Source organism: Corvus hawaiiensis, chromosome 27 (genome assembly GCF_020740725.1).
Source record: "Corvus hawaiiensis isolate bCorHaw1 chromosome 27, bCorHaw1.pri.cur, whole genome shotgun sequence".
Lineage (NCBI taxonomy): Eukaryota > Metazoa > Chordata > Aves > Passeriformes > Corvidae > Corvus > Corvus hawaiiensis.
In genome coordinates this window covers 3,943,068-4,013,126 of record NC_063239.1, presented here as the reverse complement: position 1 = coordinate 4,013,126, position 70,059 = coordinate 3,943,068, and the positions used below count along the sequence as shown (strand labels likewise).

General features: G+C 51.3%; 3 protein-coding genes across 3 annotated transcripts; 1 reads left to right on the top strand and 2 right to left on the bottom strand.

The window, feature by feature from the left end:
* Nucleotides 1-4,040: 4,040 nt before the first annotated feature.
* LOC125317565 (zinc finger protein 239-like) lies at nt 4,041-5,560 on the bottom strand. Its single transcript, XM_048287417.1, has 2 exons — nt 5,409-5,560; nt 4,041-5,222 (listed from the first exon to the last, which is right to left on the bottom strand). The coding sequence occupies exons 1-2, from the start codon at nt 5,548-5,550 to the stop codon at nt 4,384-4,386; spliced, it is 981 nt and encodes a 326-aa protein (XP_048143374.1). The 5' UTR covers nt 5,551-5,560; the 3' UTR covers nt 4,041-4,383.
* A 33,743-nt stretch (nt 5,561-39,303) lies between these two features.
* LOC125317570 (zinc finger protein 239-like) lies at nt 39,304-41,448 on the bottom strand (the record flags this gene model as incomplete). The annotated part of the gene is made up of 2 exons (XM_048287423.1): nt 39,304-41,225; nt 41,412-41,448. Coding segments are annotated over 2 exons (960 nt in total), but the record flags the coding sequence as incomplete, so codon positions are not given.
* An 8,560-nt stretch (nt 41,449-50,008) lies between these two features.
* On the top strand, nt 50,009-55,282 carry LOC125317567 (oocyte zinc finger protein XlCOF19-like). The gene is made up of 3 exons (XM_048287420.1): nt 50,009-50,118; nt 54,162-54,240; nt 54,426-55,282. The coding sequence occupies exons 2-3, from the start codon at nt 54,189-54,191 to the stop codon at nt 55,178-55,180; spliced, it is 807 nt and encodes a 268-aa protein (XP_048143377.1). The 5' UTR covers nt 50,009-50,118; nt 54,162-54,188; the 3' UTR covers nt 55,181-55,282.
* The last annotated feature ends 14,777 nt before the right edge of the window (nt 55,283-70,059 follow it).

The window sequence follows — 70,059 nt, the reverse complement described above, 5'->3', positions numbered from 1 at the left end:
CCTTCGGCTTCAGACGTTGTGCTGTGGATATGGGCGCTAAACTGTCCACAGCACAGAAGGGGGTATATATCCAAGTTGCGGGACTCCTAGAGGGTGGGGGGAAACGTTTTTCTAAGGGATGTTTAAAAAGGTTTGTTCGCTGGCTGTTCTTGCACTTCCCTCACTGCTCCCAAAATTCGGTTTTAAGCGTTCCCTTTTGGAACGCCGTGGGAGCAAAATTGGCAGAAAATTGGGAGGATACAAACTGGGTAGATACAAAGGTACAAAACTCGAGGGGAGACCCGGACTGAACCAAAGCAAAACACACTCCCACCGCTTTCTTTCTTTTTCTTTTCTTTCTTCACTTTCATCTTCCTTTTTTATATCTGTCTTTTGATTTTCTTCCTTTCTTCTTTTCTTTCTTTGATTTTTATTATATTTTTCTTGCTTTCTTTCATCATTTTTAATGTTTTTTCTTTCTTTTTTTTCTTTTTTATTATTTCTTGTTGCTTGCTTGCTTTCTTTTTTTCTTCCTTCCTTCCGGATTCCTTCCTTCCCTCCCTCCCTCCCTCATAAGCCGCTTCTCACCCCATTAAAGAGGTGCAAAGCAGAAGGATCCCCTCCTAATTGGGGTCCTCTCACCCTCCCAAAATGTGGGGACTTCACCTCAGGTGCCCAAATTGCAGGGGGTTTACGGCACCTTCCCCAAATTCACTGCAACCTCTCAGAAGCCACTTAGAGGCACCAAAACTGCGAAAAAGCAGCAGGAGCCTCCCCAAAAGCAGCTCCTGCTTTCCCCCCCTGAAATGCCCACTCCAAGTGCACAAACCACCCCATCCCTCCCAAACTTCATCCCACCCCCACAATGCAATCCCTATCCCCATCCCCCCCCCCCACCCCTCCTGGACACCAATTCCCCTTCTGTGCTTCCTGACTCCCCACAGCCGGGCCTTGGGGCTGACGGATCGAGCCATTTGGGGCTGCCATCGACACATTGGGGCTGGGATTGAGTTTAGTGGAGGCACCCGCTCAATCTCTCCATCCCAAATGGGAGCTTGGAACCTCTCCTCAGGCCTTGCTGTGCCCATGGGCTCACCTCAAGTCCCAAAATGAGAGCCAGGGCCCCACAGCCCATTCAGAACCTCTCAACATTGCCACAAACAGCAGCATCCTTCCCAAAATGGGCTCCCCGGCTCCCTGCCAATAGGTCCCCCTTCCAAGAACCAGAGCTCCCCTCTCAGAACCCCTCCCGAAGCATTGGGGGCACCCCAAAACTGCTTCAGGAACGGGACATACCCTGAAATCCCTTCAGGAATGTGGGATACCCCAGAACCCACTGAGGAACGGGGTCCCCCCGGCCTCATCATGCGCAGCCTTCAGCTGGCTCAGGCAGAGCCCATCCTGCCCTCAGCAGCCCCAGCCCAGCCCAGCCCTCGTGGGCAGGAAGCCCCAATGGCCGAGCCGGCCTGGGACACTTGCAGGGATGCGGGGGCAGCCGCAGCTTCTGGGGCCAGCCTGTGCCAGGCCCTGAGCGCCCTGCCAGGGAACCATTGCTGCCCCACATCCCATCTCAGCCTGCCCTCGGGCAGCGGGAAGCCATTCCCTGGGGCCCGGCCCTGCAGGCCCTTGGCAAGAGTCTCTCTCAGCCAGCAATTGCTGCTCCGCCCTGCTGCGGGGCCCAAGCTGCAAGTTGATTTTCTGCCGCTGGCCCCGGCCCAGCCCCGAGCCAGGGCCAGGACCTTGCCCTGGAGCTCTGCGGGCGCTGCGTTTGTGCGGCCGCAGCGCAGCGGCCGCAGCTCGGAGCTGCCCTTTGTGTCCCCGCTGGCAGAGCTGGCGGGGCCGGGCCAGCCCCGGCCTTCCCGGCTCTGGGACACAGCGGTGGCAGCCCCAGCCTTCCAGCCCTGCACACGCTCCCACACAAGCCTCCAGAGCCGTGGCCACGCAACGTAACTGACCGGCCGCTGACCCCCCAGCCTGGCCTGATGGCCATTCCTCTGCCCACACCTCGGCCAGGCTCCCCTTGGCCACCTCCTGAGCCACAATGCCACAGACAAGTGGCACATACAGGTACAGAGCTCTGCCCAGAGCTGACAGGGAACGTTCATTAAGCATAAAAACCACCAAGAAAAAGAGAACTGCCCCCAGCAGAGCTGTTCCCTCCTGCAGTAGTGACACCTGCACACCCACAGCACCTGAGACTGCAAGCAATGAGCATTCCCTGGGCACATGTGCAGCCCAAGCAGCTCGAGGACAGCCTTGCAGCAGGACTGCTCTCAGCTGAGCCAAAAAGGCCCCTCTGGCAGCTGCAGGGCCATTGCAAAGGGCAAGGGCCAGAGCCTGGGCCCACAGGGGAGGAAAGGGCTCTGAATTCCCCTGCCCTGGCACCTAAACCCTGTTCCCAGGGTGCTTCCCACACAGGATTCCTCTGGAGGACTGCGGAAAGCTGAGAGGCAGCTCTGGCTTCTCCACTTTTCATGTGCTAAAGCTGCCTGGCAGAAGAAATGGTGGGACAGCTCTGGTGGCACAATCCCTCCTGGCCCAGGGCACAGCCCTGGGAAGGTCTTGCCGTGCCGAGGCTTTGCTGCGGCCAAGGAAAGCTCCTGGCTCAGGGTCACCTTTCCTGCTGGGCCAGACCCCCCGAGTGGCCCAGCAGCAGCAGAGAATTCCAGCACAGCCCCGGCACGGGCAGGGCGGCCCTGGGCGGGCTGCGGGAGCCGGCAGCGCCTGAGCTCAGAGCAGCTGAGCCCGGGGGCTCTTGGCCGAGGCCCAGCGAGCATTTCTCAGGTCGCAGGGCGGCCTGGAAAGGTGCTGGGGGGGGATAATTCACCCCCCAGTGCGGTCCCAGTGGCTCCCAGTATTTCCATGCCCGTGGTCCCAGCGCTGCTCCCAGCCCTGATCTGTGGGGATGGGAATGTCCCGCTCCCTTCCCGGGGCAGGCTCACACCTGAGCCAGGTGTGCAGGGCAGGACCTTGCCCTGAGCCCAAGCCCTGTTCCCCCTGCAGGATCTGCTTCCCATCGGCCTCTTCCTCCTGCGGCCCCAAGCCCAGCTCGGTGCTGAACGAAGGGCGTTGGGCCGGGGTTATCCCCCGGCGGGGGCTGCGCACCCCCTCTGCCCCCTCCCCAAATTCCCTCCCGGGGCAGCAGGGGCTGGCTCAGGAGCACTGTGGGCAGGGACAAGGGAGTGACACCGGGATGGGGGGGTCACACAGGCTGTGGGGGGGACACACACAGCCCCTGGGGACCCCCCCTCACCTTCTCCCACAGATCCAGGAGGATGAACCCCAACATGGAGTCCCCGACCCACGGCAGGATTTTGGGAGTGGGGTCTGGTGGCAGCTTTGGGGTCTTGGGGAGAGGTCAAAACTGCCCTAAAACCGCCTCCCAGCCCCACAGCCACTCCCAGATCCCTCAAACCACCCCACAGCTCCCTGCCAGGACTCCCCCAACCACTCCCTGCAATAGAAATGGCCCCAAGAGCCACCAAATCCCCTCCCCATCTCCCCCAACACCCACCCAAATTCTCTCCAAGCCACACAGCCCTGCCAACACCCCAAAACTCCCTCACAGACTGCCCCAAAAGCCCCCCAAACCCTGTCCCAGCACCATAAGTGGCTCCAAGGTCCACAAAAGCCCCTCCCAGTCCCCCAAGGAGCTCCTAGACCCCCTCCCACTCCCCATGGCACCAACCAGGACAGGCTGGGGGACAGGAACAACCGCAGCCAGGAGCAGCTCGGGCACTTCAGCAGCGATTTGGGCACTTTGGGGGGGACACCCCCAAAGGGGGGGACCCAGGCCAGGGACTGGACAGGCAACCGGAATTCCTGGAGAACAGACAGGCTCAGGTGGACACGTTCTGCCAGCACAATTGTGAGATTGTGGCCCCAGTCTGCCTGGCTTCGTAGCTCCACAACACTCAGATCCTCCCGAATATTCCTCTGAACCCCAAATTCACCCCCGAATTCCGGTAAAATGGTGCAGTTTTAGATGCCTTTGTATAATTTCTTTATTTTGACTCCACTTTTGGTTGTTTCAGTGGGATGAACACAGAAATTACTTAGACCGCAGAAGATCTCCAAGATCATCCAGGGTTGCTTGATACCACCAGAAGAAACAATTGGACAGAGCAGATGAAAATTTTAGGGTGTGAAGTTAAAAAATCAGCTCTTCCCAATGAATTTCCAATGTTGATCTGAGTCCCGATGGATGTTCCTGCCCCCGCGTTCACCCAGGTGCCTACAGGGATCCAGGAGAACGTGGAGAGCACCAGCCTGGGGTCTTCCCAACACGGATCACAGGGAATGTGGGTCACCAGGGCTCTGCCAAACGTGGGTCCTCTGATGGGAGATGGAGTTGGAGCAGAGAACAAAGCTCTTGCCACAGTTGGGGCACTCGCAGGGCTTTCCTTAGCAGTGCCTCCGTTGGTGTCTGGTCAAGTTAGAGCTCTGTGAGAAGCTCTTCCCACACTCGGGACACTCGTAGGGCCTCTCCCCTGTGTGGATGCGCTGGTGGGTGACGAGGACAGAGTTGTACCTGAAGCCCTTCCTGCAGTCGGGGCAGCGGAAGGGCCTCTCCTCCGTGTGAATCCGCTGGTGCCGGAGGAGATGGGAGCTGGTCTGAAACCTCTTCCCACACTCAGGACAATCGTAGGGCCTCTCCCCGGTGTGGATGCGCCGGTGGGTGGTGAGGCTGGAGTTTTGCTTGAAGCCCTTCCCACAGTCGGGGCAGCGGAAGAGCCTCTCCTCTGAGTGAATCCGCTCGTGCCGGAGGAGATCTGAGCTGGTCTGAAACCTCTTCCCACACTCGGGACACTCGTAGGGCCTCTCTCCTGTGTGGATGCGCCGGTGGCGGATCAGGCTGGAGCGGTCTCCGAAGCTCTTCCCACATTCCCCACACTCGTAGGGCCTCTCCCCAGTGTGGATCCTCTGGTGGTCAATCAGGTGGGAGCTCCGTTTGAAGCTCTTCCCACATTCCCCACACTTGTGCAGCTTCTCCCCATTGTGAAGCTGCTCATGAACCACCGGCTCTGACCTCTGGCTGCATCTCCGGCCACCTTCCCAGCACAGGGTGGGTCTTTCCTCCTCAGAGCACCCTGAGCTGCGTTTGCAGCTCCTCCTCGTGCGGGATCTCCGGGGCTTTTCCTCCCCGTTGCATTCCTGCACCATGGAGCCGCTCAAAACGGCCTCTCCCACCAGGTTCTGCCGCGGGGATTTGTCCTCCCTGGGCTCCGTGCTCAGCTCCTTGTCTGGGGGAGGAAGGACAAGGAGAGGATGGGATTTGCCTCCGTGCCACAGGGAAGGGCAAGGAGATCCCCCCAGTCCGTCCCCGGCAGGACGGCGTCGGCAGCGGGGTTGTCCTGCAGCCGGGGGCGATGCTGGGCTGGGAGATGGAGCAGGAGAAAGGGGGAAAGGGCCACTGACTTCCTCCTCACCTGCCTGGGTGTCCTGGGGCATCTTCCTCTTCCTCACAGCCTCCTCCTCCATCTGGCCAAGGGTTGGGAATGGGAAATCCTGGTTTGGGGAGAAACAAGGGATGAGTGTGTTGGGTTGGGGCTTTCTCCTGCCCAAGTCCATCTCTAGAAGTCACCAGTGTCCATAAAAACCAACAAAAATTGACAGTGATTAAAAAAAAAGCCTCCAGGAGTTCCCCCTTTCCAGTCTCCTCACTTTGGGGTTCTGGGGGTCCCCTTTGTCAGGGCTGCTGGGAGTCCCGTGGGTCCTGGGGATCCCCCCTCTCTGGGGTCCTGCTTAGGGATGCTGGGGGGTTTTGGGGATCCCACAGGCCCCTTTTTTCCTGATTCTGCTTTGGCTCCCAGAGGTCCCAGGGTCCCCCTCTTCAGCCTCCCTCCACTCCAGGCACTTGGGGCTCCCCCCTCTCCTCACCCCCCCTTTCAGGGACAGGGGGTCCCAGCCCCACCTCGTCTCCAGGCTCCCCCACCCCTCCAGGCTGTTGGGGATCCCCCAGCTCTGGTATTGTCCCTCTCTGCTCTCCCCACTCCAGGGGTCCCGTGTTCCAGCCCCCAGCTCTCCTGGGGATCCCCAAAGCCAATGTCCAACCCCGCCAGGACCGGGCAATCCTCACATGGACCCCCAAGACACCCAAGGGGCAATTATGGCTCAGCTTTGGAGTCCTGTAAGATCCACATATCCCCTCTGGCCCAAAAAATCCCTCCCAGGGACATGCAAGGACATCTGGGGCCCGATTCCAGAATCTGCAAGCTCCAAACACCCCTCCAAAAAAACCCCTCCTGGTGACCCCCCGATAGATTTGGGGTGAGCTCCCCCTCCCTGCTCACCTGCAGGATGGGGGGGAAGATGCTACCGGGGCTGGGGGTGCTGCGGACACAGTGGGCGGGCGGTGGAACCTCGTGGTTCTCCAGCTCCTCCTCCTCCTCTCTCCCTCCTCTTCCTCCCGCTCCTCCTCCACTCCCACCCTGCCCCCCCTTTCCCACCCCCTCTGCCCCACGGCTGCTGCAGCACCGGCTGCTGTGTGGGGGGAGCCCCCGATCAGCCCCGGGATGGAGAGGGGGCTTGGGGACCTTCCCCCCTTCCCCAGGGCCCCAGGGAATCGCTCCAGGGCTCAGGTGCTGGGGGACAGGGCTGGACCCCCATGGAACCGCTCTTCTTCTGTCCCAGCCCCACCTTTCCCTTCTCTTTCTCAGCGTTCCCCCAATCCACAGCCCCATTCCAGCTCAATTTGGGTGTCCCATCCCGCTTTGTTTGGGGGTCCCAGCCCCCTCTTCTCCCCCCCTTCTGCACCTTCCCCGTCCCCAGTCCCCACCTCCCCTCCCCCGGCCTTGGTTTTGGGGGTTCCAGGCCCCTCCTGCTCACTTTGGGAGTTCCATTCCCCATTTCGCTCAATTTGGGGTCCCAGACCTGCCCCCTTCTCACCGCTCACCCCGCGGCCGGAGGGGCTCCCAGCACCACCAGTGCCACCAGTGCGGCCCCAGCTGCCCCCACACGCCCCATGCCCAGCGCCGGGCGGTGCCCACAGCCCCAAAGCAGCCGCGCTGTGCCCGGGGGGGTCCCCAGAGCGGCCCCGCCCCGCACGGCACTGGGAGCACCAGTCCGGAGCAGTGCGGAGCGCGGGCGGGCGGCATCAGCCGTGCCCGGGCAGGGCCGGGCCCCGCGGGGCTCCCGCCCGCACTCGGCCCCCGCCGGGACAGCGCGGGGGGCCCGGCCTGGCCGCCCCCACCTCCCCCTCCCCAAATTCCGCTCCGGGGGGCGCTGGGGGCGGGGGGGGCTCAGCTGGGGCCAGAGCTGCCGGAGCCACGTGTCCCCCGCTGCCAGCACCACCCCCTCAGGATTAGGGGTGCCCCAAAACTCCCTCAGAGCTGCCGGATACCCCGCACGCCCCTGAGGAGTGGGGTCCCCCCGGCCTCATCATCCCCAACCTTCGGCTGCCTCATCCCATCCCCCCATCCCCCCATCCCCCCATCCCATCCCGCCCATCCCCCTCCGCCACACTTCATCCCACACCCCAATCCACATCCCACCCTTCCCGGGCCCCATCCCGCCCCATCCCATTTCTCCCGGCAGCCGCCACCGGGACCCCCGAAACCCCGCGTGCCGGGGGCTCCCCAATATCCCCCAAGGGGCATTTGCGACTCACCTTTGGAGCCCTGCAAGATCCAAACATCCGCCTTCCCCCCCGCCCCACCAAACCCCCCTTCCCCAGGAACCAACAAAGATATTTGGGGCTCGGTGCTGGAGTCCTCCAAGCTCCAAAAATCCCCTCTCCCAAAACAACTCCAGGCACTGCCCAAGATATTTGGGGCGAGCTGCCCCTCCCTGGTCACCTGCGGGATGGGGGGAGCGCTGCTCCCAGAACCAAGAGCTGCGGGCACAGAGAGCGATGGATGCACGTGGAGGCTCCTCTTCCTTCCTCCTCTGTCCCGCCTCTTCCTCCCGCTCCTCCCCCTTTATCCCCTCCTCTTCCTCCCGCTCCTGCTCCTCCATCTGTCCTCCGTCCAGCAGCTCCGCTGCCGTCCCCAAACCTCGGGCTGGACCGTGGGGTCTGGGACACAGCCCCGTGCTAGGGGGCAGAGCCGCTGCTGGGGCCATCGCTGTGTCCAGGGTATCCTTTGTGCCCCTCGCGCAGCTCCAGGCTCCCGAGGGCTCCCCGAGGGTTTCTGTGGCTGTCCCTGCTCCCCAAATCGGTCGCGTTTAATGCCCAAGCGCGGCAGCCCCGTGCCCTGTGCAGCAGCCGGTGCCGGGACACAGCCCCGGGAGCTGCGCTAATGCCCGGCCGTGCCAGGAGGGACTGAGGGGAGGGGACTTCATAAGGATCCCCGCTCTGCGCCCCTGGCTGCACACGGAAAGGTTCTTCAGTGCATGGGAACGATTTTCCGGGATTTCTGGGCTCGGCGGGGCCGAGGCGGCGGCAGCGGGAGCCGCGGGGCCCGGCCCGTGGGGGCGGCCGGGCTGGAAAAGTGCGCGGGGTCCCAACGCGGTGCCCGAGGGCTGAGCGGAGCTGACGGGAACAAGCCCCGGAACCCCCCGGTGCCCGAGGGCTGAGCGGAGCTGACGGGAACACCCCGCTCGTCTCCGCCGCTCGAAGCCGCTTCCCCGGCTCCGGCTGCCGCCGCCGCCCGGCCCCGGCGCGGTCCCGCGGGGTCGCCGCTCTTCGCGCAGCTGGAGGGCTCGATCCGAGCCGCGCCCCGCCCGTCCCTCGCTGCGGCTCTTTCGGTGACACGGAGCGCCCGAGACCCCGCGCTGCTGCCCCGACGCTCCCTCGCTGCAGCTCTTTCGGTCGCTGCGCAGCCGCCACTCCCCGTGCAGTTCTTCTAGAATTTATTATTCTCTTCTCCTTCTTTTATTCCATTCGCACCTCCCGTCCCACGCCCTCCGCTGCGGCTCTTTCAGCGCCGGGCTCCTCGCCGGTCTCTCGGTGCAGCTCCTTCAGTGCCACGGGCCGGCGGAGACGCCCCTCGGTGCGGCTCTTTGATTGGATTTTCTTCTTTTCTCGGGGTTTTCTCTCGTTCCCAGCTCGCCCGTCCCGCGGAGCGGCTCCTTCAGGGGCCCGGGGCGGCACCGAGCCCTCGGGGCGGCTCCAAAGGGCCCCGCCCGCCGCCGCTGCCCGAGGCCTCCCCGCTGCTGCCGGGGATCGGACACCGCAGGCGGCCCCGGCCCCTTCCTCTTCTTCCTCTTCTTCCTCTTCTTCCTCTTCTTCCTCTTCTTCCTCCTCGCTGCTGCCGGGATTCAGCCCCCGCCGCCGCCCGGCTCCTTCTGCCGCTCCTGCCCGGCACGAAGCGGCGGTGCCGCTGACGGGGCGGGAGCGCGGCTGCCCCGCGACTGCCCCGCGCCTCAGGGCCGGGCCGGGGAGTGACCGCACGGGTGGGGAGGGACCCCCCGCTGTCCAGGGCAGGGACTGACCCCTTGGGAGGGACCCCCCGCTGGCCAGGGCAGGGACTGTGCCCATGGGAGGGACCCCCCGCTGTCCAGGGCAGGGACTGACCCCATGGGAGGGACCCCGCGCCGGAGCAGGGAAGGATTCCTGTCCCCGAGGGGGAAGCAGCGGCACGAACTGACCGCGACTCCCATCCCTTCTCCCTGCCCCGCTGGGCACAGCAGGGAGGAGCCAGGGATAAAGTGAACTCCGTGAAGGAGAAAGAGGTCGCGGGAAGGTTCTTTTCCAGGGTTTATTTTATTCCTCACTCTCCTGTTCTGATCCGCTCCGTCCCAAATCCAGTTCATCTCCCCGCGTCGGGGCTCTTGTGGCCGCGATGGCGATCCCTGAGTGACCTCTCCCTGCCCTTACCCCGAGCCACGAGGACTCGGATCTGTTCCAGTTCCGTGCAATTCACGGGCATTTGGGGCAGCTGGAGCGAAGCAGCTGGAAAGCACAGCGGGCTCGAGAGGGACTCAAGCAGGGCAGGAGCCGGGGCTGCCCCGAGGGAGCTCTCCCAGCACGAACCTTCCCGGGCTCGAACCTTCCCGGGCTCTTTCTACGGGAATTGCGGGGAATGTCTCCATTCATCGCTACAAAGCAGAGTCACAAGTGGAGCTGAGCTTTCAGCTTGAAAGGAGGGAATCGAACGTGTGCGCGGGGACTGCTGGAACCTCGAGGTGTCACTTGGTACTTTAGTTTCGGAAATATTCAGCCCCTCAGCAGCGATGTCTCTCCCAGCCCACCGGTTCCTGGCTCAGACCCAGCTCGGAGCTCGGAGAAGAGACCCAAAGTCGCCACAGAATCAGCTCTGCCGTTATTTTCTTCTTTCATAGTTATTTTATGCTATCTTATTGTATATTCTATTCTACTTTTATTTTTGCTTTTATTCTTTTTTGTTTTCAATTTTTTTCTTCTATTACATTTTTTTTTTCTCTATTCCACCCCCCCCCCCCCCCCCCTTTGTTCCATCTTCTTAACTTCAGATCCTAGCTTATGGTCTCCAGTGTGTTGTTTCTATTGCTTTTGTGGGTATCCTTCAGCAAATATCTTAATTCAGAAAGGAATCATGGTGAGGAGATTGTGACCTTTGAGGCACCTTGGTTTAGTACTTCAGCAGGAGCTGTATTTCTGAGACAGGGAACATTTCACAGGGCATGAGGAGTTGGATTAAAACGAAAACCAAAATCCATCTTCTCCTCCAGACAGACAAAAGGACAAATATTTCTCTTTTATCCTCCCCTTCTCCCCCTGCCCCACCCTAAGAATGTGCATAAATAGTATTAAAACTAAAACACCAAGGGGAATAAAAAAAAAAACAAAACCAGAAGAGTTTCAAGCTGGCCTGGCCTGAGGCAGAACTACTTGATATTCTTGCATACACATCCACTCAGTTTTACTGTGCCTGACAGCACGTAAAAGGCAGAGGCATTCAATGTAAACATCGATGTAAACATGAAATCTCTTTTATTTCACAAGGGATGACTCTTCTCTATTAATCTCTTTTCCTTATTGAAATATTTCCCCCATTGTTGGCTGGTGTCTTCTATTTTTATTTTGTTGCAGAGCTGAAATGGAGGAAGTCGGTGGAATATGGGTATGATCTCTAGGGGAAGTGTGAGTTCTGATTTAATGTTTTGGTCATCTTTAGCTAGAAGTAGTGATACTCTCCTGACGTGTATTACCAACAGCTAGATGTGGCCGTGAATTGCAAGCTAGCCAAGAAGTCAGTTCAAGTTTGCTTTACAAAACCTCTGACTGCAGTTTATTCTCCTCAAAGTGTGTGCAAGATCTGCCCACGTTTTTGGATACTGAATGTGTAGGTAGGTTTCAGTAACTTCCACAAGCAATTAACTCTTCATCTTTCTTGCAGAGAAAGTATGTCAAGTGTGTGGGGTAGATAGGCACTTTGCATATTCTGGTGCCCTTCTGGGAGCTGAAAACAATAAAGGTCGTTTGCTTGTTTTTTTTCTTTTTAATGTGGAGCAATTAGCACCGTGGAGAAGGAGACAGCTCTGCAGCATTTGTAACGCAGCAAGTCATTGGGAAGCTATTGCATGTTTATTTCAGCTTCTCCCTTTAGGAAGGAGGCTCCTACAGCACAAAGCACTTGACTGGTGTTGGTTCCTTGTAGCCTGTTGTAACTTGGACTGGAACCTAATCACAGGAGAATGATTTTTTTTTTAAAGTTGAAATCTGGTGAAAATAGATTCTGGAATTGCAAGCAGATTCTTGATGTAGCATCTGACTTGTTGCACTATGTGAGGCATCATTCCTTGTTCCTGTCCTTTCTTGGGAAGAATATTAACTGTGAGAGAACAAAGACGAGTAATGAATTCCCAAGGGCAGTTGAAGTCAACTGTGGCCTCACAACAAACACAGCCTATAAGTCCCCTGGCTCCCTGTCCAGCCTGTTTTAGGGGCAGTTTTATGAATCCTACCTGGAGTTCAGCTGTAATATAAATGCACATGGGCAAGCTAGGCAAGAACTGCTTAATTTAAGTAATTTGTTTTGACACCCGTCTTCTAAATTTCTTCTGACTCCCTGCTGCTGCCGCCACAAGACTCTTTATGCTATCAGTGTGCAATTCCACTTCCTAATTTGTCAAATGACTACTCCAGCAGTGAAAAGGAACCCACAAAGGCTCTGTACAATGAAAATTATTTATTGCTATCAGTTGAAAATTAGCCCACCCATGGATATGTTGGGGGTGATAAAATTTAATTCTTTGCTCATTGTTGAAATGTCTGGTAGCACTAAACAGGGAGATGTCAAAAATCATTAGGAAAACAATATCTTATGAAAGGCACTGTAGTTCCAAAGTCACTGTCTGCTCCCCACCCTGCGTGGTGCATTCCATAGTTTACTAGCTGCCTGTTGGTGTTCCTGTTTCACTGATCTTTGCAATTGGCTATGGATTTGTGTGCAAAATTCAGTGATGTGATTAGCTCAGTGCATTTTTACACTACCTTTGCTTTGCAGCACCCAGTTACCTCAGCTGTGGAGGCAAAACTGTGGAACTCTTTTGTGATCTGGATGAAAGAACTGCTCCCATGTAAAAATACTCCTGGAACTGTTTTATTTTCTTTGTACTTTGATACAGTTCCAGCAATCTCACTGATACTTGTTCTGCTACTACAGCTACAGGGGCAAAAAACCCCACAATGTCTGGAGGAGGAAGAGAGGATTTTGTAATGAGAAAGAGCTGGGTGTATGGCTGGGCTGGGAACACTTGAATGGGATACTAGTCCTCATCTGACCTGGAGACAGAGCTGTGCTCTGGCACTGATTAGTTATCACCTTGGACATGGCAGCGCAGAGCTGCTCTAGCAGCATGCTCAGGGCCTTTATCAGGTGACTGCAGACTGCTTTGCTCTGTCCTACTTGCCGTCTTTAAATGCAAAACACCCAAGAGTCACTAAGGCAGAAAAGGCAAACCTGTGGTACCTCCACCACGTTTGGAAACTGCTGCTCTAAGTGAACGCTTTCTTCCACTTTCCTGTTTTTCTTCATCTGCTTAATCTGCATCTGTAGAAAGCTGGACAAGACTTTTACAATCCAATCCAGGATCATTACATCTCAGTGAACAAATTCACATCTATGGTTGATATATCTATTACCTCTCAGTATTTTATTTCATAGCAGAAGAGGCTGTTAGTTGGAAGGATGCATTGCCAGATTTATGTACTAAAGACACATGCAAAAGTGTTTACTTGAGAAAATTATTGTTGCTTTCCCCCTCACTTTTTTTTGGTTTGTTGTTTTTTGTTTTTGTTTTAAGGGCTTTGACTTCTAACATTTTACCTAGAATTATCCTCTTCTAAAGCTGGTATTCCAGGGAATGAGGTATGATGAGCCAGACTCTTGGGTGGAGTTTAACACTGTGGCATGTGTTTGGACTGACTGAATATAAGTAATTGGAAATGCAGGATATTTGGACACTCTTCATTTCTAGGGTTTAGTAAAGCTTCTTAGCACACTGTGCTTTAAATAGAAAAGAAGTTGAAAGAGCTCCCCTCAGACTGGAGCTTCTCCAGCTCCTGTCTACTCTAAGGGTCTGGGCCAGGATACTGGATTCCTGAAATCTCGTGTTGGAAGGGTGGCTGTATTTGACTCTGTGTTCTGATGTGCTGTCAGTGCTGACACCGCCCGGCTTTTGTGGTGCAGGTGCAGTGTTGCTGCACGAGTGAGCTACAGGCCACGAATGCACATTGGCTGTAGCCACCTGTATTTGCACTTAACATTCGTGCTGTTGCAGCACAGCTCTCCTCCTGATATACGTCCTGGCCTTCCCCAAATGAGAGCAGTTCATGTCAGTGCTGAAAAGAAGCTATTTATCACCTGAAAATACACACATTTTGAACATTTCAATGCACGTGTAAGTGCTAAATATTGTTTTCTTATGAAATGGACAATATGTGCATTGGTCAGACAGCTTAGTCCACTTCTATTTATGAGGTCTCATAAAATACTGTTAGTTGTTTGAAATATTGTCAAATTATTTGGGAAAGTTTATGGATCCTTATGGTAAAAGACATATCTGAAAGTCAGAATTGAGAATTCAGGGTGAAGGTAATCTCTAGTTTGATTTTTAAATCAACAAACAGTCCTCCCCTGTATTGCTGTCCTTTTTGTAAGGCATATATTTTTTTTCTTCAAAGCAATACCTACAATTATTTGTCTGGATGCCTGTTAAGGGTCATAATATGAGTCAGTCATTAGGGATTGATTGATTTTTTTGTAGTTTAGAGACCAAAAAATGGTGACTAATTGAGATCATTTGTGGTTACTGAATTTACTGACAGTGGCAACCGCTCAACGCTCTTTGCTTTACAATGTCTGATGGGTTGGATGGAATATCCAACCACTGTCCTGGCTCCTGCAGGTTGCCATGTAGAAGTGGGGTATGTGAAGGTTCTTGTGCCTTTTCCCAGAGATATATCTACCGGCTGGACTTGGAATCTCTCAGTTCTAGAAGGTTAGAACAACAAGATTCAGAAATTGAAAACTTTGGGTCTACATGGTAGGGCAAAATAAAGGTAAAAAAGGCTGAGAACAGATACCCTCTCTGCCCGCTTGTCCTTGCAGGAGCACTGTTCACTCCTTGCTCTCTGTCCACCAGTTTTTCATGGCTATCTGAATGATAATAAACTCTAATCAATCCCCTCTAAGATGTTAAAGAAAAAGCTTGAATTTCTCTCTTCCCCAGGGCCTGGATGTTTTTCCCTGCTCCTTGCAGAAGTGCCCCAGTCACCACCCATCTGCTGTAGGCTGTTGTCTCTTTCTTCTGAAGATGCTCCCCTGCCTCTGAAGGAGTTCCAGCCTGTCACAGGTAATCTTTTCCCCTGATGCATCTGTTTAGCAAGCAGGAAAAGTAATGCCAAACAATAATGAAGTGGTGTGAGACCTCCCTGAAGAAACTCTCACCCCAGCAGAAAGATGTTTTACAATTTATGCCCAAAGCATTTATTTCTGTGTGCAGTGGAGAGTCGTGTGTGATCTATTCCTCTCCACACTTTCTCTGTCCCTCCTAGCACTGTTTCTGGTGAGTGGGGCCTCTCTTACAGTTGCTGAATGCAATGCAAAAACACAAATCTGACAATTCCAGATCATCCTTTTGTGGCCGCTGTTTTGTGTCTCAGTCTTTCACCCTCTCAGCCCACTCAGTTTGAACCTGCTGAGGGAAACTCAGTGATAGCACCTGCACACAGAAAAGCTTCAGCTGCTGAGGTAATCTGCTAGAAAGCAAAATGTGTACAAATACTTTCATTTTGAAAATGTTTGGTGTTGGGGAGGATTAAAGTTTGGTAAGAAAGTTTCACAGGTATGTAGGCTTGGCAGAAAGATCTGTGAATGTAGAAACTGGGGATGAGGTAGAAAAGGAAGCAAGTTTTGGTATAGAGTAAAAGATGTTTTGCTGAAACAGTGATCGCTGAGTAACTGAGAAGGCAAAGGTTGGAGATGAGTTGGAAGGAGATTTTTAGGAATAGGACAAAGGTATGTGACTACAAACAAAGACATGTTTTTCACCAAGTAAATGAGTCTCAAGAAGAGCATAAGTCAATAGAAAACGTGTCTTTACCAAAAAGAGAGATATGGCAGGCAAAGAAGAAATGTTGATGTAGCAAGAAGAAGAAAGGTCTGAGAATTTTCCACTGTAAGCTTAAATTGTAACTTACTTACTCTTGTGATCGGATAATAATGACTATGATATGGTGATGGTAGTAGCTATGATAGGCTATAGGCAAATGTAAAGGTATTGTGTATGGTGCTTATTGGTTGTTATGTATTAAGCTACTCAGCAAAGAAAAGTATCCAATGCTTTGTAACTTGAACAGCAAGCGGCTTCAGGTATGCCTACAGCTGGAGCTGGCAGCTGTAGGGCTGGCTCTGGATACCCACTCCCTGAACTGCTGTAACTTCACCTATGCAATAAACAGCTTTCAAGAGAGCCGCCTGAAGTCCAGCCTGAAGTCCAGACATCCTCCGTGAAACTTTCTCCTATCGTTTGGAAACAAAGAAACTCTTGGAAGCTGAAGTCCTCATTTTGATGTAGCTTAGGGGGAAAAAAAGTGGAAAAATTAATGCTAAAGGAAATGGAAGGAAAGTTGGTTTACTGGGTGCAGGGCAGTGGTTTCAGAGAGTTCAGTTCTCAGAGGACCAGATCCAGGTACATCAGCACAGAACTCTGCTCAAACTAAATAATCCCCACTGACAAACTGTTGTAGTGGTTTGGTCTAAAATACTCATTACTGTTTATCTTCTGTGAGATAAGAATTAGGAGAAATGCAAAGCAGGCACCAAACTTGAAAGAATATAAAGAAGTTTATTAACAGACCTAAAAGAAGGGAAAAAAAAAAAAATTATACCACCTTCAGAACTCTCCTCCTCCCCCCACCTTCCTCCCTTCTCCCACTGACAATGTGAAAAGACAACCCTTAAGATGTTCAGTCTGTGACAGCCGCCCACTTCCAAATACTGTTCAGTCCATTTAGGAAGAGGAGTCTCTCTGCCTGCGTGTGAGTCCCTTCCCCCGACTTGCAGCTTTTCCCGCAACTGCTTTCGAGGGTCCACTCTTGAAGTTTTTTGGGGTACAATTTTAAGGTTGAGCCGTTCAGAAACAAAAACAGAGGCCCTTCTCCTTCCCTGGGAGCAAAGGGTCTTCATCATCTTCATCGTTAGGACTATCTCTGGGAGCATCTCTAGGAACTGAGGTTTTCTCCTTTCCCGTTTGGAGCAAAAGTCCTCATCTGGTCCATCTCTCCCTGTCCAAACTTCTCATGAAATTACAGCTGCGTCAGCACCTGCCTATCTCAGCGCAGGTGCTTTTGCTCACGAGCTGAACACTCCACCCCCCATATCTTCATGGAATTACAAGGGGATACTCTGATATATCATAGCTTCACAACAGAATTTCAGCTTTAAGCATCTCCTCTCTCTCTTCCCTCAGGTTTTCAGCTCTTCACAGCACTAAAAGGGTTAATCTCACCTCGGCCTTGCAGCTTTGCAGCTGGAATGTTGAATTTTTCTTATCGCAGTGGAGAGGGGGGAGAGCCGAGCCGCTCTGGCTGCCCACGGCAAGGCAGTGGGGGGAGTTCCACGGCTGGAACAGGCCCATCGGCTCCAGGATGGCCGTGGCCCGGCCCGGCCTGGCCCAAGCAGGGCCTGGCTGGGCCCACTGGGCCCCACTCGGGCCCTGCAGCCACCTGTCCCAGCACGGGAAACGAGAGAGAGCTTGGAGGGGGAGTTTGTCTGTTCTTAAGTGTGGATCACAGAGGTGGTCACAACTTTAAGTGGCTTCGAGAATTGTCCATATTCAAACTGGCCAGCTGATAGGTTCTATCAGGTCCCAGAGGAAGCTGTAAGCACCCCCTAGCAAGGACATCCCTTCCGGGACTATGCTTGCTAACCTATGACAACTGTGTAAAAATATGTCTGGTTTTTCTAGGGGAGCTACAGCTTAGTGTCTTAGTTCATTGGCTTATTTATTGGTAGCAAAGTCATCCCTGCATGGTCCTGAGTTGTGTTCTGAGTAACAACATGAGCATAAGGATGATGTATTTCATAGCATACAAAACAAATTTAAATTTGTGACTTTTGGTTTTGATTTTTTAAATTTATTGGACTTGTTAATTCACTGAGTTTATAACTACCTTGAACCAGTTGGATTGGAAGAACCAACTTGCTTATATTTTTTGCGAAATGAATGCCAACAATAACATATTTGTTTATTCATCTTGTTTATTTATTTTTTTAATGAGTGGATGATTTTGACATGTCTTAAAGAAGTCAAATAAGAAAGAGTTTTTGTTCATGTGATATATAGTGCTTACGAAAGCTGAGAGCTTTAGCACATTGCAGATTATGAATTTTAATTTATAATGCATGATATATACATTATAAAGTGGATATGTAATGAGCAGAAGCAATATTACAGTTTTATTCATATTTCATCAGTCTGTTTCCTCTACCTCTGTCTCAATTTGAAAGATCACCTCAAAATAAGTAAGAGAAGCCTTTTGGCCATGTTCACTGAAGCACTGCTTAAGGAGCATCCCTTCCTACTGGGAATGAGACTAATTTTATCCAGGTATCTGCCTGGATGTCAGACTATTCTTTACTTGGATGGCACTTGAGCTGAGGATTTTACAGACTGTGTGAAAGCAACGGCCCCGTCCTTAGGAGCAAAGATCTTACTGGAGACAGAAGTCAGTGCATGAGAGGAGAAGCGTGTGCGCATGTGTGGGGCAGGGAAGAGCAGGGAGAGGAAGGGTCAGGGTTACAATAATAATGATGTTCAGGTTTGTTTGGGTGCACTTCCTGAGTTCATTACTGCTCTTTTTAAATATAACACCGCCCCATTTTTTCCTGACCAGCCTGTCCTTTAGCCCAGTGACTTATGTAATAAATGTGAAGCAAGGGAAGAGGAGATGTGATTAGTGAGGATTAGCATCTGTGAAGCTGGAGGAAGAAACAGCTTCTTTCTGGCAACCTGCGACAGAGCTGGGAGGCAATGCAGGACTGAAATAGGTTGCCTTTATTGACTGAGAGGAGGAGTGATACCAAGGGGCATTTGAAGCCATGACAAACAGACAATGGTGATATTGGGGATGCAGGGCATTATTTTAAATGTGAGCTGTTACATATAAATATATAAATATATACATACATACATATACACACACCCCCCTATATATGTATGTATGTTTGTGGCTTGGGGTTTTTTCTGTGCAAAATTAAAAAAAGATGAGCAGGCCTGAGCTTCAGAATGGTGTTAAGTTTAGTCCCTTTGAAACACCTTTTCAGCCATCTACAATGCATTAGGTTTAACACTGAAAAAAGTCAAGAAACTGAGCCCATTATTTATATTACAGTAATTCAAGCTCATGTTTGTAAAAACCTGGGTAGGAGGCATAAAGGAGAAGGCTGGATAAGCTCAAGTGAGAGCTCAGCCAAGCTGCATTCTAGGAGTGCACCTCCTCGTTGTGAGAGATAACCTGACTGCTGCATATATGGAATTTAAAGTTGCTTGGAACTTCCTTTTCTAATAAATTGATTTCAGATTGAAATTTTGTCAGCTCCTAGTAGCTCCTTCTAGTGCCACACATTCATTGCATACAACATTGAAGGGCTTTTCTCTTAGCCTTTGGGTGTTATGTTAATGATTGGGGGAAGAACAAAGGGAAAAAATGTGACTACTGCTTAAAAAAGCCACCACCACCCACCACTCCAAACTCAGCGAGTAACAGCTTATTGGTCTTGCCAGCAATTAAGATACTTTGTAGTTGGCTTCTGAAATGCCTGAAACTGCTATTGCTCTGTTTTAAAAAAAATGTGAACTAGGCACATAATTATTTTAAGCAATTATACCTTTTGTATTCCATCTCCCCCCGCCCTCCCCCCCCCCCCCCCCCCCCCATTGTGCAAACCATAAATCTTCAAGTTCTGCAAATGTGTTCAGTTCTCCTCTGCCAGCATGAGGGAAACAACCTCTCATACAAAGGTATTGACCAAACGCTTAATGCGTTTTGCAAAATATTCCACTCTTTGCTGAAATTGTTGATCCTTGTTGGACTTCTACCAATTATTTTATCTTTTCTCCTTTTTCTTTTAAAATTTCTCCTCCGCTGCCAATTTCAGCGACCCTCAAAGAAGGTTCCCCAACATTCAGACAATCATAATTATTTTCCTTAAGTCAGCAGCAACACAGCATGATTTCTTCAGAATCAAGAGTAAAATTATGCTGTATGAGAAAAGAAAGAGCACTGAGACTTCATAATGGAGATAGTTCTGGATCGGGTGATTACCTGGATTCTCCAGCCAGCCTCTTGGTGATAGGGTTATCTGATCTGATTTTCAAGTGTTGTCTCAGTTTCCAAGTAGACTGCGAGGAGAGTCTGTGCTCACTGAGTGTGCTGCTAACTAAGCTTGTGCTTTATTTCTTGTAGCTCACGTGCCTTATTTATTTCATACCATTCAGGTGTTGCTCTGAGAACAGCTTCAGCAGTTTCCTTGTGAGGTTTTCCAGCTCCCTCATTGGCATGGTGTTTCTATTCCTGTTCTATTCTCCTTGTGAGAAAATATGATGATGTGATCTCTTCTGGAGGAAGGAGATGTGATGGTTCTGGTGCTCGAAGTGTCTGGCTGAAGGAGCCTAAGGAGTTGCCTGTACACTGATTTCTCCCAGAACTTAGTGTTTTATAGCCCCTCAGCCCAGGTCCTCTTCATCCCTGTTGCAGATAATAACTAAGTGCTCCAGCAAATCAGACCTCACCATATGAACACTTTAAAATAATCCTATCTGGGAAAACCTTAATTTAAATGGTAGCCCAACATCACATGCCATTTTTATTTGTCAAATATATGTCAAAATTCCAAATATGTTTATTTTCTCTCTTTCTTTCTCTTTCTACCATTTAAAGTGTCACATAGTAGCAATCACTTAATGATCACTCATGCCATGAGTGACGCTCGCAAGAGAGATAAACCACACAGGAGGCATAAAAGCTTTTATATCGAAATATTTCAGTCTTCCAATTACTTCTGTCCTAAGACTCTCTTGCAGAAATTTATGCAGAGGTGCCCAGATGGTGTGTTAAGGCTGTTTTGTTTTGCAAATTTAACTGTAAGCTGCCCTTACCCTTTGACATTTCGGCCGTTTCCAAGAGCACACCTTTAGTCCTTGTATCTGATTTATGTTTGCGGCTGCAGTTGCAGGCTCTGAGCAGAGCTCGCCCTCGCAAGGTGCGTTGCACGACATCCCATAGGATGTGTGTGTTTGGGCTGTTTGAATTAAGGCACGGCAGTTGTCCATACCTCTGGGCAGCACACAGTGGAAACAGCTCAGAATTATGTGGGATGAACAGCTCTGTTCCCTCCTGGCCAGAAAGAAAGCATCCTGGGGACGGACCGTCCCCTTGCTGGTGGGTGGCTGGCCACGCGTCGGCTTCGTCCCACGCTTCAGAGGATGGGCGGTTTAATGAAGGCCGGGCTGGAGGGATCATTCATTCCGTGCCCTGAGGTTCACCACAAGCCTCTCAGAAACCGCAGCCCTCGCTGCTCCAGCAGATGTGCTGGAGCCCTGTGCTGTGACTGGAGGTTTTTCAGCGCTCTGTTCCCCCACCCTTCGCTTATTGTAAAGCACGCACCCGTCCTGCTGCCAAAACTTTTAATAAAAAATAGATTGGTGTCTGCAATTTCCAGAGTCTTTCTCAACCTTCCAGCCAAAGTCAGAGTAACAAACCCAGAGAACACCTAAGCATGTGCTCTGCAGATGACTGATTTCTGCTCTCGGATGTCTTAGAGCCAGTGGCTCCCACCATTATTTTTCCATGGTGTGCTGCAGGGGACTCCTGAAAGCCTCTTCCCTCCGAGTTGCACAAAACATTTGGGATCATTTTTTGCCTTTGAAGTGAGTAATTTCTCTGGAGAATTAGTTTGTTCTTTCTGCAGAAGGTACCTTGTCATTAAGTTTTGGATGAACTACTCTTTTTATTTCTGGATTTCAAAATTTATGTTAGATATTGGAAAGTACCATAAAAGAAAGACTTTCAGGAGGCTATCCTTGTGAAAAAATCTGCTCAAATATTTAAAAAAAACCCCAAACCTTTTTTTATTGCTCTTTCTTCCACACAAGACAAGATCACTATCACATTCAGCCATTATACTTAATATAGGTTACCCTTAATATAGGTAAGGGAAAAAAACCCACCCCAAATCCTAAACCCACTGAGGTAACATATATTGAAGCTTAATGTTTAATTAGTTTAGCAAATGTAAACTTTTCTGTGAATACCATAAAGATGGGGAATGAAGATAATCTAACTTTAAAATGCTATCCAGCTGTTTGTTCTTGCTCCTCATCTGGGGCTTGCAGCCTTCTCACTTGAGATGTTGGAATTTTGTCTGTAAACGTTCCTCATTTGTTCAGTGCAGAATAAAATGTGTTAATTTATATGGTTAATCACCTGTCATTTAAGATGCTCTGTCTCACTTTTCAGTGAAACTCAGAGGGTGCATTCCCATCCCAGGGAGGAGGCTGACAGTGTGTGCAGCTGAGGGTGCTAATGTGGAGCTGGAGGTAAAGAGTTTATAAAGCTCGGGCCTTCATCACACATTTGTTCACCATGTCCTTGGTGTGACTGAGCTAAAGCCTGGACCAAACTGAAGCAAAGCTGATGTAAGGGCAAAAGAAGCATTTGTGTTTTTATAGCTTTAGTTTAGAGCAATGTATTTTCTTTGTATGAATGAGGTGCTTCCCATCTCCAGGAGCCTTATTTTCAGGTACTATTTAATGCATGATTTTTGTTAACCCTCCTAAGAAAACACGTTCAGGTGGGAAAGGAATGAAGAGGTTCTCCAGTCTTTCTTTCTGCAGGACCCATCTGTACCCACGGGTTGCTGACATGCAGGGAGCATGTTTGTGGGAATCCTTCTTCATGGATTAGTAGGAGATCATTGACATTGAGGGCAACTCTGGGAGAATGAATGATCTTGACTTCAGGAAGTTCTGAGCTTCTGCAGATATTCCTTGCCCTAGCTCCACTATATTTCCAAATTCCTTTTATATTTGTTATCAGTGACATAAGTATAATGTACAAAATTTTCAGTATCTTAGTGTGAAAAACTGGGACCCAAATTCTTCAGTTAAAGTAACTCAGATATAACAATTCTAAATATTAGATACCTTATTATATGCCTTCCCTCAAGCATTCAAGTTTGAAAGTGCAGTGCTAAATTTTCATTTATGTACTTAATCCTTCTTTTTGGAACTTGCCAACTGGAACAGCATAATGTTAACATTTTTAGCAAAAATGTTTATTCTTAAATTGAGATTATTTTGATTTCTCTGCAAGGAGGAGCAAGAATAGAACAGATATTGGGCTACTGGACTACTGCTCAGCAGTTTGTTTGTAAGCATTCTGGGATTAATCTAGATGTAGTAAAGGTAGATGCTTTTCCCATTTGTCTAGATGTGTTTGTGTCCATAAAAATTTAAGTGAGGCAACTTTTTAATTTGATGGTTTTATTTAACTTTTCTGATTACTGTTCAATATAAGAGTTTCCAGTCCTCTTTAGTACAATCCTATTTTCACTTTTACTTGTGTAAATTAGGAATAACTGGGTAAATTACTTCACAGCCTTGATGGTTGTACAATTGTGTAACACAGTGTAGGGTTGGGTTGACACTCCTGACTCTGCCATGAGTAAATGGTTCCATGTGGATAAGGTGGACACAGATTAGGATTGAGGAATGTGCAACGTGAAGCTTGGAGAGAAAACAACAAACCAAGATAATTGTATGGGAAAGCCAGAGGAACTCCCAAGCCTATTTCAGTGACATAACCCTAACATTAAACTCATTGTTGTGGAACTAAGGTTAATAGAGATGTGCTAAGAGATAGCAGCTCTTTGAACACCATAATAAGCTCTCAAGAATGGCAGTAAAATAACCTTAGATCTGCCTGTTCAAACAGTTCAGAAATGGGCTGCCACAAAACACACAGCCCACTCAGCTTCTTCTGTACCTTTAATTGTTTCCCATTCTTCTTTCATTGCAGTGTGAAGCCCTCCCTCTTTCAGACATAGCACCAAAGGCACTGCACCCCATCAACAGTTACTGGCAGCAATATTCACCCATCTGTTACCATCCAAACTGTTCCAAAATTCTCAGACTGGACATGCTGAGGCTCTGCTACTGGGTCATCTGGAAAAAATAAAGTAAATGGAATATACTTTCCTATCATCACTGTATGTCTTCCCCAGATGTTCTCCAGAGTGCTACTTCTGCAAAAGATCCGTGTAGGAGCACTTTCTGTGCATCAGTTCTGCAGTCCCTGGCAGATGGGAACGGGATACTTTCAAACAATCTTTTTACAAACAGTGCAAATTCTTCCCCATGTGTAGATCACTATTGCTTTTCAGAAAGGGTGCAGGAGGCAAAGCGGTTTTGCACAGAGATGCTTATCCTCAGTTTTAAGTGTTCTTTCTGTAAATTGCTGCTTCATTCATAGCAATGCTCACCACTGAAAATTATTTTTTCTCCCAAAATATATTGGTAAGCTCTCATAACCATGCATTTTCAAATCTAGCTCATCCTGTGCAAAAGCTTTTAATGTTATGTGATACTAAATGCTCATTGAAGGAGGAAAAAATCTCCTTTGTATCAATACGAGGCAACAGAGACAAAGTTTTCCTTTAAACCAGTAAAATTGGCTTTTTCATCTTCCATCTTCCTGTGTTTAAGAAGCACAGAGTGGGATGTGTGTGAGGATTTTGCTCATGGAGTGAGTACAGAGACTTTCATAGCTCAGATAGATAAGGATTGCCGAAGGACCTCTGCTCGTGCGGGTGAAACGTGGACGGTCTCTGGCCTCGAGAGGGACCCTTGACAGAGCTGCAGTGTGCAGGCACTCATTTTCACTGCTGTGCCTCTGGGGGTAATTCCTTCTGATCACAATCAGGAAAAGAGTCATCTGCTAAGACAGAAAGGTAGGAGTTCCTGTCTGGTTCTAAAGCACGTGAGAAGCAGCTTCAGCCCCAAGCGCCTCTGTCTCGATTGTCTTTCTTTTGCACTTTACATCAAAACCAAGTCTTTCTTATGTATTGTATTCTTAAACATTACAGACAATTTTAATGCAAGTTAAAAGGTGATTCAGCCTCTAGTTTAAATAAATAAACCTCAGGATTTGGGCTTCTTTAGGACTTTTTCCGAAGGGATTGTAGCGTTTGAAGTGGAGACAATCACTGTATATTTTATGCGAATACTTCACAAGTCTCTCGGACTCTGTTCCAGCACAATTAACAGTGGTTAGAATCACTGGCTTTGATTTCAGTGCAGTGAAGAAAGAGTATTAAATTCATACAGGTGGAAGTGGAATTTTCTCTTGGTGAAATACATGGTTTTATGCCAAATTAAAAACAGTGGGGGAGCTTGTATGTCACTTTTCTCATTACTTGTCCCTGAAACAGAATACAACAAGAAAAGTAAATGGAGTGGGAACTCATGAGAGATTGAATTTTCTCTGATTCAACTCAGGATTAATGCCATAGACTTCTGAGTGGAAGAATAATTAATTCATTCTCCTTAAGACAATAAATCAAGAGAATAAATCAGACTTTTGTATCAGGTCTGAGTGAGTAGATTGCATCCAACAAAAGTTTTTCCTGTAGGATTTTTTATTTTATTTTTTATTTTCTCAGGAGGTTGTATCAAGGCAGAAGAATTAAATTCAAGATACTTGTAGCAAAGAGATCTCTGCTGAACTGATTTTTCCAAATAAACATATCCCTTACCCCATATTTCCATGACTGTAAGTTTTTAATTTTGGACTCTAGTATATTGTACTGTATGTGTATTCAGAATACTTTGCAACAGTTAAATTTACTAAAATTTCATTTCAGACATTTACTTAATTTTAAGAATTTACCTAATTTCAGCCATCTTTTAAAAAGTATTTTCACACTTTTTTTTTGTCTGTTACCTTTTCTGTGAGGAGGATCATCATTTGGGTTTTCTCTTGGTACCTCACTAATGCACTCTGAGAGCCATGTTCTGTGTTATTAATGTAGTAGTAATCTGGGGTTCATGGATGGCTACTGCAGTAAACTTGATGGCCAGTAGTGAAAACAGCAAAAATAATGATGAGAAGAGCCACAGACGTACTGCTGTCTGAGAACTGTGAACTGCCAAAATCAAAAGGTCAGTGCTCTTCTGGTTCAGAATGCCCTTCAGTTGGAGCTGGAACATACTTTGGGCTAAGAGCCTGAGCACAAGAGGCTGTAGCACCTATTTTGTTGAGCAGTTCCCTATTTCCCTACTCCATACTCCACTGCATTCCAGCATGTGATTTGCTGAGCTGTAGAATGTCCCTGAGTGGTGTGATTGCCCGGAATGCTTGAAAACTTGGCTTCACATTCCTCAGTTTCTTTTCAGCATTTTCTCTGTTCCCCTCGTTTCCTCACACCAGCTCCTGTTTTACTTCTAGATGGAGAACAAGGTTACAAAATACAACTGCTCTTCCTATGTACTTAGAGGGGTTCTCACCTGTAATAATAAATGAAATAGGTTTCATTTCTTTTTATTCCTCCTGGTATGATGCAAAGAAAGGAAAGGTAGCTGGAACTATGGCTTTTTGGGGTGGCTGTTATACCAGAGTCCTGGATCTGCATTAGGGACATGCGTGTTGTCCAGACTGTCTCAGCAGAAAGAGGGAGGAGTGCAATATTAATGTCAGGAGCTCATCCCTGTCCGTGATTTATTAAAAGAAGCCTAACTTCATGTCTTAGGCCCTGAATTAAATACCTGCAGTTTGGCTGCATGAGTTTGTATCTATGGATCCCACTTCTGTGCAATGTCTGAAGGCCAGGGAACTGCCTTTGCTGCCTCTCCTACTGGCACTGCTACAGGAGAAGGAAAGAAGTCCAACTAATTTTTAATCATCTAACGTGTCCCTTTTGGATACAGAATTCACTGAGAGCCATAAATACAGTGCATGGCTTTAATAAAGCACAAACGTGAATTTTAAACCACACCTGGCGTTGATGCTGCTTGGACTGAATGTGTGCACAGCCCAATGTTTCTCCTCATCGTCCTTATTATGAATTTCTGCCATTTTTCCACTTCATTCCTGTCTGAACAAAAGCAGACTTTGTGCCACTGAGTTGAGAACATCCTTCTCAGACATCAGGAAACTGCCCCATCTCTTTGTTCACCATCTCGAGTGCTTTTCTCACTCAGAGAGGATGGTAACACCACAGGGATTCGTGTACTGACTGTGAGGAGCAAGCTTTGGCCCTGGTGAAGCTGAGGGACCATAAGGCAAGGCAGGAAATTGTTAAGAAGTTCTCACTAATCCCTGGATTTGAAGGAATGATGGAATAAACTGCAAACCTTTTTCTAACAAATAATATTGTTTTGAGTGTTACTGAGCTCATTCATGTTGTGAGGGATTTTTTCTTTAAAAAACCATTGATTTCTTTGTACCTTAATAGCACAGCTTTTGAACAGCTGGGTGCTTTTGTGTTCCTTCTCCCGTTTATGATGCCAATGTACCTTTTACTGCATATCCAAGGACAGCTTTTAATTTTTCTCATTTTTAGCTTCACTCTCTAGTTTTTACAGTTAAGTGCATTTTTTATGTTGTAGGTCACCTGTCACATTTCCCTCGGGCAGTATCTGTACACTGCAAGTAATTAAGCCTCTCTCTTTCTGTTTCATCTCATGCTAATGGCTGGGAGATGTTATAGGGTTAGCCAGGCTAAGGAACATCCTGTTCTTGCCTGATTTTCTTTAGCTGAGAATCTTCTGGCTATCTCACTGCTCCTTGGAATATTATGTTGCTCTGGGTTCTGCAGATAGTTATCTGAGGTGTGAACTGGCCAGATGAATTGCTGCCCTTTGTAAATGGCTCTGTTTAAATTTCTGTGCTATCTTGGACACCGCTTAAGGTGTTGGGTCCTCCTTGCTTCAGATGCTGTAAATGGGAAGATGAGAAATTCCTTCCCATCACTGATGAAAGTCCTGGCCAATCTCCATATCAGGGGAGATCTGTAATGTGATGAATTTCCTTTGCTGCAGCATCTGTGCCAGCTTTTCTCCCTTGTGTTTGATCGTTTATAACATACACAGCTATATGTTTTACGTAGGGAAAATCTGGGAGCATGGTGTGTTCATACCTACTCAATAACGTATTTTCAGTATATATAACACGTGAATGGAAAAAGGGAAGTGCAGCACAATGAGTGTGTTTTGGGTATCTCCTGCAGATGTTGAATCTGTCCATAAGAAGAGATTTCTAAGAAAGTTTTATTAATGAACATTGCATCATTACTTTTTTTTTATGCTTGCAGCTGCTCAGAGGGAAGGAAAGTCCCATGTCTCTCTTACACTTGTTGAAACACAGCATGATTTGTCGGTGTATATAAATTTAAGCTAGCTATTTCTCATTTGACTTCATTTTGCTTTGTGCCAAGGTCCTCTGGAGTAAAGTAAAAGTAAAATGCTATTCTGATGTAATTACTGAATGAAATGTAAAAGGATAGCAACAGTCAAATTAAATCCCCTTGCTGCTCATTGTCAGGAAGAGCTGGTTCATTAAACCAAAGCAGGATGGAAGCGATGAGCAATGTGCTTGCTTAAAGGATTCCTCTCTTGAGAGGGTGATGGTGTCACCTAGATCCTTGAGATCATCATCTGCTGCTTGCTGACTGCCTCTGAGGAACAAGCCTCAATGTCATCTTACCTGTCTGTGACCCAACGGCCTCGGGAAACAGCTGCTTTCTCTCATGCTGCACTGGTTTGGAAAGGAAGGAAGAGGCAGGAAATTTGTGACTTTCACCTGTGTGAGTCCTTTGGTGGGAACAAGATTGTGTCTTTTTATGTAAGAAAGTGTGTCTCTCCCTTAAAAAGCCTGGTGCTTGTTATCTTTGCTAAGCAATTGCGAAGAACCAATGAAATAGAGAGACGGTGTTGTGGTGGATGTTAACTTTTAATGAGCTTACAGAATAGAGCCTTTCATAATTGGAATTCCCTAGCTCTACATCGATAATGAAAATAAGAATGTAGTGAAGTTGCTATATCCGCTAGCAGATGATTTTCAAACACTTAAACCCAAAGGATTTAAAATTTATTATGCTAAGAAATTGCTTGGGACATGCAAATCTTGGACAGTAACTACATTTCATGCTAAGTAGACATCATCTGGTTATGTTGAAATGTAAAGACTCAATTGGGGTCTTGCTGAAAGCAGTGGTAGAAGTACTGTTGGCTTCGCTAAATGCAGACCTGGGGCAGTGGGAACTATCCTGGTGCTGGGAGACAACAAGGTCTGCATGGAGGCGGGGGTGGGGGAAATCACGGGTAAGGGTTGGCCACAGTATTTTAAGAACTATAAAGGACTTGGAATGGCCTGGGAAATTCTGTTCCGGGTAGAGATGATGATGGGATGGGTCAGCATTTAGGAAATGCTGATTAAATGAAGGGCACATAGGGAATTGAAGACGTGTTAAGGTGAGGAACAAGGCTAGGACACACAAAGGAATCCTGTGTAGGATGGGTGCTTGGAGTGGGAGTTACATTCTGGAGGAAAAATAAAGAGTGGCATTGCCTTGGCAAAGAACTTAAAAAGAGATGGGGATCGAAAAGCACAAAAAGAAGCTGGAGTTTGCATAAATGGATGGAAAATGTAGAATCAGGGTAGAGAAAAGAAGCTAATAGCCCAACTTCCTTCTTTGTTTCCTTACAAATTGTTTCCTTCCTTATGTATATGTATGAATTGCTCATTCATTAAAGACAATTGCCATGCTGGAATAGCAATTTCCAGGAGGCAGAGTCCCTGTGAGCAACACTAAATCCAAAACTTTTCTAATATGCTGGGACTGAACTCTATGTTGTATTAATTGACCCCTTTCTGAAGAATGGTATTCTCAATCCTTATCCCAAAGTACAGATTGACTTGCTTTTAGTTAAGTGGGGAATAGGATAAATGATTGTTTTACCAGAACTCCAGTTTAATATCTTGTAGATATGCTGAACAGCTTGAATGAAATGTCTTTTCACCTTCCACTGTTGGAAATGCATTAGAGCAGGTATTAAAAATGTACATGAATGTATTGCTTTATTCCCAAACAACTGCTTTTCTATGTAGGCTGGCTGCTTTGGAATGAGGAGAAGGTGGTGTCCACTGCTGAATCAGAAATGCTGAGTAGCTTAAATCAAAGGAGTTGGTCATAAAGGTCCACTCCTGTTTCTCAGGGAGAGCTTGATTGTTGAGTTAAATCCACGCTTCTCCACCTTTGGTGTGCTTCGAAAAGAAAAAAGATAGTAATGTCAATCAGCAGGCAGAAGGAAAAACCCACTTTGACAGATTGGGCTCAGAGACAGACTGGAGACAGGAAGCTTTTTTAGATTTCCTTGAGACTCTTTCCTGCAAATCTCCTATTTGAAGTACAGTCCCATCCATGCATATGCCATCAAGACCAAGATTTTTGTTGGGTAACCTTTCTCTTTAGTCCACACAGACTGGGAAGGCAGCCCTAGCCTTGTCCTTTACAAGGCATCAAGTATGGGGAGAAAAAAACCCTACTTATATTTATCTTAATCTTGACCTTTGCTCGAGTGTGAAAAGGAAAGAGGAAGGAGTGTGGCTTATTATTTTATTGTAAACTTTTCTCAGATTCTGTTTATTTTTCCTTGAATATCTTGGACACAGGCTAGTGTTTTGGCTCTGCATTTACACTCTGGTTCCATGATGTGTGTTACACACTACATGACCTTTTTCTTAGAGGAATGAAAGATAAATGTAGCCTGACATGTAAGAGGAATCCCATAGCATGAGGAGCCTCATCAGCATGATCATCATCTGCTTGTGTGTTTAATGAGGAAACTTGTTCAGTTGCACATAGTCAATCTGAAAACAATAAAGGCAGAACTGTTACAAACTAAACTATATATAAAAAAAAAATCCTCCTCATTTCATTTGCTGAAAAAGAAGGAGAAGGGATAGACATATGGCCACCCACTTGGTTTGCAAATTGTAAGAAGTGAAAATAACTTGTGACAGAATTGCCTGGAGGTTTTGTTTAGCCTGTCACACACGGCCTCAATAGCCCTGTGAAACAGTTTCTTTTACCCCCTCCAACCTACTCAACCCCTTCTGCTGTGGAATCTGCAAGGCATTTTTCAAATTAAGTGTGCACTGTTTTCCTTTTAAGTTTCAGGAGCAAGTGGCTGAGAGAGACATGCTGAGAGAGACATGCTGAGAGATCGGAAACAATCTGCATCAGCAACAAAGGGAGATGCCTGCTGCTTTGCAAGCAACCCAGAAAATATGCCAGGCATCCAGCACTGATTCCTGGGCTGGCTGATGTTTATTTGTCCTGTGCACTAGTCTTTCTCAGAATGCTGTGGGGAGGAGGGTGGATTTAAGAGCCCTTGGAAAACTGCTGGAGTATAGGTCATGTTTTATTAGCACGTTGTCTGGGATTTGGAGCTGGTGTTCGCCTTCTGAGCCTAGGTCATGAGCTTTTGGGAAGTGCCGTGCCTGAATTCCCTGTGCACGGGGAGGTGAATGGTGTTGAGTGCTGGAGGTCTAAGAGCTCAACACACCATTAGCGAAGCCGTCATTCCGTCATGCTGTAAGAAATTAAATAGGGCCGTTTGTAGGTTCTGATAAAGAACTGATAGCATCAGAAGTAATCCTGGCAGCCATTTTAATTGGTGGTAGAGGAGCAGCTTTTGCATCTCAAATAAGCAGGGATCACTCAACAAGTCAAGGAGTCAGCTGCTAAAACCATCTGACGGTGAATACAAGGACTCATAGAAGGTAGGTTTGTCATAACGGGATCATTCACAAAAGATAGGGCAGGAGTTCTGTGGAAGGGTATGAGCTTTGCTCTTCTTGTGGAGACATATAAACTCTTTGAAAGAAGACAGTGAATAGCTCATCACATGTCTGTAATCTAGATAAGACAGGAAGGCAGAGGGGAAAGTCCAGTAGTTTCTTCTGTTTTGCTGCTGCATACATACACTTAAACTCTTTTCACGAGTGGGTTGGTATAAATGTACTTAGGCTTGGAAGACTTTGACTACAGCATGTGTGTAATGCAGGAGCCACTCACTGCTCTGTGCACAGCTTCAGCAATCTTCCGCCTGCACCAGTATCTCTCTCTGAAGGGTTTACCTATACTAAATCATTCCAGACATCCGTGGGGGCCGGAGGAGGTGTCGGTGAGGGAGGAGCCAGGCCTGTGCAGCAGCCCCCTGCCAATGTGTGTTTTCTGGCTGCCCCACAGCACAGTGGGAAGCAGCACGGACTGTGGTGCTGGCTGCTGCAGTGCTGCGTTGTGATCAGCCCACAGGCTGGGGAATGAGGGGGCTTGTTCCTCCCAGGCCCCTCCTTGGTGTGTTGCTCACAACGTCCCCCAGGTTGAGGATTTTGGTTTTGGTGAGCGGTAGTGTTTCAGTTCTGTAGCACGTTAATGGCTCGAGAGTGAGCTATAAACTCTTTCTTCCAGCCTGGAAGAGATTAAGCATGTAAATGATGTAACCCAATTTGAAAAAAGGGCAATATTCCAGAAGCTATCCTAGCCTTGCTTTCTTTTCTAGCCTTGCATTTCTTAATATCAATTAACAACCAAGCAGTGATAGAAGGGATGACATTTCTAAATGGTTGTCCAAAAAAGCAGTGTGATGATCTAGGTCTTTGCACCAATATTTAACTGTTATACTAAGGAATAGCTGGGGTTTATATGTCATAAATGAGACAGAACTGTTGACTTTTACCACTGGAATCAGAAAGTTTTGTGTCAATCACATTATATTTTTAAGGTTTCATTGGCCATTAGTATGCTTGGATTTTTAATTGCCTTTTTTTTAATAGTAAGAAGAGGTAAAATTTTACATCAGGATTGATACTAGAAAGAGAAAGGAAGAAAAGAAAGCCCAGGGTTGTAGTAATTTGAAGTTTTCATCTTTAAACTTGGTACCTATATGAGGAAACAGGGTGGCTACAATTAACTATAGGTTTCAAAATAATGGAAAGTAAATATAACTAATATAAATATCTGAAATCTTCAAACATCTTCTGTCTTGTTACATGGCTTAGTCTGTCTGTTCAAAACCTTTCTTGACAGAATGTGTCAACTGGAAGGCATTTGCAGTCAATATGCTGATAGTAGGTACAAAATGCTTTTGCCTTACCGGGACCCTGAAACTTGTTTCTTTGCATCTGACACAGAATTTCTTCTGGAAATAAGTAGCTCAGTTTTTCTGGTTTTATAGGGAAGTTTACACAATATTTGTTTGTATATTCCAGGAAGTCAAGATGGAAGGTCACAGGTTGTGGGAAATGAAGTTACAGAGAACTCACAGGTGCTGACAGGGTACAGAAACAGCATTGTGCTTGAACAGATAGAAATGGATACAAGTCTCGATCTGAGACCTTGGAGAAGGCTGCCTGAGTTAGAACAATGAGCTTTTGCAGCAAGAATGTAGTTTTGTAGTTTTGAAGGAAATTTATCTTATAAAAGTAGAAATGTATTTTTAACAAGTAAGAACATGTTTTATGCAAGAAATAATAGTGATAAGTAAAAGAGTAAAGAGTTTTGAGTTTCACAAATTTTATAATAGAGTTTCCTAGAAAGTTAAGATGTAGTAATACAAGCCTGTACAACAAGCCTTAATAGCAATATGTTCATTGGTTAAGAAATACGCATTGTGGCAAAATCATAGAGTGATGACTGGTACAAATGTGTTAACAAGCCTTGTGGCATTTGCTTATTGGCTTAAAAAGTATAAAAGGCCTTGTAGAGAAAAACTGCTTTTAACTACCTCAGCATTTTTGTCTGCTGCAGCTGCTGCTACCCCTGGCACCTGTGCCTGCTGCAGCTGCCACTGCTGCTGCTTTTGCTATTGCTACTGTAACTGCTGCTTTTGATATTAGAGATGTTGTCCGCAACATCTCTCCTGTCTCATCCTTCAATAAACATGAGACTGATTCAGCAATAAATCATCTCTGTGACATCTCTCTCAGTAATCTCAGGACAATCCCCAAAATCCTGTCAAGTGGTGCCCTGTCATGTGAGGAAGGACAGAAGACAGAAGAAGACTGTCAATTGTCGGGACGCCCCAGAGAACGATTTTAAAGGCGGTTAGATGAAACCGGATTCCACGGACTAGAGGCACCTGAAAGGTGGATTGGACTCCTACTCGCTGCTGAAAGGAAGCAGAACACCTGAACCTGCTGGACAAGCCCAGAGAGAGTCCGTAAAGGAGCACCTGTTGGAGGAGTACAGGTGAGCTCTGGGGAACATGGGACAGGAAATGTCCTGGGAACATAGAGATGTCTATGACCGTTTAAAATCACTGATATGTTCAAGCTGTCGTACCATGCCCAATTCGGAGCTTAAAGATCTTCTCTGCTGGGTACAGAAAAATTTTGCCAATGTGGACCCCGCATCCGCTTTTACCTTGTCTCTGCGGCAATCGGTTGGAGTTAAGCTCTATGACGCAATTACTCGCTGTGATTTTCCGGCTGCTAAGTTGCTTCCGGCGTCTCGAGTGCTTATTGAGATCTTTAGATCACAGTCTCATCCCACCGCGCCCTCACCACCTCCTTCAGGTTCACTGCAGCCTCCGGCAGTTCCCTCTACCCCTCTGCCAGTACCACCACCGCGCCCCTCGTGCCTTTCCCTACTCAACCTCTACCTGCTCCCACTAACACAGAGGAAGGGGAACGGCAACAGGGAACCGGAACCTCCAGAACCGACGCACAGGTTGCAACAGAGCAAGACCTAGAAACTGATTCCAGTTCTGAAGAAGATATTGATCCATTAGACTCGGGTCTGGTAAATCCGGAACAGGAACCCAGTAAAGCGATAGTCTATCCCGTAACAGATTGGGTAGCAGAGAGACACAAAGTGATTAAGGAGGGGGATTTTGATATGTTGCATGGTCCACTTCTAGCTATGCCTGTTAGATACAACAGACAGAATCAAAATCCAAAATGAGAGAATATGGGACATGCCAAAATTAAAGATTTATGGAGAGCTATAAAGGGAAGTGGACTGAGTTTGCCGTATTTTAAACAATTACCGAAAGGCATATATGCTACTTTTGATCTAACACCGTTTGATTGCCAATATGTCTCACAGATGATCTTAACAGACACACAATATCTCATGTGTGAATCCAAATGGCAAAGGAACCTTAATAAACTTTTAGAGAGCTATGCTGGCTGTCCTAATCCAGTGCTTACAATTGCTCAATTAGCTGGCGACCCGCCTCATGACTGAGCAGAAGACCAAGCGGCTGATTTACCCAGAGACATGCTTGGTGATATTAAAGAGGCAGCTCATAAAGCTCTCTTGCAAATCTAACTGGCAGGGTCCCCTGAAGGTCTTTATACACAAATACGCCAGGGGGTTTCGGAGCCCTAGACCACCTTTATTGATCGCTTAACTCAAGCGATCAAGAGACAATGAGAAGACGACACTGCCCGTCTGCTTTTGCTCCATAGCCTTACTTTTGTTAATGCCGATGATGATTGCAAGAGAGTCATCCGAGCTTTACCTGATCCAGAGCCTACCGTACTTCAGATGCTAGAGGCTTGCAGCAAACTTGGCCACTCCACAAACACATTGTCACAATACAAGCAGATACTTTGGGGGAGAGACTTGAGAAGGCTTTTGCATCTCAAACCAACATGCTAGCTAAAACTCTCACTGCTCTTAATCTAAACAACACCAAGGCAGTGATGCAGGCCGAGGTTGTCAGTAGATCCTGTTACCGATGCGGAAAACCTGGACATGTAATAAAAAACTGCCCAGAATCCGCGGAAGATACTAAGCAACCTAATTGCTGCCCCAGATGTAAAAAAGGAAGGCATTTTGCAAACCAGTGTCGCTCTAAATTTGATGTTGATGGAAATCTCCTGCCCCAGTCAGGAAACTGGAAAGGCAGCGCGTGCCACCACGTGACGAAACAAGTAGTGGCAGCATACCAGAAAGGGCCGATGCATTTGGAGGACCTCACCACACACTGTCAGCAGGATCATCCAATACCTCCTCAGATTATTACCCCCCGGGTCCTTCTGCGACTTGGCGGCTTCCAAATTAACATTTTTTACACATGAATTTCATTATACAATACATACAGGAGTCACTGGAACATCTGAAGAGAGGCAAGAATTTTTAATCATGGGGAAAGATGCTTGTTCTATGATAGGCCTCATCATTTATCCAATTATTGTTGCAGCTAATTGTCATGAAGAATTGACAGTTTTAGTTCGAGCTACACAACCCCCATTGGTGATTCCTGCAGGGACGAAGATTGCCACAGCTGTTGCAGTACCCACCACAACTACACACCAGGCCATAAAAATGGAATGTCAGCAAGATCTGCATTCAATAACAAATTCTACTCCATCACCTGAAGTTCATTGGACCGAGCTCATAGGCTGTAACTGGCCACAGTGAACCTTCAGCCTGACACATAACAACAAGACAATTAAGATCACAGGTCTGCTAGACACAGGTGCAGATGTCACAATCATCTCTCACCCATTTTGGCCAAGTGATTGGAAGCTAATCATACCTTCAGATTCTCTTACAGGTATTGATGGAGTTGCAGTGTGCTTGCAGAGTGAATTCATGATTGCAGTCAAAGACCATGAAGGGAAAACAGCAGGCATTCATCCCTTTGTTGTGAGAAAGCCCATCACAGTTTGGGGAAGAGACTTGCTATCTCAGTGGGGAGCAAGGTTAGAAGTGGATTTTTAATAGGGGCCACTACAGCACTCACTGCTCCAAAGCTGTCATGGAAGACCAATGACCCTGTTTGGGTGGCACAGTGGTCACTAGAAGAAAAGAAATTGAGTGCCCTCAAAAAACTGGTAGCTGAACAACTGCAAAAAGGCCACATTAAGCCAACAAACAATCCCTGGAATTCACCTGTATTTGCCATTCACAAGAAAACTTCTGACTCCTGGAGATTGCTTCATGATCTCAGAAGAATTAATGAAGTGATTGAAGATATGGGACCTCTCCAACCTGGGCTTCCTTCCCTCTCAATAATTCCAAGAGACTGGCCTATTGTCATCATTGATCTAAAAGATTGTTTCTTCAGCATTCCGCTTCTCCCAGAAGACGCTCCACAGTTTGCATTTTCAGTCCCTAGTGTCAACAGACAAGAACCACTGCAGAGGTACCACTGGGTAGTCCTCTCTCAAGGAATGAAAACTTCATCCACAATTTGTCAATGGTTTGTAGCACAAGCCCTTGTGCAAATGTTTCGCATTTCCAAAGATCAGGCAAGAGCAATTGTAAATGCCTGCCCTGATTGTCAACTGGTGCAATCCCGTTTACACAGGAGCCGTTAACCCGCGAGGGTTGCAGAGTTTATAATTATGGCAAACAGGTATCACTAAATACCCATCTTTTGGAAAATTTAAAAATATCCATGTGTCAGTGGATACCTTTTCTGGCACAGTTTTTGCTTCTGTACATGCAGGGGAAACAGCTACCCATGCTTGCCAACATTTTTTGCAAGCATTCGCCTCATTAGGCGTTCCCCAAGAAATAAAAACAGACAATGGTCCTGTGGATACAGCTCAAAAATTGGCCACATTTCTAATGGATTGGGGTGTTCACCACACTTCTGGTATTCCCTACTCTCCCATGAGTCAAGCCATCATTGAAAGAACACATCACACTTCGAAATGCATTCCAGACCAACAGAGAGGGGGACCAGGGCAAGCAACACCACAGATGCGTTTAGGTAAAGCTTTATATGTATATAATTTTTTAAACAGTTGCTTTGCAGAGCCAAACCCGCCAACTTTTAGGCATTTTTCCAATAGTACTCGGTAGGGTATGCCCAGCCCCTGCCCTGGAGGGATGTCTGCTGAGATAAGGAGATTGCTTAACCTCCCAGCAGGACCCCCCCTGGGAAGGCAGCTAACTTTGCAGTTACTGCGAGAAAAGACAGACCCAGAATCCTCCGGGAGACCCTATGCAGATCCTTTGTAACCCATTGGCCTTTACCCTCTGAGACCCACCCCCTGTACCCCTATAAAAGCCAGCCCTCTGCCCCTGCGGGGGAGAGAGCGCTGTTCCCTGTCCTCCCCTTCGCCGGAGTACGGACCACGAGTACGGACCAACAATAAAGCTCCTCGTGCGGAACAGCTACACGAGCCTCTCATCTCTCTCCCTGGTCTGGCCTGGAGGCTGCCCTGCAGAGCTGAGCTGAAATCACGAGCTGACAATCACTAAAGAGCTGACAGCTTCTGCATGGGCCCTCCTAGCTAGCAGCTGAGGGAAAACACTGGGCCTCGGGAAGGCGATTCCTTTTGGGACCATCTGTCTGGACCAGTCACCTTTTCCTTGGTTAGAGCTACTGACCCCTCACCAGCAGTAAGAGTACTCAAATTAAAAGAGAATCCTCCAGTTTTAATTAGAAATCCAGAAACAGGACAAATCAAAGGTCCATATCCTCTAATAACATGGTGCAAAGGGTATGCTTGTGCCTCTACAGGTGCAGGTCCTAAGTGGGTTCCAGCAAAGAATGTGAAACCATATCACGTGAGACAAGAGCCTGATGAGCACACAAAGTGAAGGGCCCGCTCAACCTTCCACTACTGATCAGCCTTCCATTGCTACCTCTGAGTCTCCTGTCCGTGCTGACACCTAAGAACAACCTGTAATCGCTGAACCTCAGAAAAGACCAAGACGGAGACCCAAAGGAAGCAAAAACAAGAACCCCTCTAAAGCAGCTATGAAACAAGTAGAACCCACCACTGAAAAGTGACCTAGAGGCAGGCCCAGAAAGTGGCTGCTCCATAACTAGGCTGCGAGTTTTGCAGACTGTAGTTTATGTATCAAAAAGAGTTACAGTGGGAAAGATGAAATTGAGTTGGATGTTATGTTTATGCTTTTTTGCTTTGCTTGCTTTTAACGACGCAGGTGTACTTGTTGACCAACCCAAAACAAATGTTCAGGTGACTGTAGCTAATGCATCAGGTCTAGATACCATATGTCTTTTGACCACAACCCCCAAGAAACCATTTCCAACTTGCTTAGTCGATATGCCAGTAGATGCTCAGCCAATACCGAAAAAACTTAAGGCAGTGAGAGGCACTCTAGCTGGGTCAAACCAGTGGGATTTCTGGACACCAGTAGACAAGTGGGATTGGTGGACTCCTCACCTTCCCAAAGCACCCTTTGAACCACAAGAATTAGAGCTTCTTGCTTCGGTAAAGCTGGATTTCTGTGTCAAGTTCAACTATATAAGAAAAGATCAGTCAGCAGTCAAAGATGTTTCTCCACATCACTCTGTCTTTAAAAATCAGACATTTTGGTGTAGCTATACTTCTTTAACTCCATCTGTATCTAGCACAGTTCCCCTTTTATTACCACAGGGAATGTTCTTTATTTGTGGAGACAGAGCTTGGTCTGCTATCCCATCGCACATCAGGGGCAGACCATGTAGTTTGGGAAAGCTTACTTTATTCACACCTAGTATAAAAATAACTAGCCAGATAAGACACAGAGAGAAAAGATCATTTGTCCATCAATATGGACCAGAGTGCACTAACAATTTTAATCCTTGGGGTTCTGGGAAAAGATTTACTGCATCGTTGTTTTTACCTCAAGTAGCCTCTAGGCAAGCATTAAAACAATTAGATCAATTGGGGTGTTGGCTGAGTAAACACGCCAATTGCATTGAGTGATTTGCTAACAGACGTTAAAGATACCAGACATGCCACCTTGCAAAACAGAGCTGCAATTGACTATCTTTTATTGGCTCATGGACATGGCTGTAAAGATTTTGATGGAATGTGCTACATGAATTTATCTGATCACTCGGAGTCCATTCATAAGAGCATACAACAGTTAAGAGAAGGCGTGTCCAAAATCAGAGTTAATGATGGAAGTTGGTTAGATGACTTGTTTGATGGATGGGGTTTAGCATCCTGGTTAAAACAGCCTTTGAAAATAAGTCTATATGTATTACTTGCTATCATAGTTGTGTTGATAATGGCGCCTTGCCTACTTCAGTGCATGCGATGAATGGTCGACAAAGCTATCAAAGAGATTTTTGTAGTTCAACAGAGGGAGAGATGTGGGAAATGAAGTTACAGAGAACTCACAGGTGCTGACAGGGTACAGAAACAGCACTGTGCTTGAACAGATAGAAATGGATACACGTTTTGATCTGAGACCTTGGCGAAGGCTGCCTGAGTTAGAACAATGACCTTTTGCAGTTTAAAGCAAGAAATTAGTTTTGTAGTTTTAAAATAAACATGCTTTATAGAAGTAGAAATGTATTTTTAACAAGTAAGAACATGTTTTATGCAAGAAGTAATAGTCATAAGTAAAAGAGTAAAGAGTTTTGAGTTTAACAATAAATTTTATAATAAAGTTTCTTAGAAAGTTAAGATACAGTAATATAAGCCTGTGCAAAAGGCCATAATAGCAATGTGATGATTGGATGAGAAAGTATGCACTGCGGCAGAATCACGTACAGTGATGATTGGTACAAATGTGTTAGCAAGCTTTGTGGCATTTGCTTATTGGCTTCAAAAAGTATAAAAGGCCTTGTAGAAAAAAGCTGCTTTTAGCTACCTCAGCTTTTGGATCTGCTGCAGCTGCTGCTACCTTGGCACCTGTGCCTGCTGCAGCTGCCACTGCTGCTGCTTTTGCTATTGCTACTGTAACTGCTGCTTTTGATATTAGAGATGTTGTCCACAACATCTCTCCTATCTCACCCTTCAATAAACGTGAGACTGATTCAGCAATAAATCATCTCTGTGACATTTCTGAGTCATCCCAATCCCATAATCCTGACAACCAGGGCCCTTCCCAACGTGGGTCCTCTGATGGGGGATGAAGTTGGAGCAGAGGACGAAGCTCTTGTCACAGGGCACTCTCAGGGCTTCCCTTACCGGTGCCTCCGTTGGTGTTGGGTCAAGTTAGAGCTGCTGGAGAAGCTCTTCCCACACTCGGGACACTCGTAGGGCCTCTCCCTGGTGTGGATGCGCCGGTGGGTGGTGAGGCTGGAGTTTTGCTTGAAACCCTTCCCACAGTCGGGGCAGCGGAAGAGCCTCTCCTCTGAGTGAATCCGCTCGTGCCGGAAGAGATCTGAGCCGGTCTGAAACCTCTTCTGACACTGGGGACACTCGTAGGGCCTCTCTCCTGTGTGGATGCGCTCATGGCGGATGAGGTGGGAGCTCTCTCTGAAGCTCTTCCCACATTCCAAGCACTCATAGGGCCGTTCCCTTGTGTGAATGCGATGGTGGCGGATCAGGTGGGCGTGCTGGCTGAAGCTCTTCCCACATTCGGGACACTTGTAGGGCCTCTCCCCACTATGAATCATCTGGTGGGAGGTCAGGTGGGATCTCTGGCTGAAGTTCTTCCCACATTCCCCACACTCGTAGGGCCTCTCCCCACTATGAATCATCTGGTGGGAGGTCAGTTGGAATCTCTGGCTGAAGTTCTTCCCACATTCCCCACACTTGTAGGGCCTCTCCCCAGTGTGGACCATCTGGTGGCGGATCAGGCGGCATCTCCACCTGAAGCTCTTCCCACATTCCCCACACTTGTGGGGCTTCTCCCCATTGTGAAGCTGCTCATGAACCACCGGCTCTGACCTCTGGCTGCATCTTTGGCCACCTTCCCGGCACAGGGTGGGTCTTTCCTCCTCAGAGCACCCTGGGCTGCGTTTGCAGCCCCTCCTCGTGCGGGATCTCCGGGGCTTTTCCTCCCCGTTGGATTCCTGCACCGTGGAGCCGCTCAAAACGGCCTCTCCCACCAGGTTCTGCCGCGGGGATTTGTCCTCCCTGGGCTCCGTGCTCGGCTCCTTGTCTGGGGGAGGAAGGACAAGGAGAGGATGGGATTTGCCTCCGTGCCACAGGGAAGGGCAAGGAGATCCCCCCAGTCCGTCCCCAGCAGGACGGCGTCGGCAGCGGGGTTGTCCTGCAGCCGGGGGCGATGCTGGGCTGGGAGATGGAGCAGGAGAGAGGGGGAAAGGGCCACTGACTTCCTCCTCACCTGCCTGGGTGTCCTGGGGCATCTTCCTCTTCCTCGCAGCCTCCTCCTCCATCTGGCCAAGGGTTGGGAATGGGAAATCCTGGTTTGGGGGGAAAACAAGGGATGAGTGCTTTGGCTTCAAAGTTCCCCCTGCCCAAGTCCATCTCTAGAACTCCCTGGGCATTGTGTGTCCATAAAAACCTCCCAAACACCAAGATTCACCCCTGAAAAAGCCTCCAGGAGTCTCTGGTCTCTGCCATTTTGTGTTCGGGGGTTTTCCCCGTCCCAGCTGCTGGGGGTCACACTTGTATTGGGGGTCCCCCCTCTACTTGGTCCCTGCCCTCCCCAGACTGCTGGGAGTCCCAGGAATCTGAAAAGTTCCCCCTTTTCCGTCTCCCCACTTGGAGATGCTGGGGGTTTTGGGGGTCCAAAGGGTCCTTTTCCCCTTATTCTCTGATTTGGGGTGCAGGGAGTCCAAGGAGTCCCCCCTCTCCCTCTCCAGGCTGTTGAGGGTCCCGTGAATCCCGGTGCTCCCCCCTCTCTGGGCTCCCCACTTTGGGGTCCTGGGGGTCCCAGGGGTCTCCTCCTCCAGACTGCCGGGGCTCCCCTGGCCCCGGTACTGCCCCTCTCTGCTCCCCCCACTCTGGGGGTCCCAAGGTTCCCCCCTACGTCTCTCGGGGGGTCTCGCAGCCCCCTGGCTCCAGGCTTGAGGTGGCCGTGCCTGACCCGGGCAGACCCAACAAAAAACACCTGCTGGGGACCTCCCAATGTCCCCTCAAGGGGAATTTTCTGCTCAGCTTTGGGAGTTCTTCATTCTCCAAACACCCCCTCACGCCCCAAAAAACCCAACCCAGGGACAACACTGGGAGCAAATGGGAGTGACTGGGTCTGAACTGGGGGCAACTGGGTTCAACTGGAACCACACTGGAAGATAATGGGAGCAGCTGTGCCCATGCTGGGGTCATACTGGGATCCTACTGGAACTGACTGGAATCATACTGGGAATGACTGGAATAGTACTCGGAGTATCTGAGAATGACTGCGGTCATACTGGGAGGGACTGGAAAGGTGCTGGCTGGGATTGGAACCATGCTGGAGGTGACTGGGAGCAACAGAGACCACACTGGGAGCAAATGGGATCATATCTGGAGTGACTGGATTCATACTGGGAGTGACTGGGCCCACACTGGGAGTGACAGGGAGTCACTCTGGGCATGACTGGAATAATACTGGGAGGACCTGGGAGTGCCTGGGATCATACTGGGGGTGACTGTAACCATGCTGGGGGTGACTGGGTGCAACTGGGATCATACTGGGAGTGGCAGGAAGTGACTGGGATCATACCAGCATTGAGAGAGAGCAGCTGGGATCACATTTGGGGCAACTGGGACCATACTGGAAGTGACTGGACCATACTGGCAGTGACTACAGGTCCTACTGGGATCATCCTGGGAGCCACTGGGATTACACTGCGCGTGAATGCAACCTGACTGGGGGTTACTAGGAGCTGCTGGGCCCATGTTGGGAGGAAAATGTGGACACATTGGGAGCAACTGGGATCAACTGGAAGGTACTGGAACCATGCTGAGGGGACTGAGACCACAACTGGGATCATACTGGGAGCAACTGGGACCACACCTTGGCAAACTGACAGAAAATGGGGAGGGCCCTGGAAGTAATTGGGAAAGACTGGGATCATTCTGAGGTAACTGGAACCTTACTGGGGCAACTGGGAGTCCCTGGGAATGACTACAAGCATGCTGAGGGCAACTGGGATATACTGGGAGTGTCTGTAACCATACTGGGGGTGACTGGAACCACAATGGGAACAGCTGGGATCGTGCTGGGGAGAAATGGGACCACACTGGAGGTACCTGGGAGCGACTGGATCATGCTGGGGGCAACTGGGCGTGACTGGGACTATTCTAGGGGCAACTGGGATCATACTGGGAGGAACCGGGAACAACTGGAACTATGCTGGGGGCAACTGGGATCATACCGGAATCACAGTGGGTCCATGCTGGGTGAGACTGGGATCATACTGAGGGTGACTGGAATCATACTGGGATTGTCTGGAAGTGGCTGTGAGCAACTGGAATCATGCTGAAAGCAACTGGGAAGAAGTGGGAAGGACTGGGAGCATGCTGGGGGTGACTGGGATATACTGGGAGAGACAGGGAATCACGGGGATCATACTGGAGGCTCCTGGGCTCATGCTGGCATTGACAGAGAGCAACTGGGATCACACTGGGGGCCACTGGCATGATACTGGGAGTGACAGGGCATGACCATGAGAATGTTCAGGGAAACTGGGATTTACTGGGTGTGACTGGGATTGTGCTGGGGGGAACTGGGACCACACTGGGGGCTACTGGGGGCAAACATGAGTGACTGGGGCCCTGCTGGGAGAGACTGGCATCATACTGGGAGTGACTGGGACTATGCTGGGGCAACTGGGAGAACGGGGAACACACTGGAAAAAAGTGGGACAACTGGGAGAAACTGGGACCATGCTGGGGGCAAATTGCATCATAATGGGGAACAACTGGGAGTGACTGGGTTCATACTGGGAGCAACAGGGAGTGAGGGGAAGTGACCAGAATCATACTGGGACTGATGAAGAAACTGGAACCAGGCAGGGAGGGAACTGGGCTCACACTGGGAGCAGCCATTTCCCGGCCCCGGGACCCCCGAGCCCCTTTCCAGCCCCGGGACCCCCGAGCCCCTTTCCCAGCCCCGGGACCCCCGAGCCCCTTTCCAGCCCCGGGACCCCCGAGCCCCTTTCCCAGCCCCGGCACCCCCGAGCCCCTTTCCCAGCCCCGGCACCCCCGAGCCCCTTTCCCGGCCGTGCCGCCCCTGCAGCCCCCAGACCCCCCCGCCGGGGTCCCGCCAATCCCAGGGGTCCCCCCTCTCGGGCTCCCCGCTTTGGGCTTCTGGGGCTCTCCTCTCTCCGGGGTCCCGCTTAGGGAAGCCGCGCCTCTCCCGGGGCTCCCCAAAACCGGTGTCCCCCCGCCCCCGCCGGCCCCGCGCCGTCCCCACGGGGCCCCGGCACAGCTCGGAGGGCCCGGCCCGGGAAGCCCAACCCCCACCGCGGGGGGACCCGCATCCCCCCGCCCCCGCCGGGGCTCTGCCGCCACCGCCACCCCCAAAAACACCTCCCGGGACCCCCCGATGTCCGCCCGAGGGGCATCTGCGGCTCGCCTTTGGAGTCCCGCAAGCTCCAAACATCGCGCCGCCCGCCCCGACAGACAGCATCAAACAGCGAGCCCCAAATCGATTCCCTGCGAGCTCCAAATATCCCTCCCCCCTCCAAAAACACCGCCCGGCATGTTTGGGCCGAGCTCCCCCTCCCCGGGCACCTGCGGGATGCGGGGCGGGCGATGCTCCCGGCCCGAGCGGCTGCGGATCCAGAGAGCGCTGCCCGCACGTGGAGCCTCCTCCGCCTGCTCCGGCTCCTCCTTCTTCCCCCCGTGCCTCCTCTTCCTCCTCCTCTGTCCCGCCTCCTCCTCCTCCTGCCCTTCCTCCGGGAGCTCTCGGGGCAGCGGGGCCGGGCCGGGCCACGATGGGAAAGGGCTGGGTCACCCCAGAGCGAGCTGGGGCAGCGGAGGTTTGGGGCAGCAACGGCAAAGGGGTGCGAGAGGGGGGATCCGGGGAGGTGGGACAGCGGCAAAGGGCTTCCAGTGGGGTCCCCCAGTTAAGCCCAGCACCCCCAAACCCCGTCCCAGCCCTCCCCGTTCTCTCCCCATCCCCGGCTGAGTGGGGGGCTCAGCCCAGGACCCGTCGCCGTTCGGGGCTCCCCCGAGTGCAGCAAACGGGAGAGTGCCCCCCGGGTGAATTTTTGGGGTTCGCTCTACCATCGGCGCTTTAAGATGCCCCGGTAAAGTCGGTGCCCACTGTAACTCCCGTTAAAAGGGCAACACCACTCCCGTTGATTCCGGCAGCGGAGCCCCGGGAGGGTTTGGGGGTCCCGGGAGTGTTTGGGGGTCCCTGGAGGGTTTGGGGGTACCTGGGTGGTGCCGATGATGGCGATGGGGACCCCGTGCTGGGTCTGAACATCCGCGAGGGGCTCCTGGGGGGGTTTTGTGAGTCCCGGGGATTTTTGGGGTCCCGGTGGTTTTTTGCGGGTTCCCGAGGGGGGTTTTCAGGGGTCCCAAAGTGGGGGTTTGGGCGATCCCGGGGGGAATATTTGGAGGTCCCAAGGCTGTTTTGGGGTCCCTGCCGGTGATGGAGATGGGGACCCCGTGCCAGGTATAAACCTTCTCAAGGGGGTCCGGGGGGTGTTGGGAGGTCCCGTGGGAATTTTGGTGTCCTGAGAGGGTTTTGGCGGGTCTGTATGGGACTTTGTGGTCCTGGGGAGTTTTTGGAGGGTCCCGGGGATATTTTCGGGGTCTCCGGAGAGGTTGGGGTTCCCCGGGGGGTGTTGGGGATTCCCGGGAGGTTTTGGGGTACCTGGGCGATGCCGGTGACAGAGCTGGGGACCCCGTGCCGGGTATGAACCTTCTCGCTGCGCACGGGCAGCGTCAGCGTGTTCAGGGAGATCCTGGGGGTCCGGGGGTTCACCCCAAATCCCGGGGGACCCCAAATGCTGAGGGATCCCCGAACTCCCCTCACCGCTGGATCTGCTGCAGGCAGGGGGGCACCAGCACTCGGCCCCCACCCCCCACTCTCACAGGGGGGCTGCAGAAGAAATCTGGGGGGCACAGACGGGTGAATGGGAACACCTGGGACCATGGTGGGATCATAGTGGGATCATACTGTGAGTGAATGGGATCATACTGGGGTCATACTGGGATCATACTGAGTGTAACTGAAAGTGACTGGGATGATACTGGGGGTGACTGGGAGCCCCAGGGCCCATGCTGGGAGTGACCTGGGCCTCCCTGGGTGGAACTGGGGGAACTGGCCCAGCTGGGGCTCAGGGTTGTTCTCCCCCAGGGCTGCCCCAGGTCCTGCTGCCGCCCCTGGCTCCGTCACAGGACAGCTGAGGGACACGGGATGGACAAGGGACACGGGGCAGCTGAGGGACACGGGGCAGCTGAGGGACAGGGGACAGCCAGGGAACACGGCCTGGCCCAGGGACACTGTGCTCCAGCACTCTGGGCTGTTGTGGCCGGGGCGTTGCCCTTGGGCTCCCAGGACAGGCAGAGGGGGCAGAATCCCCTCCAGGAGCTGTTGTTGGCTCGAAGCTTTGGTGTTGGACATTCCCGCGGAGCCACCTGCAGTGGCCGGAGCCCGGGCGGTGCCCGGTGCCACCAAAGCCACTCCGTCAGTGCCCTCCTGCCCCGGGCAGGGCAGAGAACACCGAAGGAAAGGCCCGAGCTCGGCTCGGGGCAGGGAGAGGGCACTCCCCTGGCGCTGCCACGGGCACCACAGACGCGGCCTGGGGAAAGGATTGGGATTTATGTCCCAGCAAATCGCAGCAGGGATTGCTTCTCATTTCACCGCTGTCATTTGATTGGCCATAAATTCCAATCATTTCCCCATGGAATTCCCATGGCAATGGGCTGGGGGGGGAGATCCATCCATGGAATTCTCACCTGACTGGGATGAGAGTGAGATCCGGCCATGGAAATTCCATGGGAATTCCTGCATTCCCAAGTGCCCCATTCCTGAATCCCACATTCCCATAGGAATTCCCCTCCCCCACCCACCTTTGTGCTCCAGAGCCTCCCAACCACATCCAATGTATTCTGGGAGCTCTTCCACACAGGTGTGTCCCAGGTAATGCTTCATCTGCTCTGCCAGGATCCCTTTGGATTCCCAGCACCTCTGGGGGATCCGGGTGGCACCGCCGGACACCGCAAAGCTCCCGGATCCCGGCTGGAAGGAAATGAAATCCCACCCGTCATAGCCGTGCCGGTGGGACCCATGGACGCTCCGTTGGACAGGAGGTCGCAGCTGGAAACCACCTGCACTGTGGGGAGACCTGGGAACGAGGAGAGAACGGATCCATGGAGTCGTGTCCCAGCCCCACGGAGCCCCTTGCAGCTCCCTGGATTCCTATGCCAGGCACGCAGATCCCATCCCACTCCCACAGACCCCATTCCCACAGATCCCAGCCCAGCCCCCGGTTCCCCTTCCTCTCCCCGCTCTGGTTGTACCGGCCCCATCTCCAGGTCACTGTCGGCCACGTGCCGGTTCCTCTCCTTGAGCCAGGTCTGGCCATCCCAATATCCTGGGTCTGGCCCTCCCAGTATCCCAGCTCTGGCTATCCCAATGTCCTGGGTCTGGCCATCCCAGTAACCCAGGTCTGGCCATCCCAATGTCCCTGGTCAAGGAAAAGGGTGGGTCTGGGGGCTGGGAGAGGAGGGTGCCCAGGAAAAGGCTGCGTTGGTGCCGGATAAGGGGGTGCAGGGGGGTCTCAGTGCTGGGCAAAGGGGTAAAAGGGCATCTCGGTTCCCAGGAATGGGGGTCCAGGGGGGTCTCAGGGCCGAGGAAATGGGGGGCAGGGACTTGGAGAGGCAGAAGGGAGTTCCATGGGCTCCCTGTGCCCAGGAAAGGGGGGTAACAGGGTGGGGGCACCCGGGAAAGGGGAGTTCAGGGGGTCTCCGGTTTTGCAGAAAGGTGGGGCTGGGGGCTGGGAAAGGCAGGAATGGGGGTCCGAGGCGTTCCAAGGCATCCCAGGGTCAAGCACACGGGAGGTCTGGAGGCTGGGAGACATGGGATGGCCGGGAAAAGGGGAGCAGGGGGGTCCTGATGTCCGGCAGTAGGGGATTCAGGGGGGTCCCTGTGCAGGATGAGGGGTTCAGGGGGGTCCCGGGGGTGCTGGGGTCCCAGGCCCCCCTCGCCGCCCCAGGAGCCCCCAGCCCCAGCGCTGGAGCCATCGCGCTGCTCCGGGCAGATGCCGGCGGCGCAGGCTGGGAGATGCGGCAGTGCCCGAGGGAGGGCGGGGGAACGGGGGGATCACTTCCAGCTGTCCCCAGGGAAGGCTCTGTAAATCCCAGTCAATCCCAGTCACTCCCAGTGTGTTCCCAGTCACTCCCAGTATGGTTACAGACACTCACAGGACATCCCAGTTCCCGTCAGCATGCACCCTGTCACCCCCAGCATGCTCCCAGTAACTCCCACCTCCTCCCAGTTGCTTTCAGCACGATTCCAGTTGCTCACAGCCACTCCCAATCAATCCCACTATGATTCCAGTCACCCTCAGTGTGATCCCAGTCTCACCCAGCATGGTCCTGGTTTTTCACAGTGTGGTTCCAGTCCCCCCCAGTATGGTTACAGACACTCCCAGTATATCCCAGTTACCCTCAGCATGTCCGTAGTCATCCCCACACACTCCCAGCGGCCCCAGTGAGGTGTTAGTTATCCCTGTATGATCCCAGTCATGCCCAGAATATCCCAGTTGCCTCCAGCATGCATCCAGTCATTCCCAGTTCTCCCAGTTGCTTGCAGCATCATCCCAGTTTCTCTCAGTTGCTCCCAGTAGCCCAAGGTGTGAGCCCAGTTGCTCCCTTTCAACACAAATATGATCCCAGTTACCTCCAGTACAATCCTGGTCACATGCCAGCACTCCCAGTATGGTCCCATTATCATCCCAATTGCTTCCAATCACTCCCAGTATGGTCCCAGTTACCTCCAGCATGGTTCCAGTTGCTTCCTAGATCAACCCAGTCAGTCCCAGTATGATGCCATTTGCTCCCAGCGTGCTCCCAGTTGCTCCCAGTCACCCCCCAGTATGGGGGATGATATGCATGGTGTGTTCCCAGTCACTCTCAGATACTCCCAGTATTAGTCCAGTCACTCTCAGTATGATCCAAATGTGACCCCAGTGTGCTCCCAGTCACTGCCAGTATGAACCAGTTGCACCCCACATGGTTCCAGTTGCTTTCACCCTCACTTTTGTTCCAGTCCCTCCCAGTCTCTCCCAGTGTACCCCAGTTGCCTCCAGCATATTCCCAGTCACTCCCAGTTCCTTCCAGCATGATCCCATTTGCTCTCAACCACTCCCAGTGAGCCTCAGCGTAGTCACACTCACTGCCAGTATGATCCCAGCCACCTCCAGCATGATCCCAGTTATCCCAGTTCATCACAGTATAAGCCCAGTTGCTTCCAGTCACCCCCAGCATGCACCCAGTCACTCCCAGTTCCTCCCAGTTGCTCCTAGCATGATCGCAGTTGCTCACAGCTGCTCCTGGTCACCCTCAGCAGGATCCCGGTCACTCCCAGTGTATCCCATTTGCCTCCAACATGGTCTCAATTGCCCCTTGCAGGCTCCTACTCACTCCCAGTATGATCCCAGTATGATCCCAGTACAAACCAGTCACTGCCAGTGGTGCCACTCTTGGGATCCCCCAGCCCTCTCTGTGTTCCCCCCTCCCGGCTCTCCAGGCTCCCCAGAGGAGCCCCAAGGGCTGCAAGTCCCCACCCAGGGTCCCCAGCAAGGCCCAGTTTGGATCTGCAGCCCCCAGTTTTCCCAGTTTCCCTCTCCTTTCCCCGGGCCGGGTTCCCCCGCCCCCAGCGGGTGGGAGCAGCCGAGAGCCCCGCGCTGCCCATCCCGACCTGTCCCGACTCCATCCCCGCCCCCAGCGGGCTGCGAGGGGCTCGGGAACGGGGGAGGGGGAAGGGGAGGAGGGGGGATTGAGGAGGAGGAGGGGAGGAGGAGGAGAAGTGAGGAAGAGGCGGAGCGGCAGCGGGAAGCTGGAAGAGAGGAGGAGAGGCGGAATCACGCGGCTCCAGCGCTCGCTGAACTCGCAGCCCCCCGGGACCATCGCCCCCCGTCCCGCAGGTGCCCGGGGAGGGAGAGCTCACCCCAAATGTCCCGGGGGGTCCCTGGGTTTGGGGTTTTTTGGGGGGATGTTTGGAGCTTGCGGGACTCCAAAGGCGAGCCGCAGATGCCCCTCGGGCGGACATCGGGGGGTCCCGGGAGGTGTTTTTGGGGGTGGCGGTGGCGGCAGAGCCCCGGCGGGGGCGGGGGGATGCGGGTCCCCCCGCGGTGGGGGTTGGGCTTCCCGGGCCGGGCCCTCCGAGCTGTGCCGGGGCCCCGTGGGGACGGCGCGGGGCCGGCGGGGGCGGGGGGACACCGGTTTTGGGGAGCCCCGGGAGAGGCGCGGCTTCCCTAAGCGGGACCCCGGAGAGAGGAGAGCCCCAGAAGGCCAAAGCGGGGAGCCCGAGAGGGGGGAGCCCTGGGATTGGCGGGACCCCGGCGGGGGGGTCTGGGGGCTGCAGGGGCGGCACGGCCGGGAAAGGGGCTCGGGGGTCCCAGGGCTGGAAAGGGGCTCGGGGGTCCCGGGGCTGGGAAAGGGGCTCGGGGGTCCCGGGGCCGGGAAAGGGGCTCGGGGGCCCGGGGCCAGAAATGGCTTCTCCCAGTATGAGCCCAGTCAGTCCCAGTATGATCCTGGTCACTTCCCCTCACTCCCTGCAGAATCCCTGTTACTCCCAGTATGAACCCAGTCACCGCCAGTCATTTCCCATTATGATGCAATTTGTTCCCAACATGGTCCCAGTTTCTCCCAGTTCTTCCCACTTTTTTCCAGTGTGTTCCCAGTTCTCCCAGTTGCCCCAGCATAGTCCCAGTCACTCCCAGTATGATGCCAGCCTCTCCCGGCAGGGCCCCAGTCACTCACGTTTGCCCCCAGTTTCCCCCAGCATGGTCCCAGTTCCCCCCAGCACATTCCCAGTCACACCCAGTGTGGTCCCAGTCACCACCTGCATGGTCTCAGACACTCCCAGTATATCCCAGTTGCCCTGAACATTCTCATGCTCATTCCCAGGCACTCCCAGTTACCTCAGCATGGTTCAGTTGCCCTCAGTTTTATCCCAGTCACTGCCAGTACATCCCAGTTTTCACCAGCATGCATCCTATCATTCCCAGTTCCTCCCAGTTCCTCCCAGTGCATCCCCAGGAGGCTCTCAGCATGGGCCTGGTAGCTCCCAGTAACCCCCAGTCAGAGTCCACTGACACCCACTATAATCCCAGCAAGGCCCCAGTCACTCCCTGTATGATGCCAGTGGCCTCCAGTTGCTCCCTGTCAATGCCAGCATGACCCCCGTAGCCTCCAGTATGATCCCTGTGGCTCCCAGTCTCTCCCAGTATATCCCAGTCACCCCCAGCATGCTCCCAGTCACTCCTACTTCTTCCCAGTTGCTTTCAGCATGATTCCAGTTGCGCACAGCTGCTCCCAGTCAATCCCAGTATGATTCCAGTCACCCTCAGTGTGATCCCAGTGTCACCCAGTTGCCCCTAGAATAGTTCCAGTCCCTCTCAGCATGGTCCCAGTCATGCCCAGTTGCCCCCGGGGTAGATTCACTTGGCCCAAGCGTGGTCCCAGTTGTCCCCAGCATGATCCCAGCTGTTCCCAGTGTGGTTCCAATCACTCTCTATATGGCTACAGACACTCCCAGTTGCCCCAATAAGGTTCCAGTTAACCTCAGAATGATCCTAGTCTTTCCCAGTTACTCCCAGTTACCTTCAGCATGATCCCATTTTCTGTCAGTTGCTCAAAGCATAGTCCCAGTTGCTCCCAGTATGATGCCGGTTGCTCCCATTATGATGCCAGTTGCCCCAGTTGTGGTCTCAGTCCCCTCAGCAGGGTTCCAGTACCTTCCAGTTGATCCCAGTTGCTCCCAGTGTGTCCACATTTTCCTCCCAACATGGGCCCAGCAGCTCCTAGTAACCCCCAGTCAGGTTGCATTCACGCGCAGTGTAATCCCAGTGGCTCCCAGGATGATCCCAGTAGGACCCGTAGTCACTGCCAGTATGGTTCCAGTCACTTCCAGGATAATCCCAGTCACTCCCAGTATGATCCCAGTTGCACCCAGTCACCTCCAGCATGGTTACAGTCACCCCCAGTATGACCCCAGTCACTCCCAGATATTCCCAGTAATTTTCCAGTCATGCCCAGTGACTCCCTGTCACTCCCAGTGTGGGCCCAGTTGCTCCCAGTCACTTCCAGTATGATTCCAGTCACAGCCAGCACCTTTCCAGTCACTCCCAGTCTGGTTCCACTAGGATCCCAGTCACTCTCAGATACGCCCAGTACTATTCCAGTCACTCCCAATATGATCCCAGCTATTTCCAGTGGGATCCCAGTATGACCCCAGCATGGGCACAGCTGCTCCCATCATCATCCAGTGTGGTTCCAGTTGCTCCCATTTACCTCCACTGTGCTTTCAGTCTCTCCCAGTGCATCCCAGTTGCTGCCAGCATGTTCCCAGTCAGTCCCAGTAACCCTGAGTTGCTTCCAGTCTGATCCCAGTTGCTCACCGCCACTCCCAGTCACCTTCAGTGCAGTCCCAGTTGCTCCAAGTGTGATCCAGTAGGATCACAGTGTCCCCCAGCACGGTTCCAGTTGCTCTCTGTTCCTCCCCATGTGATCCCAGTTGCACCCAGTTTCCCCTAGTATATTCCCAGTCACTCCCCATATGATCCCAGTCCCTCTCAGCATGGTCCCAGTCGTGCCCAGTTGCCTCCAGTCACTCCCACTTGCCCCAGTATGGTCCTGATTGTTCCCAGTGTGAACAGACACTCCCAGTATATCCCAGTGTCCCTCAGCATGCTTGTAGTCATTCCCAGTCACTCCCAGTTGCCCCAGTAAGGTTCCAGTTACCCCAGTACAAACCAGTCACTGGCAGTGGTGCCACTCCTGGGATCCCCCAGCCCTCTCTGCGTTCCCCCCTCCCGGCTCTCCAGGCTCCCCAGAGGAGCCCCAAGGGCTGCAAGTCCCCACCCAGGGTCCCCAGCAAGGCCCAGTTTGGATCTGCAGCCCCCAGTTTTCCCAGTTTCCCTCTCCTTTCCCCGGGCCGGGTTGCCCCACCCCCAGCGGGTGGGAGCAGCCGAGAGCCCCGCGCTGCCCATCCCGACCTGTCCCGACTCCATCCCCGCCCCCAGCGGGCTGCGAGGGGCTCGGGAATGGGGGACCCAGGGTGTGGCTGGTGCTGGGGGGAGGAGGAGGAGGGAGAGGAGGGATGAAGAAGGAGAGCGAGAAGGGATGGAAGCAGGAGAAGGAGGTGGGATTAGGGAGGAGGAGGAGGAAGGATGGAAGAGGAGGAGTGGGAGGAAGAGGAAGAGGAGAGACAAAGGAGGATCAAGAAAAGGAGAAGGATCCACGAGGTCGAGCACTCCCTGAATTCACAGCCCCCTCCACCCGTGGGATCATCACCCCCTCATCCCAAAGGTGTCTGGGGAGGGAGAGCTCGGCCCAAATATCCTGGGGGGGTCCATGGGTTGGGTTTTTTGGGGGGATGTTTGGAGAATGAATAACTCCAAAGCTGAGCAGAAAATGCCCCTGGGGGGACATTGGGGGGTCCCAGTGGCGGCTGCCGGCAGAGGCAGTCTGGAGGAGGAGACCCCTGTGACCCGCAGGACCCCAAAGTGGGGAGCCCAGAGCGGGGGGAGCGCCGCGATTCACGGGACCCCCACAGCCTGGAGAGGGAGAGGGGGGACTCCTTGGACCCCCTGCACCCCAAATCAGAGAATAAGGGGAAAAGGATGCATGGATCCATAACCCCCAGCATCCCTAAGTGGGGAGAGGGAAGAGGGGGAACTTTTCAGATTCCTGGGACTCCCAGCAGCCTGGGGAGGGTGGGAACCAAGTAGACGGGGGACCCCCAATACAAGTGTGACCCCCAGCAGCTGGGACAGGGGGAAACCCCCGAACACAAAATGGCAGAGACCAGAGACGGGGAACTCCTGGAGGCTTTTTCAGGGCAGAATCTTGGTGTTTGGGAGGTTTTTATGGACCCCAGATGCCCAGGGACTTCCAGAGACGGACGTGGGCAGAGGGACCTATAAACTAAACGTGCTCACAAGTTGTTTTCCCTCCAAACCAGGAATTCCCATTCCCAACCCTTGGCCAGATGGAGGACGAGGCTGCGAGGAAGAGGAAGATGCCCCGGGACACCCAGGCAGGTGAGGAGGAAGTCAGTGGCCCTTTCCCCTTTCTCCTGCTCCATCTCCCAGCCCAGCATCGCCCCCGGCTGCAGGACAACCCCGCTGCCGACGCCGTCCTGCTGGGGACGGTCTGGGAGGATCTCCTTGCCCTTCCCTGTGGCACGGAGGCAAATCCCATCCTCTCCTTGTCCTTCCTCCCCCAGACAAGGAGCTGAGCACGGAGCCCAGGGAGGACAAATCCCCACAGCAGAACCTGGTGGAAGAGGCCGTTTTGAGCGGCTCCAATGCGCAGGAATCCAACGGGGAGGAAAAGCCCTGGAGATCCCGCACGAGGAGGGGCTGCAAACGCAGCCCAGGGTGCTCTGAGGAGGAAAGACCCACCCTGTGCTGGGAAGGCGGCCGGAGATGCAGCCAGAGGTCAGAGCTGGTGGTTCATGAGCAGCTTCACAATGGGGAGAAGCCGCACAAGTGTGGGGAATGTGGGAAGAGCTTCAAACGGAGCTCCCACCTGATTGACCACCAGATTATCCACACTGGGGAGAGGCCCTACGAGTGTGGGGAATGTGGGAAGAGCTTCGGAGACCGCTCCAGCCTGATCCGCCACCAGATTATCCACACTGGGGAGAGGCCCTACCAGTGTGGGGAATGTGGGAAGAGCTTCACAGACAGCTCCTACCTGATCGTTCACCAGCGCATCCACACAGGAGAGAGGCCCTACGAGTGTTCCGAGTGTGGGAAGAGGTTTCAGACCAGCTCCAGTCTCCTCCTGCACCAGCGGATTCACACGGAGGAGAGGCCCTTCCGCTGCCCCGACTGCAGGAAAGGATTCAAGCAAAAGTCCCACCTCCTTACCCACCAGCGCATCCACACTGGGGAGAGGCCCTACGAGTGTCCTGAGTGTGGGAAGAGCTTCTCCAGGAGCTCTCACTTGACCCAACACCAACGGAGGCACCACTAAGGGAAGCCCTGAGAGTGCCCTGATTGCGGGAAGAGCTTTGTCCGCTGCTCCAACTTCATCCCCCATCAGAGAACCCACATTGGGAAGAGCCCTGGTGTAGTGGTTTGGTCCAAAATACTCACTACTGTTTACCTTCTATGAGATAAGAATTAGGAGAAATGCAAAGCAGGCACCAAACTTGAAAGAATATAAAGAAGTTTATTAACAGACCTAAAAGAAGGGGAAAAAAAAATTATACCCCCTTCAGAACTCTCCTCCTCCCCCCACCTTCCTCCCTTCTCCCACTGACAATGTGAAAAGACAACTCTTGAGATGTTCAGTCTGTTTATCACTTCCATAATAACCTTGTTCAGCCCATTTAGAAAAAGAAGTCTCTTCTTGCTCGTGCTATGAAAACATTATCACAACGAGAGAGCCACCCACATCCAAATATTGTTCAGTCCATTTAGGAAGAGGAGTCTCTCTGCCTGCGTGTGAGTCCCTTCCCCCGACTTGCAGCTTTTCCTGCAACTGCTCTTGAGGGTCCACTCTTGAAGTTTTTTGGGGTACAGTTTTAAGGTTGAGCCGTTCAGAAACAAAAACAGAGGCCCTTCTCCTTCCCTGGGAGCAAAGGGTCTTCATCATCTTCATCGTTAGGACTATCTCTGGGAGCATCTCTAGGAACTGAGGTTTCTTCTTTCCCGTTTGGAGCAAAAGTCCTCATCTGGTCCATCTCTCCCTGTCCAAACTTCTCATGAAATTACAGCTGCGTCAGCATCTGCCTATCTCAGTGCAGGTGCTTTTGCTTACGAATTGAACACTCCACCCCCCATATCTTCATGAAATTACAATGGGTACTCTGATATGTCATAGCTTCACAACAGAATTTCAGCTTTAAGCATCTCCTCTTTCTCTTCCCTCAGGTTTTCAGCTCTTCACAGCACTAAAAGGGTTAATCTCACCTTGGCCTTGCAGCTTTGCAGCTGGAATGTTGAATCTTTCTTATCACAGTGGAGAGGGGGGAGAGCCGAGCCGCTCTGGCTGCCCACGGCAAGGCAGTGGGGGGAGTTCCACGGCTGGAACAGGCCCATCGGCTCCAGGATGGCCGTGGCCCGGCCTGGCCTGGCCCAAGCACGGCCTGGGCTGGGCCCACTGGGCCCCACTCGGCCCCGCAGCCACCTGTCCCAGCACGGGAAACGAGAGAGAGCTTGGAGGGGGAGTTTGTCTGTTCTTAAGTGTGGATCACAGAGGCGGTCACAGCTTTAAGTGGCTTCGAGAATTGTCCATGGTCAAACTGGTCAGCTGATAGGTTCTGTCAGGTCCCAGAGGAAACTGGGGTAAGCACCCCTTAGCAAGGACATCCCTTCCGGGACTATGCTTGCTAACCTATGACACCTGGTGACCCACATTCCCTGTGATCCGTGTTTGGAAGACCCCAGGCTGGTGCTCTCCACGTTCTCCTGGATCCCCGTGGGCACCTGGGTGAATGCAGGGGCAGGAACATCCATTGGGACTCAGATCAACATTGGAAATTCATTGGGAAGAGCTGATTTATTGACTTTACAGCCCAAAAATTCTCATCCGCTCTGTCTAATTGTTTCTTTTGGTGCCATCTAGCAATCCTGGATGATCTTGGAGGTCTTTTTCGACCTAAATAGTTTCCTCCGTCATCCTGTCAAAACAACCAAAATTGGGGTAGAAATAAAGAAATTAAAGATATCTAAAGCTGCACCATTTTAGCGGGATTTGGGGGTGAGTTTGGGGTTGGTTCAGGGGAATATTTGGGAGGATTTGGGTGTTGTGATGCCATGGGTTGAGCAGACAGGGCCACAATCTCACAATTGTGCTGGCAGAACGTGTCCACCTGAGCCCGTCTGTTCTCCAGGAATTCCGGTTGTCTGTCCCAGTCCCTGCCCTGGGACTCCTCCTTTAGGGTGTGCCCCCCAAAGTGCCCAAATCGCTGCTGAAGTGCCCGAGCTGCTCCCAGCTGCGGATGTTCCTGTCCCCCAGCCTGTCCTGGTCGGTGCCATGGGGGCTGGGACGGGGTCTGGGGGCTCCCTGGGGGACTGGGAGGGGCTTTTGTGTCTCTTGAGGGCATTTGTGGTGCTTGGAGGGGCCTTTTGGGGTGGTCTCTCACAGAGTTTGGTGATCTAGGCATGGCTGTGTGTCTTGGAGATAATTTGGGTAGTTCTTGGGGTCATTTATGATGCAGGGAGTGGTTGGGGGGGCTTCCTGGTCAGGAGCTGTGGGGTGGTTTGAGGGGTCTGGGAGTGGCTGTGGGGGTGGGAGGGGGTTTTGAGGCGCCGGTGACCCCCCAGACCCCCCAAAGCCACCAGCCCCTGTCCCCCAAGATGCTGCCGGGGGTCAGGGGCTACATGTTGGGGTTCATCCACCTGGCACTGGAGGACAAGGTGAGGGGGGGTCCCCAGGGGCCGTGTGTGTCCCCCCAGAGCGTGTGTGACCCCTCCTATCCCAGTATCACCCCCTTGTCCCTGCCCACAGGGCTTCTGAGCCTGCCCCTGCTGCCCCGGGAGGGAATTTGGGGAGGGGGCAGAGGGGGTGCGCAGCCCCCGCCGGGGGATGACCCCGGCCCAGCGCCCTTCGGTCAGCACCGAGCTGGGCTTGGGGCCGCAGGAGGAAGAGGCCGATGGGAAGCAGATCCTGCAGGGGGAACAGGGCTTGGGCTCAGGGCAAGGTCCTGCCCTGCACACCTGGCTCAGGTGTGAGCCTGCCCCGGGAAGGGAGCGGGACATTCCCATCCCCACGGATCAGGGCTGGGAGCAGCGCTGGGACCACGGGCATGGAAATACTGGGAGCCACTGGGACCGCACTGGGGGGTGAATTATCCCCCCCCAGCACCTTTCCAGGCCGCCCTGCGACCTGAGAAATGCTCGCTGGGCCTCGGCCTTGGCCAAGAGCCCCCGGGCTCAGCTGCTCTGAGCTCAGGCGCTGCCGGCTCCCGCAGCCCGCCCAGGGCCGCCCTGCCCGTGCCGGGGCTGTGCTGGAATTCTCTGCTGCTGCTGGGCCACTCGGGGGGTCTGGCCCAGCAGGAAAGGTGACCCTGAGCCAGGAGCTTTCCTTGGCCGCAGCAAAGCCTCGGCACAGAAAGACCTTCCCAGCGCTGTGCCCTGGGCCGGGAGGGATTGTGCCACCAGAGCTGTCCCTCCATTTCTTCTGCCAGGCAGCTTTAGCACATGCGAAGTGGAGAAGCCAGAGCTGCCTCTCAGCTTTCCGCAGTCCTCCAGAGGAATCCTGTGTGGGAAGCACCCTGGGAACAGGGTTTAGGTGCCAGGGCAGGGGAATTCAGAGCCCTTTCCTCCCCTGTGGGCCGAGGCTCTGGCCCTTGCCCTTTGCAATGGCCCTGCAGCTGCCAGAGGGGCCTTTTTGGCTCAGCTGAGAGCAGTCCTGCTGCAAGGCTGTCCTCGAGCTGCTTGGGCTGCACATGTGCCCAGGGAATGCTCATTGCTTGCAGTCTCAGGTGCTGTGGGTGTGCAGGTGTAACTACTGCAGGAGGGAACAGCTCTGCTGGGGGCAGTTCTCTTTTTCTTGGTGGTTTTTATGCTTAATGAACGTTCCCTGTCAGCTCTGGGCAGAGCTCTGTACGTGTATGTGCCACTTGTCTGTGGCACTGTGGCTCAGGAGGTGGCCAAGGGGAGCTTGCCCGAGGTGTGGGCAGAGGAATGGCCATCAGGCCAGGCTGGGGGGTCAGCGGCCGGTCAGTTGCGTTGCGTGGCCGCGGCTCTGGAGGCTTGTGTGGGAGCGTGTGCAGGGCTGGAAGGCTGGGGCTGCCACCGCTGTGTCCCAGAGCCGGGAAGGCCGGGGCTGGCGCGGCCCTGGCCCGGCCCCGCCAGCTCTGCCAGCGGGGACACAAAGGGCAGCTCCGAGCTGCGGCCGCTGCGCTGCGGCCGCACAAAGGCAGCGCCCGCAGAGCTCCAGGGCAAGGTGCTGGCCCTGGCTCGGGGCTGGGCCGGGGCCAGCGGCAGAAAATCAACTTGCAGCTTGGGCCCCGCAGCAGGGAGGAGCAGCAATTGCTGGCTGAGAGAGACTCTTGCTAAGGGCCTGCGGGGCCGGGCCCCAGGGAACGGCTTCCCGCTGCCCGAGGGCAGGCTGAGATGGGATGTGGGGCAGCAATGGTTCCCTGGCAGGGCGCTCAGGGCCTGGCACAGGCTGGCCCCAGAAGCTGCGGCTGCCCCCGCATCCCTGCAAGTGTCCCAGGCCGGCTCGGCCATTGGGGCTTCCTGCCCACGAGGGCTGGGCTGGGCTGGGCTGGGGCTGCTAAGGGCGGGATGGGCTCTGCCTGAGACAGCTGAAGGCGGCGCATGATGAGGCCAGGGGGACCCCGTTCCTGAGTGGGTTCTGGGATATCCCACATTCCTGAAGGTGATCCTTTTCCTGGTCTTAAAATCAAGAGTCATACACAGTTAGAAGGGGAAAAGGGATTTTACCTTGGTATTTATTTTAAGGATCCTTAGGTGCACACGTCCAGGTCATGTGCATCGAAATGCACCCCGCCAAATTATATCCACCCCAAAAGATCGGGTATAATATTATAGGTTTTACTAATTAGCATATCTATCAAAGGTTCCCCAATGAGAGGTTCAAGTGAGCCCCCCTCCCTAAGGAGCCTTCCCCTGCATGGTTCTATCTTAGTTTACAGAATATGTTCTGGAGAGGACCTTGGGGTCTGGGTCACACTGATCTTTAGCTATGGAGCTTCTAAAATGTTTAGTCTCTTAGCTTGACAAACAAGTTCAGGAGTAGAGAAAAAGCACTAAGAATACAGAAGTTGTAAAAAAGGTGTAACAGGGGTATAAAAGAAAAGGCAAAATATCTTCATGGCATCAAAGGGATCTCAGGGTATGTCCCATTCCTGAGGCAGTTTTGGGGTACTCCCAATGTTTAGGGAGGGGTTCTGAGAGGAGGGCTCTGGTACTTGGAAGGGGGACCTATTTGCAGGGAGCCAGGGAGCCCATTTTGGGAAGGATGCTGCTGTTTCTGGCAATGTTGAGAGGTTCTGAATGGGCTGTGGGGCCCTGGCTCTCATTTTGGGACTTGAGGTGAGCCCATGGGCACAGCAAGGCCTGAGGAGAGGTTCCAAGCTCCCATTTGGGATTGAGCAGGTGCCTCCAATAAACTCAATCCCAGCCCCAATGTGTTGATAGCAGCCCCAAATGGCTCGATCCGTCAGCCCCAAGGTCTGGCTGTGGGGAGTCAGGAAGCACAGAAGGGGAATTGGTGTCCAGGAGGGGTGGGATGGGATGGGACGGGACGGGATGGGGGTGGGATTGTGGCGGTGGGATGAAGTTTGGGAGGGATGGGGTGGTTTGGCCCCTTGGAGTGGGGCACTCCAGGGAGGAAAACCAGGATCTGCTTTTGGGGAGGTTCTTGCTGCTTTTTGACAATTCTGGGACCTCTGAGTGGCTTCTGGGAGGTTGCAGTGAATTTGGGGAAGGTGCCATAAACCCCCCACAACTTGGGGGTCTGAGGTGAAGTCCTCACATTTAGGGAGGATGAGAGGACCCCAACTGGGAGAAGGAAGGAATTCGGAAGGAAGGAATTCGGAAGGAATTCGGAAGGAATTCGGAAGGAAGGAAGGAATTCGGAAGGAAGGAAGGAAGGAAGGAAGGAATTCGGAAGGAATTCGGAAGGAAGGAAGGAATTCGGAAGGAAGGAAGGAAGGAAGGAAGGAATTCGGAAGGAAGGAAGGAAGGAATTCGGAAGGAAGGAAGGAAGGAATTCAGAAGGAATTCAGAAGGAAAGGAAGGAAGGAAGGAAGGAAGGAAGGAAGGAAGGAAGGAAGGAAGGAAGGAAGGAAGGAAGGAAGGAGACGGTTTCTTTCTCCTCTGTGTCAGTCTGCATAGACATGGACACTGTTGCTTTGCTTTTGGTTCTTTCTCCTCTGTGACAGTTTGGATAGACACGGTGTTTGTTGCTCTGCTCTTTTTCTCCCTCTCATCCAGAGGATGCTGTGCCATAGCTCTGATTCTAAGCATGGTGTACACGGTGCAGGCTGTAGAGAGAAGACAAAGCAGATCTAACAGCAAGATTATGCCTTCTTTGACATCCAGAGGGAATTCAATATTTTCAAAAACTGCTGTGTCAGGCCTGAAAGGCTGGAAAACATTCTTTAATCCTGGATTAAATTGCCTGGATGCGATTCTTGAGGCCCCAGATGTAGCAGCCTGGAGTAGACAAAGTTGAGTATACATTCCGAATTACGTTCATTGCCTCAGAGGTTATCATGCAGTAGGCATAATAGACTAATAAAGCAAATTTTCTACCATACCCTGGTCTACACCAGAGCATTACAACCAGCAGGTAGTTTCCCATGTGAGAAAAAATATAGAGAGCTAGGCACAAGACCCACGTAAGCACGTTGAGCATCACAGTGAGTAGGTGGCTTCTACAATACAAAATTGTAATTCTGACTTTCTATCAGAGCAAGCCTCACCTTGGGCGCCAAAATATGTACTAGTTTGAAAACAAAGCAGTGCGAGGCACCAAGTCAGAATAACAATTTAATGGGGAAATTTTAAAAAAGGCAGAAAACACTGGTTCAAAGGGACAGAGTCAGGATACAACCTGACACCCTGTTAGTCAGGGTAGCAGCAGCAGTCCAATAAGATGGGGGCTGCAGTCCTCCTGAAGTGGTGGATGTGGTTCTGTCAAAGCGGTGATCCTGTAGAAAGGGGCTGCTCTTCCTCGGAAGGTCCAGTGGTGGCTGTGTAACTCCTGTCCTCTGGAAATCCAGTGGAAGGGTTGTCTCTGGTGTTCAGAATTTCAGATTATACCCAGGATGGGATGCTTGGTTCCTCCTTCTGGGTGGAGCATCTCACAATGGGGTAATGAGTCATGAGGCCAAGTGTTGATTAGGCTCATTAACAGAAAATAGTCCAGAGGGAGTTATCTCTGAGTCATGCAGCAGGACAGTGATGGGCCATTAACAGAAAGATAGTCTGGGGGGGAGGAGGCAAGGAAACACTGCCCCACCTGATTTCAACAGCTCACGAGGATGGCAACCCAGGACACCTTTCAACAGCCCTATATGGCCAGTGCGTAAGTCCAGTGGAGAATGGAGACTGACGGTGGATTACCATGGCCTGCATGAGGTCACGCCACTACTGAGCGCTGCCGTACCAGACATGCTGGAGCTTCAGTACGAGCTGGAGTCCAAGGCAGTGAACTGGTATGCCACCATCGATATTGCCAATGCATTTTTCTCCATCCCTCTGGCAGCAGAGTGCAGGCCTCAGTTTGCCTTCACCTGGAGGGGCGTGCAGTACACCTGGAACCAACTGCCCCAGGGGTGGAAGCACAGTCCCACCATCTGCCATGGACTGATCCAGCCTGCACTGGAAGAGGGTGAGGCTCCAGAACATCTGCAGTACATTGATGACATCATTGTGTGGGGGAACACGGCAATAGAAGTATTTGAGAAAGGAGAAAAAATCATCCAGATTCTCCTGGAAGCCGGGTTTTCCATCAAAAGGAGCAAAGTCAAGGGACCTGCTCAAGAGATCCACTTCCTGGGAGTAAAGTGGCAAGATGGACGACGTCAGATTCCCACTGAGGTCATCAATAAGATCACCGTGGTGTCTCCACCAACCAACAAGAAGGAAACACAAGCTTTCCTAGGTGCCATAGGCTTTTGGAGAATGCACATTCCTGAGTACAGCCAGATCGTGAGCCCTCCATACCTGGTTACCCACAAGAAGAATGATTTCCACTGGGGCCCTGAACAGCAGCAAGCCTTCACCCAGATCAAGCAGGGAATCGCTCATGCGGTAGCCCTTGGCCCAGTCAGGACGGGACCAGAGATGAAGAACGTGCTCTACTCTGCAGCCGGGAACAATGGTCTGTCCTGGAGCCTCTGGCAGAAGGTGCCTGGTGAGACTCAGGGCTGACCACTGGGATTCTGGAGACGATGCTCTAGAGGGTCTGAAGCCAACTATACTTCCACAGAGAAGGAAATCTTGGCAGCCTGTGAAGGAGTCCAAGCTGCCTCAGAAGTAATCAGCACAGAGGCACAACTCCTCCTGGCACCCCAACTACCGGTGCTGGGGTGGATGTTCAAGGGAAAGGTTCCTTCCACGCATTACGCCACCGACACCACATGGAGCAAATGGATGGCCCTCATCACACAGCGCGCCCGTATTGGAAACCCGAGTCACCCTGGGATTCTGGAAATTGTAAAAAACTGGCCAGAAGGTGAGACTTTTGGATTATCTTCTGAAGAAGAGGAAGAGGAAGTGACACGTGCCGAGGAAGCCCCACTATATAATGAGCTACCGGAGACTGAAAGACAATACTCCACTGATGGTTCCTGCCAAATTGTAGGCGGCAGCCAGAAATGGAAAGCTGCAGTGTGGAGCCCCACACGACGAGTTGCACAAGTTACAGAGGGACAAGGTGGATCGAGTCAGTTTGCAGAGCTTAAAGCCGCCCAGCTGTCTTTGGATATTGCTGAACAAGAGAAGTGGCCGAGGCTCTATCTCTACACCAACTCATGGATGGCAGCTCATGCTCTGTGGGGATGGCTGGATTGCTGGAGAAAGGCCAGTGGGCAGCACAGAGGGAAACCATCTGGGCCAGAGAACACGGTATCAAATGGATATATCCCTTATCATGCACCAGCTGCTGGGAAAATGGAACGCAGCAATGGACTACTTAAAACCACCTTGAAGGCACTTGGGGGGCAAACTTAAAAAATTGGGAAGTGAACTTAGCAAAGGCCACCTGGATGGTCAATACCCGAGGGTCCATCAATCGAGCTGGTCCCGCCGAGTCTGGACCCTTCCACACAATGGATGGAGATAGAGTCCCTGTGGTACACCTGAGAGGTATTTTAGGAAAGACTGTTTGGATTAATCCCATCTCAGGCAAAGGCAAACCCATCCATGGGATTGTCTTTGCTCAAGGACCTGGTTACACTTGGTGGGTAATGCAGAAAGATGGGGAAACCCGTTGTGTACCACAAGGAGACCTAAAGTGAGAACTGTGTGTAGGGTTTCACTGTATATAGATATATGTGTGTGTGTGTGTGTGTTTGTAGAGTTTAAGGAAGGCATTGATTTGGGATAATGTAGATGGTAATAGAATAAGGGGTGGATAATGCCCTGGCTTGCAGTGTATTCTATTACCATCTTCATGAGCTGTTGGAACCAGGTGGGGCAGTGTTTCCTTGCCTCCTCCCTCCGGACTTTCTTCCGTTAATGAGCCCATCAGCGCCTGGCCTCATGACTCATTACCCCATTGTGAGATGCTCCACCCAGAAGGAGGAACCAAGCATCCCATCCTGGGTATAATCTGAAATTCTGAACACCAGAGACAACCCTTCCACTGGATTTCCAGAGGACAGGAGTTACACAGCCACCACTGGACCTTCCGAGGAAGAGCAGCCCCTTTCTACAGGATCACCGCTTTGACAGAACCACATCCACCACTTCAGGAGGACTGCAGCCCCCATCTTATCGGACTGCTGCTGCTACCCTGACTAACAGGGTGTCAGGTTGTATCCTGACTCTGTCCCTTTGAACCAGTGTTTTCTGCCTTTTTTAAAATTTCCCCATTAAATTGTTATTCTGACTTGGTGCCTCGCACTGCTTTGTTTTCAAACTAGTTCACTTTACTTGCTACTTGCTTGCACTTTCTTTTCTTTCTTTCTTTCTTTCTTTCTTTTTTCTTTCTTTCTTTCTTTCTTTCTTTCTTTCTTTCTTTCTTTCCTTGCTTCTTAGTTTCTTGCTTTCATTTGTTATTTCTTTTTATATTTCTTTTGCTCTTTAATTTTTTAATCCGTTTGCTTTCTTTCTTTTTTGTTTTTCTGTTTCTTGTGGCTTTCTTTCTTTCTTTCTTTTTTCAATTTTACATTTCTGCATCAAATCTTTGTGTTTTTTCATTTCTTGTTATTTTTTGTCTTCATTTCTTCTTTCCTCCTTTATTTCCTTCATCTTTATTCTCTATTTTCTCGTTGGTTACACATTATTTAGGATTCCTTCCTTCCTGGAATCCTTCATTCCTTACTGAATTTATTCCTGGAATCCTTCCTAGAATCCTTCCTTCCTGGTCTCCTTCTTTAGTTCCTGTCTGGAATCCTTCCTGGAATGCCTCCTGGAATGCTTCCTTGATTCCTGCAATTCTTCTTGGAATACTTCCTTCCTGTAATCCTTCCTGGAATCTTTCCAGGAATCCTTCCTGGAATCCTTCCTGGTCTCCTTCCTTAGTTCCTGCCTGGAATCCTTCCTGGAATCCTTCCTGGTCTCCTTCCTGGAATCCTTCCTGGAATGCTTCCTTGATTCCTGGAATTCTTCTTGGAATCCTTCCTTCCCAAAATCCTTCCTGGAATCCTTCCTTCCTTCCTTCCTTCCTTCCTTCCTTCCTTCCTGGACTCCTTCCTTAGTTCCTGCCTGGAATCCTTGCTGGAATACTTCCTGGAATCCTACCTTCCTTCCTGGAATCCTTCTTGCAATCCTTCCTGGAATCCTTCCTTCCCTGAATCCTTCCTGGAATCCTTTCTGGAATCCTTCCTTCCTTCCTAGAATCCTTCAAGGAATCTGTCCTTCCTTCCTGCTTGGAATCTTTTGTGGAATGCTTCCTGGAATCTCTCCTTGTATCTTTCTTGGAATCCTTCCAGGAATCCTTCCTGGAATCCGTCCTGGACTCCTTCCTTAGTTCCTGCCTGGAGTCCTTCCTGGAATCCTTCCATTCTGGAATCCTTCCAGGAATTCTTCCTTCCTGGAATTATTCCTGGAAGTCTTCCTGGAATCCTTCTTTTCTTCCTGGAATCTTTCCTTCCTGGAATCCTGCCTGGAATCCTTCCTTTACTCCAGGAATTCTTCCTTCCTGGAATCTTTCCTAGAATCCTTCCTTAGATCCTGCCTGGAATCCTTCCTGGAATCCTTCCTTAGATCCTGGAATCTTTCTTTCCTGGAATCCTGCCTGGAATCCTTCCTTGAATCCTACCTTCCATCCTGGAATGTATCAAGGAATACTTCTGGGACTCATTCCTTCCTTGAATCCTTTCCTCCTTCCTGGAATCCTTCCTGGAATCCCTCCTTCCTGGAATCCTTCCTGCAATCATTCTGGGAATCTTTCCTTCCTGCCTGGAGATCGTCCTGGAATCCTTCATTCCTTATTGGAATTATTCCTGGAATCCTTCCCAGAATCCTTCCTTCCCAGAATATTTCCTGGACTCCTTCCTGGAATCCTTCTGGGAATCCTTCCTTCCTTCCGGGAATACTTCCTGGAATCTTTCCTGGAATCCTTCCTTCCTTCCAGGAATTCTTCCTGTAATCCTTCATTCCTTACTGGAATTATTCCTGGAAGCCTTCCCAGAATCCTTCCTTCCTGGAATCCTTCCTGCAATCCTGCCAGGAATCCTTCCTGAACTCCTTGCTGGCATCCTACCTTCCTTCCTGGATTGTATCCCATGATCCATCCTTCCTTCCTTCCTTCCTTCCTTCCTTCCTTCCTTCCTTCCTTCCTTCCTTCCTTCCTTCTTTCCTTCCTTCCTTCCTTCCTTCCTTCCTTCCTTCCTTCCTTCTGAATTCCTTCCTTCCTTCCTTCCTTCCTAATTCCTTCCTTCTTTCCTTCCTTCTTTCCTTCCTTCCTTCCTTCCTTCCTTCCTTCCTTCCTTCCTTCCTTCCGAATTCCTTCCGAATTCCTTCCTTCCGAATTCCTTCCTTCCGAATTCCTTCCTTCCGAATTCCTTCCTTCCTTCCGAATTCCTTCCGAATTCCTTCCGAATTCCTTCCTTCCTTCCTTCCTTCCTTCCTTCTGAATTCCTTCCTTCCTTCCTTCCTTCCTTCCTTCTTTCCTTCCTTCCTTCCTTCCTTCCTTCCTTCCTTCCTTCCTTCCTTCCTTCCTCCTTCCCTCCCTCCCTCCCTCCTCACACCATTGAAGGGGTGCAAAGCAGCAGGATCCCCTCCCAATTTGGGGACCCCTCACCCTCCCAAAATGTGGGGACTTCACCTCAGGTGCCCAAATTGCAGGGGGTTTATGGCACCTTCCCCAAATTCACTGCAACCTCCCAGAAGCCACTTAGAGGCCCCAAAATTGTCAAAAAGCAGCAGGAGCCTCCCCAAAAGTGGCTCCTGCTTTTCATCCCTGGAGTGTCCTACTCCAAGTGCCCAAACCCCCCCATCCCTCCCAAACTTCATCCCACCCCCACAATCCCATTCCATCCCATCCCGTCCCGTCCCATCCCACCCCTCCTGGACACCAATTCCCCTTCTGTGCTTCCTGAATCTCCACCGCCAGGCCTTGGGGCTGACAGATCGAGCCATTTGGGGCTGCCATCGACACATTGGGGCTGGGATTGAGTTTATTGGAGGCACCCGCTCAATCTCTCCATCCCAAATGGAAGCTTGGAACATCTCCTCAGGCCTTGCTGTGCCCATGGGCTCACCTCAAGTCCCAAAATGAGAGCCAGGGCCCCACAGCCCATTCAGAACCTCTCAACATTGCCAGAAACAGCAGCATCCTTCCCAAAATGGGCTCCCTGGCTCCCTGCCAATAGGTCCCCCTTCCAAGTACCAGAGCCCCCATCTCAGAACCCCTCCCGAAGAATTGGGGGGACCCCAAAACTGCCTCAGGAACGGGACATACCCTGAAATCCCTTCAGGAATGTGGGATACCCCAGAACCCACTGAGCAATGGGGTCCCCCTGGCCTTATCATGCCCAGCCTTCAGCTGTCTCAGGCAGAGCCCATCCCGCCCTCAGCAGCCCCAGCCCAGCCCAGCCCAGCCCTCCTGGGCAGGAAGCCCCAATGGCCGAGCCGGCCTGGGACACTTGCAGGGATGCGGGGGCAGCCACAGCTTCTGGGGCCAGCCTGTGCCAGGCCCTGAGCGCCCTGCCAGGGAACCATTGCTGCCCCACATCCCATCTCAGCCTGCCCTCGGGCAGCGGGAAGCCGTTCCCTGGGGCCCGGCCCCGCAGGCCCTTGGCAAGAGTCTCTCTTTGTGCAGCCGCAGTGCAGCGGATGCAGCTCGGAGCTGCCCTTTGTGTCCCCGCCGGCAGCTGGCAGAGCTGGCGGGGCCGGGCCAGGGCCGGGCCAGCCCCGGCCTTCCCAGCTCTAGGACATAGCGGTGGCAGCCCCAGCCTTCCATCCCTGCACATGCTCCCACACAAGCCTCCAGAGCCGCGGCCACGCAACGCAACTGACCGGCCGCTGACCCCCCAGCCTGGCCTGATGGCCATTCCTCTGCCCACACCTCGGCCAAGCTCCCCTTGGCCACCTCCTGAGCCACAATGCCACAGACAAGTGGCACATACAGGTACAGAGCTCTGCCCAGAGCTGGCAGGGAACGTTCATTAAACAGAAAAACCACCAAGAAAAAGAGAACTCCCCCCAGCAGAGCTGTTCCCTCCTGCAGTAGTGACACCTGCACACCCACAGCGCCTGAGACTGCAAGCAATGAGCATTCCCTGGGCACATGTGCAGCCCAAGCAGCTCGAGGACAGCTTTGCAGCAGGACTGCTCTCAGCTGAGCCAAAAAGGCCCCTCTGGCAGCTCTATGATTCGCCCCAAACCGGGCCAAGAGACACTTCCCAGACAAAGTCCAAGAAGCGGGTGTTTGCTTTATTCAGCGCGCTGGGTGTGCGGGGATCGCTCCTCCAAACACCCACCCCAGGCACACGGCAGATTACAAGATGTGGTTCCATTTCAGGCATATTCATTGTTTTCCCTAGAAAAGGTGTGGTTATGCAAACCATTTCTCAGCACTCGTTATTATCAGTAGCACAGGCCCAGGGCTCCCTGGTGGTCGCGCTCAGGAAGGCTCGGTGGGCATTTGATGAAGGCTGAACGTCTTCTTCGCTCTGCACTTTTTACGTTTCTCCTCTCAGCATGCAGTGTCTTGTCAGCTCTTTCAGCAGTTCCTTCACTGGTTTCAGCAGCTTTGTTCCTCATTTCTGCAAGCTTTGTTCCCTATCTCTTGCCAAGTTGTTCAGATGGCTTCTACACTGGTTACAGTGTATTTTATTCTTGCCCAAATATGCCTAAGTACAATGATTTTAAGCCTTTCGCTTGGGCTTGGCACACACTGGAGGAGGGTGTCTGTTTTCAATGAGGAAACTCAGGAGTTATGAATGTATTGTGATGTTGGCTTTTCGCATGTTACATAATGTTAGAAAAACTTTACCTCAATGATGTAGAATGTCTACTCTTTATGTAGTCAGTTTAGAAAAGATAGGCAGAGAAAGTCTTTACATTCCTGGAGTATCTTATCAGAGAAGAAGAAAACCAAAAACCAAAGAGAAGAATTTTTGGAGGGAGCAGAGACGGAATGGAGCAAAAGAGGAAGATAAGGCTGATGGGATGATACATAGAAACTCCAAAGAATTTATGTATCATGCATGATTGTGATGAATATGCAATAAGAGATTATTGCTCTTAAAGGCAATCTTTTGGATGTAAAGGTGTGCCTTTGGCTCTCTGCCAAAGCACCCAGCCATAATACCCTTTTTGCTGTTGCCTCCTAATTGTCCCTTTTATTAAACTTCTTTAAAATTTTACAAAGAATGAACCTCATTTTTCACATCAGGGGTTTTAGATTGCCTCAAAAAAAACCCCAAGAACCCCCCCTCTGCCTGAGTGCAGCCAGTTCTCCAAGCAAAGCAGGTCCCAGGTGAGTGAGGAGAGACAGGATGGGGCTGGGAATGTGGAGCAGGGTTCTCCACACTGGGTCAGACCTCAAGGCACAGCTTCTGTGACCAGGCCAGACCTCCTGAGGAGAGACCCTGCATCAGTATCAGTCACAGAATGCTGCACTCACTTCTCTCTAAAGAGAAAAGTAATAAAATACACCCCTTAAAATAGGAATGAGTATTTCTTAGAAGCTCTTTGAAATATTTCTCCGTAACTGGAGAAGGAAACCTTCCTAATGAACTGCACCAGGCCAGA

Coding starts and splice junctions, on each gene's coding strand:
- LOC125317565 (XM_048287417.1), bottom strand. CDS start 5,550: ATGGACTTGGGCAGGAGAAAGCCCCAACCCAACACACTCATCCCTTGT. Junction 5,223..5,408: donor GCCCCAGGACACCCAGGCAG/GTGAGGAGGAAG, acceptor TTCCTCCCCCAG/ACAAGGAGCTGAGCACGGAG.
- LOC125317567 (XM_048287420.1), top strand. CDS start 54,189: ATGGAGGACGAGGCTGCGAGGAAGAGGAAGATGCCCCGGGACACCCAG. Junction 54,241..54,425: donor GCCCCGGGACACCCAGGCAG/GTGAGGAGGAAG, acceptor TTCCTCCCCCAG/ACAAGGAGCTGAGCACGGAG.